This window comes from Bos indicus x Bos taurus, chromosome 6, assembly GCF_003369695.1.
Source record: "Bos indicus x Bos taurus breed Angus x Brahman F1 hybrid chromosome 6, Bos_hybrid_MaternalHap_v2.0, whole genome shotgun sequence".
Classification (NCBI taxonomy): Eukaryota; Metazoa; Chordata; class Mammalia; order Artiodactyla; family Bovidae; genus Bos; species Bos indicus x Bos taurus.
Window position 1 is genome coordinate 105,032,876 of NC_040081.1, and position 71,775 is coordinate 105,104,650.

Below are 71,775 nucleotides of genomic sequence, written 5' to 3' on the forward strand. Positions count from 1 at the left end.
TCCTTAGGTCAGTTCTCTTTCTTGAGCTTAACATACTTAAATGTTATTGGTGGTTGTGGTGGTCAGTTGTGAAGTCATGTCCGACTCTCTTCGACCCCATGGACTGCAGCACACCAAGCCTCCCTGTCTCTCACTATCTCCCATAGTTTGCCCAAGCTCATATCCATTGCCTCGGTGATGCCATCCAGCCGTCTCATCCTCTCCTGCCCTCAATCTTTCCCAGCCTCAGGGTCTTTTCCAATGATTTGGCTCTTCACATCAGGTGGCCAAAGTATTGGAGCTTCAGCATCAGTCCTTCCAATGAGTATCCGGGGTTGATTTCCTTTCTTTCGGATTGACTGGTTTGATCCTCTTGATATCCGAGGGACTCTCAACAGTCTTCTCCAGCACCGCAATTCAAAAACATCAATTCCTCAGGACTGAGCTCACATCTGTACATGACTACAGGAAAGATGTGCTCCACTGGAGGAGAGAATGGCAAATCACTCCACTATTCTTGCCTTGAGAACCCTATGAACATGATAAAAAGGCAAATGTTGGTGATCCATTCTCAAATTGTCTTCTTTTGAATCTTGCACAGGTGTATACATCAGTATCTGCCCTTCAGTTCAGTTCAGTCGTGTCTGACTCTTTGTAACCCCGTGAATTGCAGCACGCCAGGCCTCCCTGTCCATCACCAACTCCCGGAGTTCACTCAAACTCTGATGACGGCTGATGCCATCCAGCCATCTCATCCTCTGTCATCCCCTTCTCCTCCTGCCCCCAATCCCTCCCAGCATCAGGGTCTTTTCCAAAGAGTCAACTCTTCACGTGACGTAGCCAAAGAATTGGAGTTTCAGCTTCAGTATCAGTCCTTCCAATGGACGCCCAGGACTGATCTCCTTTAGGATGGACAGGTTGAATCTCCTTCCAAGGGACTCTCAAGAGTCTTCTCCAACACCACAGTTCAAAAGCATCAATTCTTCTGCATTCAAAAACCATAGCCTTGACTAGACAGACCTTTGTTGGAAAAGTAATATCTCTGCTTTTGAATATGCTGTCTAGGTTAGTCATAACTTTTCTTCCAAGGAGTAAGCATCTTTTAATTTCATGGCTGCAGTCACCATCTGCAGTGATTTTGGAGCCCGAAAAATAAAATCTGACACTGTTTCCACTGTTCCCTATTTGCCATGAAGTGATGACTATGCCAAAGCCTTTGTGTGGATCACAATAAACTGGAAAATTCTGAAAGAGATGGGAATACCAGACCACCTGATCTGCCTCTTGAGAAACCTATATGCAGGTCAGGAAGCAACAGTTAGAACTAGACATGGAACAACAGAGTGGTTCCAAATAGGAAAAGGAGTACGTCAAGGCTGTATATTGTCACCCTGTTTGTTTAACTTATATGCAGAGTACATCATGAGAAATGCTGGAATGGAAGAAACACAAGCTGGAATCAAGATTGCTGGGAGAAATATCAATAACCTCAGATATGCAGATGACACCACCCTTATGGCAGAAAGTGAAGAGGAACTCAAAAGCCTCTTGATGAAAGTGAAAGTGGAGAGTGAAAAGTTGGCTTAAAGCTCAACATTCAGAAAACGAAGATCATGGCATCCAGTCCCACCACTTCATGGGAAATAGATGGGAAACAGTGTCAGACTTTATTTTTCTGGGCTCCAAAATCACTGCAGATGGTGACTGCAACTATGAAATTAAAAGACGCTTACTCCTTGGAAGGAAAGTTATGACCAACCTAGATAGCATATTCAAAAGCAGAGACATTACATTGCCAACAAAGGTTCGTCTAGTCAAGGCTATGGTTTTTCCTGTGGTCATGTATGGATGTGAGAGTTGGACTGTGAAGAAGGCTGAGCGCCAAAGAATTGATGCTTTTGAACTGTGGTGTTGGAGAAGACTCTTGAGAGTCCCTTGGACTGCAAGGAGATCAGCCCTGGGAGTTCTTTGGAAGGAATGATGCTAAAGCTGAAACTCCAGTACTTTGGCCACCTCATGCGAAGAGTTGACTCATCGGAAAAGACTCTGATGCTGGGAGGGATTAGAGGCAAGAGGAGAAGGGGACGACAGAGGATGGGATAGCTGGATGGCATCACTGACTCGATGGACGTGAGTCTGAGTGAACTCCAGAGTTGGTGATGGACAGGAAGGCCTGGCGTGCTGCGATTCATGGGGTCACAAAGAGTTGGACATGACTGAGCGACTGATCTGATCTGATCTGATGGGACCAGATGCCATGATCTTAGTTTTCTGAATGTTGAGCTTTAAGCCAACTTTTTCACTCTCCTCTTTCACATTCATCAAGAGGCTTTTGAGTTCCTCTTCACTTTCTGCCATAAGGGTGGTATCATCTGCATATCTGAGGTTATTGATATTTCTCCCAGCAATCTTGATTCCAGCTTGTGCTTCTTCCAGCCCAACGTTTCTTGTGATGTATCCTGCATAGAAGTTAAATAATCAGGGTGACAATATACAGCCTTGACGAACTCCTTTTCCTATTTGGAACCAGTCTGTTGTTCCATGTCCAGTTCTAACTGTCGCTTCCTGACCTGCATATAGGTTTCTCAAGAGGCAGGTCAGGTGGTCTGGTATTCCCATCTCTTTCAGAATTTCCCACAGTTTATTGTGATCCACACAGTCAAAGGCTTTGGCGTAGTCAATAAAGCAGAAATAGATGTTTTTCTGGAACTCTCTTGCTTCTTCCATGATCCAGCAGATGTTGGCAATTTGGTCTCTGGTTCCTCTGCCTTTTCTAAAACCAGCTTGAACATCTGGAAGTTCACAGTTCATGTATTGCTGAAGCCTGGCTTGGAGAATTTTGAGCATTACTTTACTAGCATGTGAGATGAGTGCGATTGTGTGGCAGTTTGAGCATTCTTTGGCATTGCCTTTCTTTGGGATTGGAATGAAAACTGACCTTTTCCAGTCCTGTGGCCACTGCTGAGTTTTCCAAATTCGCTGGCATATTGAGTGCAGCACTTTCACAGCATCATCTTTCAGGATTTGGAATATCTCAACTGGAATTCCATCACCTCCACTAGCTTTGTTTATAGTGATGCTTTCTAAGGCCCACTTGACTTCACATTCCAGGATATCTGGCTCTAGGTGAGTGATCACACCATTGTGATTATCTGGGTTGTGAAGATCTTTTTTGTACAGTTCTTCTGTGTATTCTTGCCACCTCTTAATATCTTCTGCTTCTGTTAGGTCCATACCATTTCTGTCCTTTATTGAGCCCATCTTTGCATGAAATGTTCCCTTGGTATCTCTGATTTTCTTGAATAGCTGTCTAGTCTTTCCCATTCTGTTATTTTCCTCTATTTCTTTGCATTGATCACTGAGGAAGGCTTAACAGCCCTCAAAAATCGGTAAAAAATGAAATGATGGCAAAGGAGTCCTCTTTGGGGAAATGCTGAATGAATACTGTTTGTTGAATGAATGAATCACCAACTCTCTGCCAGCACAGTTCTGCAGCTGCCACTGCCCCTGCCCCTCCTGTAGATGCTCCGCCCACTAACCCACATGCCTAGTCCAGGTGCTAAGTGACCAGGCCCTGCTCAGTATTTAGTCCTTATGTGTCCAGACACTTGTAAGTCTAGGCCTGGATCGGGAAGAAAAGTGAAAGAGTAACAAACTTTAATTGACTCTGTTGGAAATGTCTAATGAGCTGTTGGAGGGATTAATGAAAAGAGCAGTTTTATTCAGCATGGCTCTTCATGCTCTGAGAAGAAGCATTACAAAATCCTCGAGTGCCTCCAAATGTCCCCTGTAAATTTAAACAAAGGCAAAACCACAATACCAAGAGAATTGACAAATGGGGCCCAAACCACACAGTTGGAACCACATTTGGAAAATATGAGCTAATAGAATTATAAAGTGTAAAAATAGGCTGAAAGAGGAATTAGAGTATGTCAAGGATCTTGGGGGCAAATGAATCCAGTCCCTCATATTACAGATGAAATACTGATGTGTTAGAATGAGGAAGGGACTTGTAAAAGTTACACAGCTATTGGTATGAGCACTGGGAGGGAACCCATCACAGTAGCGGATAGACCAGGAAGATGTAATTGCCTCATTTAGTCCCCTGTAGGCACAGAAGTAGTCTCACTAATAAGCCCAAGTAATGATAGTGACTCATCCAATTAACATAGCATAGAGCTTTGAAGTGAAAGCCTCCAGGTGGACCCTTAGCTGTGTGGTCCTGTAGCCACAGGTAGCTCACCTAAACCACATTCATCAGAACTCTGCAGAGTGTGGTATTACAGAGCTGATGTCTGAAGCAAGGTTTACCTTCATGGTGAGATTTTTCCTTCTTGTCAAGAGGGAAAACTTGGCAGGCACAAGTTCCTTAGTTCCTTGTCTGGAACCAGAGGCGATGGAGGAGGAAGCAGACCGGGGTGTCTCAGAGAGAGGTGATGGTACCAGGGAGGGAGACGGGGTCTCAGCTAAGTCTCTCAGGCCATGACGTTCACAAGCCACTAATCTTCTGAATACATAACATGGCTATTTTACAGCTAACAAAGAGTGGCTCCTGGAGTTTTTCCAAGTGCCCACTAAATGATGGAGGGAGTGGCCGTCCTGTGGGTATAGCTGTTGATCAGGTCAGGACCGTGTCTGGGTTTCTGACTCCTGGTGCAGTGCTCTTTCTTCAAGAAGGAATGAAATATGGCAACGAAAAAGGTAATTTATGAACAATGCAGCAAATGATGAGGCTAGGGAGAAGGATAAAGTGGGCTGGAGATGACCCTCCCTATACATGTATTCATTGTGTGGCCACGGGACGTAAAGGAAGCAACCTTGGGAGTCTCGCCCTTGCTCTTCCTGTGTTGGGAATGGTGGTCTTGCTCCAGGTATCTGTGTGCAGCTTTTGCTTGCTCTTTTCTCAGGTCTCTGCTCAAATGTCACCTCCTCAGAGAGGCTTTCCCTGAACAGCATATATAAAATAATTCATTCTCTTTTCCCTGTGCATATGTGTTCAGTCACGTCTGACTCATTGTGACCCCATGAACTGTAGCCTGCCAGGCCCCTCTGTCCATGGGATTTCTTGGGCAAGAGTATTAGAGTGGGTTGCTGTTTCCTATTCCAGGGGATCTTCCTAACCTAGGGATTGAACCTGCATCTTCTGGCTGTCAGGTGGGTTCTTTGCCACTGAGCTACCTGGAAAGTCCCTCTTGTCCCTGATCCCTCTGTAACACTCCCCTGGAGAGCTTCTAAAGGCAGAGCAGATAACCAAATCAATCCCTGTATTGCTCATATCCACCAACAGGATGTGAGCACCACGAGGATGTGAATTTCTCCTGTCTCCTTCACCACTGGATCCTCAGCTTAGTAATACTTGGGGCTTAGAGGGCACTCAGTCAGCGGTTGCTGTTTAGTTGCTAAATTGTGTCCAACTCTTTTGCAATCCCATGGAGTATAGCCCACCAGGCTCCCATGTCCATGGGATTCTCCAGGCAAGAATACTGGAGTGGGTTGCCATTTCCTTCTCCAGGGGATCTTCCCAACCCATGGATTGAACCCAGGTCTCCTGCATTGGCAGGCAGGTTCTTTACCACTGAGACACTGGGAATGAGTAGTCTTCAAAAAATAAGTGAGTGAATGAATGAATGAAAATGGAAGCAGGTTCATGGATTTAGAGAGTTCGTTCAACCATGGTCTCTCGGAGGTATTTCTCACAGCTTCCCATACTCTCATTCTTGTCTGTTTGTTCATAATATTATTTCTCTCCTGGTTTTGGTTACTGTTCCTTAGCCTCCTTCATTGCATCTATTTGCTCATCTACCTCTAGTATGGGTTTCCCTGGTGGTTCAGACAGTAAAGAATCTGCCTGCAATGCTGGATACCTGGGTTTAATCCCTGGGTTGGGAAGATCCCCTGAAGAAGGAAATGACAATCCACTCCAGTATTCTTGCCTGGAGAATCCCATGGACAGAGGAGCCTGGTGGGTTACAGTCCGTGGGGTTGCAAACAGTCAGATTCGACTGAGCAGACTATCACTTTCACCTCTAATACCTGTGTTAAGTGCTTTACATAATTACCCCTATTTAATATTAAACAAGTCCATAGAGTTGTGTAATGGATTAGCCTCACTTTACCTGCAAGGATCTTGGTCAAGTTGTTTGAACTGTCTAAGCCTCAAAGTCATGAAACTCCTCAGTGGCAGGCTAGGCTCAATCGCGACAGTGCAGTGCATTCTTGGGTTGTATTGATACATATCACATTCTCAGCAATGACCGGGTCTTTGGAGACTTGATAAATGTTGACTCTTTCATTCTGACTGTTGGGCAGGGCTGGGAGTGTGCATTTGGATGGATCCTGGCAGAAAATAGATGGCATCATTACGAATAAGACTGAGGGGACTTGAATAAAGGAGCAGGGAGAAGGTCACTACCAGAACTCAGAGGGAGCTCCAGTTGTAGGCAGGGCCTCCAACAGACTTGAACTTTTAGACCTGAGCCCTTTCCTAAGGTCTTAGAGAGAGAGGTTAGCGATATATTCCACGTGGTCATATGGTTTTGTGAAAGTGAGATATATAAACCACAGTTGGCTAAGATCTCTGTACATTTCCACTCGCACTGTGGCTTCATCATATTTCCCTTCCTGTTGGGTGGAGTATTTTAAATCTAGCTAAGAATATGTTGTGGAGCTATGGTGGCTCTGATGGTAAAGGATCTGTCTGTAATGCAGGAGACCTGGGTCGAGAAGATCCCCTGGAGAAGGAAATGGCATGCCAGCATTCTTGCCTGGAGAATCTCTCAGACAGAGGAGTCTGGCGGGCTACAGTCCACAGGATCTCAAGGAGATGTTGAGTCTAATGTATGTTTTAATCTGTGAAATACATACATATCTCCCAGCTTCCACTTTAAAAAAAGTTCGGCATGTTAATAATGCAGTATTCAAACAGCTAAAGAAAGATCAAATTATTTTCCTTTTTTTAATTGAAAACATTACCAAGTTAATGAAATTTCATTATAATAAAGAGCAGGCAGATAAAACTTACAAAAAAGGTATTATGGAAGTATGTATGTGTCGACTGAAAAAAAAAAAAGCATAATGTAGAAGTTGAGAATTATGTTTTACTTGGTGGACAAATCTGAGGACTTCAGACAGGAAGACGGCCTCTCAGGTAGCTCTGAGGGACGGCTCTGAAGAGGTAAGGGAGGACCCAGGATACACAGGAGTTTTTGCAACAAAGACCAGGTAGTCGGAACATCAAAAGACTCCTGCTAATTAAAGAACAACCAGACGTCTCAAGTTAATGAATCTATCACTTTTCTGTGTATGAAAGGGCAGGAGTCTGGGGTTGCTGAAATCGTTCCTGAGATGTGCACCTTAACTGTCTAGAGCCAGCACCCTGCTTTTCTCCATCCTGAACCCCCTCAGGGTGCACAGTTGGAGGTGGCTACAGTGACTGCTTCCCTGGTGGCTCAGCTGGTAAACAATCTGCCTGCCAATGCAGGAGATGCAAGAGACGTGGATTCGATTCCTGAGTCAGGAAGATTCCCCTGGAGAAGGGAATGGCAACCCATTCCAGAATTCCTACCTGGGAAATTCCATAGATATAGGAGCTTGATGGGCTGAAGTCCATGGGCTTGCAAGGAGTCAGACATGCCTGAGCACGTGTGCGTGCACACACACACACACATACACACACACACTCTGCAGGCTTGTTGGCTGCAATGTCCTTTGGGCTTCCCCCATAGCTATGCACTTCCCTCATAGCTCAATTGGTAAAGAATCCGCCTGCAATGCAGAAGATCCCCGTTTGATTACTGGGTTGGGAGGATTCTCTGGAGAAGGGATAAGATACCCACTCCAGTTTTCCTGGGCTTTACTGTGGCTTAGTTGGTAAATAATGCACCTGTAATGCGGGAGACCTGAGTTCGATCCCTGGGTTGGGAAGATCCCCTGGAGAAGGGAAAGGCTACCCACTCCAGCATTCTGGCCTGGAGAATTTCATGGAATGTATAGTCCCTGGGGTCGCAAAGAGTCGGACTTGGCTGAGCGACTTTCACTTTGTGTACTTATAAGGCAGGCAATGTTTTTCATCCACATTTAGAGTTTTTGAAAGTTGTATCATTTTTAAGTTTGAGACTGGAAAGTTGTTGCAATTTCTCTTCTCATTCTAAAAAGATAATCATTTTATACCCAATTTCATATTCTTAAGGAAGGTTCAAAATGTGCATAAACTTCCACCCTACAGAACTACTTCTGCTCCTGACTGTGGCTTTGGGTAAAGAACCATAGGCACACCTTTTTTTTTTTTTTTTTTTCTTTTTATTTATTTGTAGCTGTGCTGGGTCTTCGTCGCTGCACCTGGACTTTTCTCTAGTTGCAGCGAGGGGGGCTGCGCTCCAGTTTCCATGTGTGGGCTGCTCATCGCAGGGGCTTCTCTTGTCGCAGAGCACAGGCTCTACATGAGCATGTGGGCTTCAGTAGTCGCAGCTCATGGGCTCTAGAGCACAGGCTCAGTAGTTGAGGTGCAGGTGTTGTACCTGGAAGGGCCTGAAACTGGGCTCTTGTCTAACACTCGGAAATGAATTGTCCGAGGAGACACATGTGCTGACAAAGCAAGAGATTTTATTGGGAAAGGGCACCCGGGTGGAGAGCAGTAGGAAGGGAACCCAGGAGAACTGCTCTGCCGTGTGGCTCGCAGTCTCGGGTTTTATGGTGATGGGATTAGTTTTCGAGTGGTCTTTGGCTAATCATTCTAATTCAGTCTTTCCTGGTGGCGCACACATCGCTCAGCCAAGATGGATGCTAGTGAGAGGGATTCTGGGAAGTGGACGGACACGCCGTGTCTCCTTTCGACCTTTCCTAAACTCTGCCGGTTGGTGGTGGCTATTAGTTCCTTATTCCTTATCAGGATCTGTCATAAAACAACTCATGCAAATGGTTACTATGGTGCCTGGTCATGGTGGGCGGTTTCAATCAGTGTGCTTCCCTTAACACAGGGGCTTAGTTGTTTCGAGGTGTACGGGATCTTTCCGGACCAGGGATTGAACTGGGGTCCCCTGCATTGAAAGGTGGATTCTTAACCACTGGACCACCGGGGAAGCTCACCATAGGCCCGTCTAAAGGGGAACGTGGCAGTGAGGAAACTGGAGGGATACATACGCTGATCTCTTTATTCTGCAACCCAAATACACGACAGAGGGGAAGGAAGCCCAGCTATTTCCACCCGGAGAGCTCAGGCCCTCTGGGCAGGAAGCAGAGAGGTGGAGGTGCAAATGGGACATCTCCAGTACCGTGGGAAACCTGGCATAGACTCTGAGCACTCCTTTGGTGTAAGAACTAACTCCCTCCCCCACGCACTCCTCCCCTTTGGAAAAGGAATGACCTACTTGTGTAGTGAGTGAGTTTCAGAGAAGGACTAGCCTGGAGGGGGATCAGCAACCCTGGGTTCTCTTTCACTGGTGCCTGCCTCCCTACATGTGCTGTCAGTTCAGCAGTTACCCAGCTGTGCCAGTGCACGGCAGGCATCTGTCTAACCCAGGGGGACACAGCAGAAAGCTCATCTGAGAAACTGGTTTAGATACGATGATAATAGTCACAATAAATAGCATTGTTGTGATAATCTAGGCCTTCCCAGGTGGCACTAGGGGTAAAGAACCTGCCTGCCAATGCAGGAGACAGAAGAGATGCGAGTTCGATCCCTGGGTCAGCAAGAAGCCCTGGAGAAGGGAATGGCAACCCATTCCAGTATTCTTGCCTGAAAAATCCCATGGACAGAGGAGCCTGGTGGGCTAGGGTCCATAGGGTCGAAAAGAGTCGGACACGACTGGAGTGACCTAGCATGCACTTGATGCTCTAGTCCGCCCTCTACATTTTACAGGCAAAAAGTGTAGTTTACTCTTCAAATAAATGTGCCATTAGAATATTTACTATGCTTAAGCTTTTTATGATTTTTAGCTTTCCTTCAAATCTCAGTTTTAATTGTATTTGAACATATAGATAACTTCAGTTTTAGGGAACAGTGGTGTGAATTACCAGCAAGTATAACTGCCAGCAATGGTCTTTCATTTTATTTCAGAAACCTCTGAGTCCTAAATCATCATTTCCAGGGAATTCTCTGATGGTCCAGTGGTTAGGATCCAGTGCTTTCACTTCTGAGGGCCCAGATTCAATCCTGGGTCAGAGAACTAACATTCCATAAGCCCTGCTATGAGGCCAAAAGATAGTCATGATTTCTTAGTGAAATGTCTTCTAATATGAATAAAGACTGGAAAGAATCACTGCATTTTCTTTTCAATATAATACGCATCCCTTCTAAAGACAGAGATTTGTATGATATTGAGCCTGGAAGAAATGAAGGGACTTGCCAGGTTTATGATTTCTAAAACAAAGGGTAAAGGCTGTCGCTTCAGTCGTGTCTGACTCTGTGCGACCCCGTAGATGGCAGCCCACCAGGCTCCTTCGTCCATGGGATTCTCCAGGCAAGAGTACTGGAGTGGGTTGCCATTGCCTTCTCCATTGCATTAAAGTGAAAAGTGAAAGTGAAGTCGCTCAGTCGTGTCCGACTCTTAGCGACCCCACGGACTGCACCCTACCAGGCTCCTGCGTCCATGGGATTCTCCAGGCAAGAGTACTGGAGTGGGTTGCCATTGCCATTGCCAGACTCCCTAGAGATCCCTGTGCACGAGACAGCAAAAGAGACACTGATGTATAGATCAGTCTTGTGGACTCTGTGGGAGAGGGAGAGGGTGGGGAGATTTGGGAGAATGGCATTGAAACGTGTATAATATCATGTATGAAACGAGTCGCCAGTCCAGGTTCGATGCACGATACTGGATGCTTGGGGCTGGTCCACTGGGACGGCCCAGAGGGAGGGTATGGGGAGGGAGGAGGGAGGAGGGTTCAGGATGGGGAACACAGGTATACCTGTGGCAGATTCATTTCGATATTTGGCAAAACTAATACAATATTGTAAAGTTTAAAAATAAAATAAAATTTAAAAAAAAACCATGAGATGAACTTGGGGATCCCCAGGAGCAGCCCACCCATACTGTGCTGGTCCTAGGAGTTCATTATAAAGTTAAAGTGAAAGCCGCTCAGTTGTGTCCTACTCTTTGCAACCCCAGGGACTATACAGTCCATGGAATTCTCCAGGCCAGAATACTGGAGTGGGTAGCCTTTCCTTTCTCCAGGGGATCTTCCCAACCCAGGGATTGAACCCAGGTCTCCTGCACTGCAGGCAGATTCTTTACCAGCTGAGCCACAAGGGAAGCCCAAGAATACTGGAGTGGGTAGCCTATCCCCTTTCCAGCAGATCTTCCCAACCCAGGAATTTGGCCAGGGTCTCCTGCATTGCAGATGGATTCTTTACCAACTAAGTTATCAGAGAAGCTCTGTTCATTATAAAGTACTACTCAAAACCTCTAGGTGAGACACATCCATGCTCGAGATTACCTTATAAAGAGCCTCCAGGACCAAAATCCTCAGGAATGACAGTGGAAGCGGGGCAGCACTTGGAGGAGTGAGGTTCAGTCAGTCTTGTCTGAGCTGCTGGGAGGCCAGGGAGTTGGTTATTCTGCAGTCAGATTAACTAGTTGTTCTTTAGTGTTGGAGATAAAATCGAGGAATCTGTGGTTGGATTTATTATGTCCGAAGTGATAAATTGCAGCATTGGGCAAACGACTGCTTTTTGTATCAGTTCACAGAATAAATAAGGATATTTGAATTGAAATGTTTGTCAGCAGCTTGACCCCACAGCCATTCTCTGTTCTCATAAAAGAAAAAACTTGAGGCTTTCAAAGCATGGTCCCTGGAAGAGCAGCATCGGCTCCGGTAGACTGCGTGAGATTCACAGAATCTCACGTGAGAGTCACATGAGATTTCAGTGAGAGTCTTTGTGACCTGTATGCACAGCAAACTAAACTACAGAGTTCAAATCACAAGCTGACTATGCACCAGGCCCGGAGAAGCTGTGCCCTCAGTCCCAGCTACCCTGTAAAGTAAAAGTGAAGCTGCTCAGTCGTGTCCGACTCTTTGCGACCCCATGGACAGTACAGGCTTCTTCATCCATGGGATTTTCCAGGCAAGGGTACTGGAGTGAGTTGCCATTTCCTTCTCCAGCTACCCTGTAAATGAGCCATGAGATGATGGCATGGTGACCAGGTGGTGTGCTATCAACACATGAGTCCTGAGGAAGCTCTTAACCAACTGACCCACAACAGCATCACGGATCAGTTCTTTGCAACCTGCATTTCACTGTGACTCAGGGCTCAGCTCATGCAGCTGAAGGACGCTCTCCTTTAATTTCCTACTGTCTTCCTTCCTGCTGCCCCCTCCACCCTCAGTTCATATTACCATTAATTATAACCCTGCATATGCTGCCTTCTCTGATAACACAGAGAATGTCTCTGTCCCGCTGAACCCTGGGCACTTTCCTCTTTTCCATTTTCTAAGAGCAGTAGCGATGCCATGGCAACGCCTAATCCCTAACATCGCGATGGGGGTGTGGTCGATGAGAGAATCAGAGCAGGTGTTCTTGAAAAAGGAAACAAAGAATAAGCCTGGTGAAGGGAGAAATGAAGGGGTAATGTTCTAGATCAGTACTTTTCCGACTGTTGTATGCATAAATCACCCAGGGACTGACAGGCTTAGATTCAGGTGGTCAGGGATGGTATCAGAGAATGTGGAGCCCTTACCAAATGTTAAGGGATGCAGATGGCTACTGGTCCAAGGACCAGAGTTTGAATTGTAAGTTTGACATGCAACATGAGGGCAAGGATCTTGCTATGTATGAGAGTGTCTGTGATATCAAGATCACATGTGTCTTCCCCAGAAAAGATGTTTGATACATTAGTATGTAAATACTTACTGAATTAAACACTTACTTATATCTGAGATACCATGCTGGGTGCTTGAATGATCATAATCCCGCATGATATAAAAATATGTCAGTTTTGGCTATAAAAGTGAGACTGATGTGATATGCCTTTGCTGACAAAGGTTTGTCTAGTTAAAGCTATGGTTTTTCCAGTAGTCATGTATGGATGTGAGAGTTGGACTATGAAGAAAGCTGAGTGCTGAAGAATTGATGCTTTTGAACTGTGGTGATGGAGAAGACTCTTGAGAGTCCCTTGGACTTCAAGGAGATCCAACCAGTCCATCCTAAAGGAGATCAGTCCTGAGGGTTCATTGGAAGGACTGATGTTGAAGCTGAAACTCCAATACTTTGGCCACCTGATGCAAAGAACTGATTCACTGGAAAAGACTCTGATGTTGGGAAAGATTGAAGGCGGGAGGAGAAGGGGATGACAGAGGATGAGATGGCTGGATGGCATCACCAACTCAATGGACATGAGCTTGAGTAAGCTCTGGGAGTTGGTGATGGACAGGGAAGCCTGGCTTGCTGCAGTCCATGGTGTCTCAAAGAGTCCGACATGACTGAGCAACTGGACTGAACTGAATGCTATATGCACTGAGGCACAGAGAGGTTGAGTTACTTGCTCAGAGCCATACAGTTACTTTGGCAAGTTGTTGCATACCAAATATCCCATGCCCTCCCCTGTATTTCCTAACCTCCCTTGCAGTCAGTTGGAAAAGGAAACGATTCACTCCAGTATTCTTGCCTGGAGAATCCCATGGACAGAGGAGGCTGGCAGGCTGTAGTCCATGGGATTGCAAAGAATCAGACACAACTTAGGAGCTAAACAAACAACAACTTGAAGTTGATTGAAGCTGTTGAACTAATTCCGGCCAAAGGACCGCTGGGGACGTGGTATATGTCCCCTCTTAGCTGAAGCAACTAAGAGCCAGCCCTCTCTCCTCCTCCACCCCTCCCTTCTCTGTTTTGTACTCTGACATCTAAAACATGGCCCCCAAGGCAAGATGAGCAGGAGTGCTGCCCAATCTGCAGTAGACTTCGCGTGAGGATATGAGATCTTTGCCGAACTGAAGCCACTAAATATTTAGGTTTGTTACCAGATTATTCCAGAAAGTATAGGCTTGGTGTTGCTGCCAGCCCACTCTATTGTATAATAGGCTTTGGGGGACTTCCCAGGTGGCGCTAGTGGTAAGGAACCTGCCTGCCAGTGCAGGAGACAGAAGAGCCTTGAGTTTGATCCCTGGGTCAGGAAGATCCCCTGGAGGAGGGCATGGCAACCCACTGCAGCATTCTTGCCTGGACAGAGGATCCTGGTGGGCTACAGTCCATAGAGTTGCAAAGAGTCGATGGGACTGAATCGACTTAGCATGCACGCACACATTAGGTCCCTGGAAGGTGAGCATAACCCAAATACATTCTAGATGAGGCAAACCACAGAACTGCCTGTCAGTCTAGTCTGGATAATAGCAGATACTGGGACTGTGACAAACAAATGGCCTGTGACTTGAGAGACGTCTGAAGACGTGAACCATAGAAGCCAAATGACTGTCCCCTGTGACTTGGTGAAGTTTCATTCCCTGACAAGAACCATTTCTAGTTCTGCCCTTTACCCATATAAAGGCATTTCTTCAAGCATGGTTGCTAAATCACTTCAGTCATGTCTGACTCTGTGCAACCCTATGGACTGTAGCCCACCAGGCTCCTCAGTCCATGGAATTCTCCGGGAAAGAATTAGAATGAAGAAAACCTTGTTTTTAGAGATTTTGTGGGCTCCATTCATGAACTGAAAGAAATCTTTTTAGAACAATTTTAATGCACACCTCAAGTGACTGACTTTACAACCTCTGTTAAATCACTCAATAAATGGGGAATGTGGTTTGTGTACACAATGGCACATGAATTTCTGTGTCCCTAATAAGATGCATCATTCTACTTGCATATAAACACCAAAAGAACATGACTACTGTTTACATTTTTCTAGGGATATGGAGTGAAACAGAAAGGATTAGCACAACTGACCTAATAAGGGATAAAAAACCTGAAAAAGTACACAGAAATCGAGTCTGTAGTGAGCCTTTCCACTCTTTCCCTCCCCAACCGTTTCCTTCTCTGCTACGGATGCCTGTCCAAGATGTCTTTACTGGCAAGATGGCTTAGCGCTGCAAGGACCAACTGTTCTCTCGTCTCAGAAACAAATGGAGAAAAAAAATGACCTATCCATTCTATGGTGTAAACTCTTAGATCTGTAAACACAGCACTACATACATATAAACAGAGGATCAGGAAGTAAGATTTATCCCAGGAATACCAGGAAGATTTAGCACAAGAAAATTTTATTTAAATAATACACTACATTAGGATTTTTAAAGAAAAGTTAACTCAAATACGTAATTTAGTTATGGAAAATAATCTAAGTGACTTATGAATAGAAGAGAATTTCCCTAAGCTGATAAAATGAAACTTCCCAAAACTTAAAGCAAAAATTGTGCTTTACATGGAATGGGGAAACTCTAAGGAACTTTTATCTCTTCCCATGTTTCTTTTAAGCTCTAGCCTATGGCTTACATAGAAAATATAAAGATCCCAATTTTCATTTCATTTTACACTGGTTGGAGAAGGCAATGGCAACCCACTCCAGTACTCTTGCCTGGAAAATCCCATGGACGGAGGAGCCTGGTAGGCTGTAGTGGTAAGGTGCTAAGTGCTAAGGGTTGGACACGACTGGGCGACTTCACTTTTCACTTTCATGCATTGGAGAAGGAAATGGCAACCCACTCCAGTGTTCTTGCCTGGAGAATCCCAGGGACAGAGGAGCCTGGTGGGCTGCCGTCTATGAGGTCACACAGAGTTGGACACGACTGAAGTGACTTAGCAGCAGCAGCAGTTACATTGGTTAGGATTTCTTTTAGACAGTTGAATAGAATGGTGAGAGGAACATTCCTACTAGAGCCACTTCCATGGTTGATGTACAGAAATTCGACTGATTTTTAAAATACTGTATTTGGCAATTTTGCTGACCTCTTTAAAATTCTTTCTTCTTCCTTCATGGTTTTATTTGATTATGCAAACTATACAGTTTTATTGTTACTGTGAATGAGAACTGTTCTCCAAAAAAAGGGAATAAATGGCAAAACATTATCGTCCAGCACATTTTCTATTATATTTTCAAACTAATTATCAGATTATTGGGATCTTACCAGACTGATAGCCACATGTTATCATTGATTACAATTTTCCTCAAATGCATCTATGAGTTTCATGATTTTCTAATCAAAATCTCAACAGGGTTTGGTGAGCTGATTTTAATATGCATAGGAAACAGCCAAGAGCCAAGGGTAGTCTTAGGATATCTGCCAGGACTCATTTTCTGTACATTTCTGCCCATGGTAAACTGTCTGAGTAGAATTACTGAAGAAGAATCACAATACGCTGTGTAGTGCAGCAGCACAGAGATCCAACCACAGATAGAACCACGCAGATACGGAACCTGCATATATGGGAGGTGTGTTACACCCGGGTAGACAAACACAGTCTCCCTGATAATGGGGGTTAGGACAACTGAGTTAGTGATTCACCTGGAACTGACTTTCCTGAGGCTATGAATCTCATATGAGTTCAGGTGTTATCTCGTATTTAAAAAAAATTGGACCCAGATCCTTTTGAAAACTGGAGAAGGGAATGGCAACCCACTCCAGTATTCTTGCCTGGAGAATCCCATGGACAGAGGAGCCTGGTGGGCTACAGTCCATGGGGTGGCAAAGAGTCGGACACGACCTCGCCTACAAAGCACCGCCAGCACCATCTTACTAGGGATCAGGGAAAGGCAGACAAAGCGATATATTGCCCCTTCAAAGGTATTACCAAACAGCATGCTGAGGTTCCTCTTTCTCCATACCTTCACCAACTCCTAGCAGACTGTTACCATTACACAATCGTCCGATTGGCAGGTTGCTCTCCCCACTGGCAGCTGCTACCGCACGCCTCCAGCACTCAGCCTGTGGTCCAGCCTGTCAGACACCGTCAGTGGGTGTGAGGCTATTCTCTTGAAGCTGCTTTGGAAGGTTGTGCAACCACTTCTGGGCAGTGGGTTGTGAGTGGAAGTGCTGTGTATTGTTTCCACCTGTGCAAGACCTTCCGCTCCTGTCTGTCCCTGTCCCAGTAATGGAGGAGCCTATGTGGTTCAGATGGTGCAGCAACGAGCGGCCCCTCCAGCAGGCTGGGTCCCTGACAGACTGTGAATACAGTGAATGAGTGCTAAACATCTGTTTGGTTGACCATCTATGCTTGCAAAATAAAGAACCTCCAAAAATCACATGTGCAATCATTTAAGGTAAGATCTAGAAATTGAACTGTTTGCAGAGTATTAATACAGAACCTGGAGCAGAAGCGACATTCCCTAAATGTAAAACCTAGCCTCGCCTGGCCTAGGTTTAGAGATACACACAGATAAATGAAATTCAACCCTTCCCATCAAGAAATTCAGACAAGTAAGCTAATACTTACAATAGAGTCATTTTCCTTTGTCCTATCCTATTCAATACAATAAAGCACTACACAAATATGGGTAATGAACACTTGAAATGCGGCTAGGGTGACTGGAGAACTGAATTTTTTAAACTGAAGCAACACAATTTTTCCACTAAACACACATGTATTTTGATAGGACTACATCGCATTACAACTAAAAATTTAGCATCAGAACTGAGACATGTTTTAATCTTAAAATATACTAGACTTCTGAAACTTCACTTAAAGTATATGTATGTATTATGTATACACACACCCTTTGTGTTTACACACAATCTCAATAGGTTTTATATTGAAATATGGGTAAATCACATTTTGAATGTATTGAGGCAAAACATTTTCTCATCTGCTCTTTTTACTGTCTTAAATGTGGCGACTACGTAGTGAAGAATATGTATACATATTATATTTGGACAGCACTGGTCATATTAGACTAAGAGTATGTCTGCTATGTGTTGGAACCTCAGGAGGGCAATTTATGCAGACACCTGTGGCAATATAACGCTCTATATATGTTAAGGCGGAGAGGTTCACAGATGCAAGAAGGGTACCACGGGGCTTCCTGCCACAAGGTCCTGTCCACTACTTCACTCACTGGAATGTGAACCTGATGAACAGGTGTTAACATTTCCGAGCTTTTTTAAAAAAAAAACAAAACTATAATACGTAGATTAATGAGGGCATTTTCCAACTATTGGGCTTTGTCTTGGCCACCATCTCCCATCCTAGTGACATCATAGCCTGAAGTCCAGGGCTATACAAATTCCCTTTGGGGTTCAGCTGCCTTATCTGATCTCTACTCCCCTAAATAACCAGTCAAATGTGCTCAGTCATGTCTGACTCTTTGTGACCCTGTGGACTATAGCTCGGCAGGCTCCTCTGCACATGGAATTCTCCAGGCAAGAATACTGGAGTGGGTAGCCATTTCCTGTGCCAGGAGATCTTCCCGATGAAGGGATGGAATCTGAGTTTCTTGTGTCTCCTGCATTGGCAGACAGATTCTTTACCACTCTACTTAGGAAGCCCAAATATCTGAAGGTGGTAACTAATTAGATCTACACAGTTGGATCTATTTCCTCAACTCAAGGTAATAAGTGAAACTGATGAACTCCAGCAACTCCTGCTGCTGCTGCGTCGCTTCAGTCATGTCCGACTCTGTTCGACCCCATAGACGGCAGCCCACCAGGCTTCCCAGTCCCTGGGATTCTCCAGGCAAGAACACTGGAGTGGGTTGCCATTTCCTCTTCCAATGCATTAACGTGAAAAGTGAAAGTCAAGTCGCTCAGTCGTGTCTGACTCGTAGCGACCCCATGGACTGCAGCCTACCAGGCTCCTCTGTCCATGGGATTTTCCAGGCAAGAGTTCTGGAGTGGGGTGCCATTGCCTTCTCCGCAGCAACTCCTACCTCCTGTATTTTCCTCAGGGTTTGCCAATATTCAACTCAAGTCTAAATCTCTTCTTTTCGACTCCTTGGGTACCAGGAATGAAGTCCCCTCACCAAATACCCTCATAGTTTCCAAGAATGTGGAGAAACCAGATATAAACAATCACGTACATTTGGCTAGAGGGCGTCACCCACACACCTGGCCCCCCCAGGCTCCCTGACTACTTGGGGACACTCCCACCCGAGCCCCATTCCTGAGGCCTCACATGGAGGGCAGGTCCCAGACACCTTCTCTGATGAGGACCACGCTATGAAAATTGCTACTGTTGCTCAACCCAGCATCTCTTGTGAGGGTAAGTCAAAGCAAACAAAAATGTCACCTGGCCTCATTTCAGGTCATGTTTGGTTAACCAGCAGCGCATCGAATTTAAAATACTTTCATGGAATCCAAAGCACCTGTGCTGTGTAGACTGATGCTTTTATGTAGTTTAGAAATGTATCACAGGACAGCTGTGTAATAGCCAACTCATAGAACATGTGAAATCAAAGGACGGAGACAATTTTACAGTTGTTTTATTTAACAAAAGTTACGCCAACGTCTCTATCTATATACATAACGTGTTTCAAAGTCAGAGCAGCAGACACACAGACTGTTAATGCAGGACATATAATAATGCTTACAACGTGTTATGTGATGTTTTGTTTTCTGCTCAATTGGACACTGACAGACTCAAAAAATATCCCAAAGGCTGAGCAGCATCACATCTTCGTTTTCTGGAGTGGCTTACATCATTATGTCCTAAAAAAAAAAAAAGGAGGGATGGAACTTTGGAGGGTTAATACATTGTGTTCAGTTTAGTTCGACCAACAGCTCTTGACCCGTAAGAGGGACTCACAAAGTGTTTTGGACTGGGGATTAAAAATTTGAGTAAAATAGCTTCTGCTGCTACTGCTGCTAAGTCACTTCAGTTGGGTCCGACTCTGTGCGACCCCGTAGATGGCAGCTCACCAGGCTCCCCCGTCCCTGGGATTCTCCAGGCAAGAACACTGGAGTGGGTTGCCATTTCCTTCTCCAAAGCATGAAAGGGAAAAGTGAAAGTGAAGTTGCTCAGTCGTGTCCGACCCTTAGCATGGACTGCAGCCCACCAGGCTCCTCCGTCCATGGGATTTTCCAGGCAAGAGTACTGGAGTGGGGTGCCATTGCCTTCTCCAAAAATAGCCTCTGGGTATGTTAAAAAAGTTTTTCACTGTCATCGTAAATATAAGAAGGTCGTCTCATTCCTGATCCCCCAAAGTAAGAAAATCTACTTTAAAAAATAAGTTAATGATTTTTGTAGTAAGAACTATGAATAACATATACTGAGTAGAGATCCTTCAAAATTAAGGTAAGAAACTTGACAAATACTCAACACAGCTCTGCCTCTACCTTCTCCAATTTTGTTCGTTTCATGACATTAAGCTACATGTTAACACAATATTTTCTAAGGTTCTTATATAGGGAAGACATGTTTTGCTTTCTCATTTTTTTATGACTTTCAGGAAGCCCTCTTAATTCCTTAAAAGGTACTGTCATTCTAAAAATCTCAAGAAGCCTAGCTACATATTCTACTCACAAAATTTTGCTCTGTACAAGTACATAAGCTGACTTTTAGGTAATACTTGAAAAACAGTTGATGCTGCCAAGTGTGAATTCTTCATGTTGACACTTAACACTCTGACCTGATTCAAGGTCATCTTTCCTGGAAGGTCAAGGTCTAGCCTTTCAGGAAAGATGCTACCAAGCAGTGAGGTATAGAAGGAGGAAAAAAATAAAATTACAGCGTTTTCTTCTCCCCTCAACTCTTAAAAGCCTTCTTTCATGCTAGGGGGTTGGGGCATAACAAGTCTTCTGTGGATAAAACTTAAAAATGCTCTCCTTTATGTAGTGAAGTGGTACACATGACCCATTTCCCAAAAAGCACCAACTAGAAATGCACAAGGACTAAATACTGTACTGAAACAATACACCCATCTGTTCATGGAAACTGGACCCATCACTGTGCTTTCATTTTCTAAAAACAAGATCAGACCATTATAAAAATGTACTTCCAAAATAAATTATTTCTAGAATATAAAATGCTTTATATTTTTCCAGCCCACATAAATTCCATTATAAAATAGGAAATCAGAAAATTAGCTACCACAGTCTTCATATGGTAAAAAATATATGTGTACACATGTATATACACATATTAAAAAACCCAAGTTTCAAATTTCAATAAAAAACTAACCAATAAACCAACGTAATGATTATGTATTAAACTGCACACAAGCCATGTCAATTTATCCGTAATGAGAACCAACTACAAAGTATTACAATCAATTGTATCAGAGCATAACCTAAGACTTCCCCACATGGAAAAGGATCAGGAAGCCTTCAACTGCCAAGCCAACAAGAAGCCTGCTCATGCCCTTTTCAGACATAATCGCCCCTGGCTCTCCACGGAATACAAAAGGAGAACATGTGCACTGGGGCTGCCTTGCATTTGTGCTCTGCGTTATGGCTGGCTTGGGGCTGGCTGGCATGTGAGGACTACAACCCAGGTGGAGCTGTGTTTCCCAAGCCATCCGCCTGCCCATGCAGCCATGGTGGTGCAGAGGGCGGGCTGTGGAGACCAGCACCAGCCCTGCCTACTGCTGGTGGAGGGGAGCTAGAGTGTTCTCGGAGCTGCTTCCCAAGTGGGGTGACCAACAGGGAAGGCCTGATTGCAGCTGAGATCAGTTAGAAATTACCATTGATGAAAACTGGGTACAGTGTTCCTGGAACTTGAATAAAGACAGTGGGGAGGTTTCCAGTTTGTGGATTCCTGCCTGTTCACAGTGTTTTCATGAGGGAAAAATCTTAAGGAGTGGACAGGTGAGTGGGGACACGGTCTTATTCCACAAGAGGGCCTGTTCAGAAAACCCACCAAGGGAGGGCAGAATATGACCTGGTGGGGGTGGGGGGGTGGAGTGGGATGGGGGGAGGGAGGGGCAGCGTCTGACCCACTGGTAGTGGAGGAAGACAGAGCGTGCAGCACCCAGCCCTGGTTTGTGGGGAACCCAACCAAAACTCACAGTCTCACTAAAGCCCCAACCTGCTTCCCAATCCTACCTCGACTTGTCCCCCCAAACTTCATCTGAGTTCAAAAGAGCCTGTTCACTCACAGTGGACATGTATTACTCAACCGACTTTCAGGAGAATGGTAAGGGCAAACAGGAGACAACTTTAGGTATTTTCTCTTTTTCTTCTTCCAAAAAGGCACATTCCCTTCCCCCACCATCATAAATCAAGGTACTTGAAAAGAAGGCAAAAGCTTGAAAATCTTTTATTCTTCCCCTAACATCTGCTGTTGTTGCAAACTCAGGCCAACCTTTGGAATCATGCTTTAAAGGGGTCAACCAAAGCACAATTTCTCTGTGCTACAGTGAACACTCAGCAACACCGCAGAGTGGGTGAGGGATTGAAAAGAATGCCACTTTCTTGTAACCAAATTTAAGAAAATGAAGTAGCAAATGTATCTCCATTATGTACCAAAAGTTTAGGAGATGAGTTAACACACACACACACAAAAAAGGGATGTGCACACCAGGGTCTGGGTTTAATTCTTCAGTAGCATTTTGTTATATAAAGCGTATGTTAAACGTTCTAAACTTGCCCCTCTGAATGGATAAGAAAAGATGTATTATCTACTCAGAAAAAGGCTGCTGACTGAAGAGAAATCTCAGATCCCACTGAAAATTCTCTCCAAACAAATGCATATATGTGAATCTGTGCACACTCCTTCAGGTACACAGACCCTTCTGAGGTCCAGGCACCCGGCTTGGGCTCAGACACGTGGCTCTCCACATTCCCAGGAGGATCTCAAGACTGACCCGCCCTCCCATCCCTGCATACTCTATTTCCCTCACTGAGTCGGGGGGGACACAAACCAAACCACCCAAACCAGGACCAACTGAAAGGGAGCAAAAACACCATGCTTCTGAGACCGGTTTTTCACTTATTTGCCCTTGGAAGAAAGAACATCCCAGTCTCTGGTTGCTTCTATCAAATGCCGCTGGCCGTGACTCATCCACTCTTCCTGGTCCTCGTAGAGTCGCCCACAAAACCAGCACTTAAATATACACTGTGATGAGTCATCAGGCAAGGAATCCACCACCTGGTAGTTGTTTTTATGAACCTTCTTCAATTTCATTTTCAGCATCATTTGCCTTTTGATCTGATTGGCTTCCTCCGCATTCTGGTAGGTCAGTCGGACATGGTGCCGCCTCATGCCTAACTGACACCTAGTCCTCTCCGACAACACCACCTTGAGGACGTTGCCTTTGTACTTGTTTATTACCTTCATCACATTGGACACCTCCGGTGAGTCAACGTCAGGATGGTTTAACACGATAACGGGCTGGTTCCGACGGGGACATTTGATCAACTGGTCTGGTTTAGCTGCGATAAGTCGAAGCTGTCTTGCAACCTGAAAAATGGAAGGATCCCTGAAACAGCGGCTGGGGTCAGTCTGGATTTTGCTTTTCTTCTTGGATGAGCTGATTTGTCTGGGTTTATTTTTACTGATGGGAAGACTTCTGGGAAACAGTTTTGCTTGCTTGATCATTTCACTGCTTCCTTGTGGGCCGTGCATGGATCCAGGTTTTTTGGGCATGGTGCTACAATGGGCACTCTCTTTTCGTGATTTAGGCCGAAAAGACAGATCGTGATTTGGGGACATATCTATGGGCCCACTTTCACTCGTCAGAAACTGTACATCCGGGTCTGTCCGTTTCATTGGGCAGAGCGGAATGGGCTTTATTAACTGCGTCTCAGTGCATGTGATGTTGACAGGTGCTTCGCAGGTTGCCTCTATGATTTGGGAATCCTCAGAGGAATTAAGAACCCTCAACACGGCCCCCTTGGGGATCAACACTGGAGTAGCCACGTGTGGCTTCTTGGTCACTCTGCTTTCGGTTTTCCCACTGCTGCCTTTGACAAGCTGTGGATACGCCTGCTGGTGTGCGAGCTGTTCACTAATGCCACCAGCATCCTGAGGTCTGGGGAGTGTGCCCGTGGAATAGCCAGCGCTGGTGAAGGACACGTTAATTTCCTGGATGCCTTCAGGCGTGGATTTTGAAGTGACCTTAGACGCCTTCCCTGCAGAATGTCGATGGGTGCTGTTTGCAGCCAGAGATGAAGGCTTCCCACAGGATTCGATTAACTGGGCTATCTTTCTGCGCAAGAGTTCAATTGACTTTATTTTGGACGTTGAACTATTCCACTTGACACCCTCAGGGACGTTTTCAGATCCAGAGCTCAGAGAAAAGACAGAGGAGATGACCGGGCCATCGAAGGGGTCATTAGTCTGGTCGGGATTCTTTAATTCCAGAGGTTTATCCCCGGACTGTTGGGCTCTGACTCTGTCTTCTCCCATTATGTTGATGTGTAAATACTCACTTCTGTGTTGAGAGGAAACCTGGCCTGCGTTTGAAACTGCCTTGTACTCCTGTGTCTGGTTGTCTTGCAGCTTCCTGGGAGGGGTGACCGTTTTTGCAGGAAGGCTGATCTCATTCCTAGAGCCTAAGTCATTCTGACATAGGGGCAGTGAGTCCTTTTCTCCAGAGAAGGAAATTGTTGCAGGCGGTGCAGAGACAGGAAATAACTGCTGAGGGTCACTGGGTAAGTTTCTCCTGTCTTCAGCAAAAGAAAGGGCAGCTTTATATGGAAAAGAGTTTGATGAAGCTCCAAGACTACGTAAGACACCGTTTTTCACTAGAGATAATGGAGAATGGCCTTTGAAGGCAATGGAAGGCAGAGCAGCTCTATGGGGATACGTGTAACCTTTTTTCTGCAAACTCTCAACTCTCCCTGGGTTGAGCAGGGATTCTCCGCTGCTGTGCCTGCCAGAATTTGGCATGAAAAAATCGTAAGACCTCACCCACTTGACATTTTTAAGCGGCTTCTGAACTGACGACTGTAGACTACCGATGCCTGCAAGTTTTCCGACAGTCCCTTCGATCGCGAGGGGCTGCGTGCACTCTGTGGAAGCCATTTTTTCCTGCTCGCTTGCACCTCTCTCTTTAGACCCACGTTCGGAACTACCTCCATCACCTCCACCGGCGTCGAGGCTGTTGGTTTCTTCCAGGGGAAACAGTTTGAGCACGAGCTGCTGCGTTCCATTGACAACCTTCACGTCCATCAGCTGGGCTAGACAGTTGGCGGGGACGACGAGTTCGGCTGGCGCCACCACTGTTAACGGCATCCCCGGCTGCACGGGCTCTTTAGAGGGGGACAAGACCTCCACCTCCACACTTTTGTTCTCCAGCAGGTTGATGACCTCAGTGGGCTCTGACAGGGCCCCTTTGTGTGGGATGCACACTACGTCTTTCTGGTAGTCTTTGGATTCGGGTAACAACGTGATGCTGTGCGTCCTGTCTTTACTTGCGTCGGGGGAGAACCTTGAGAGCTGATCTGACAACTTATTTTGAAATGCAGTCCTGGGACTGGAAGTTTTTGAAAGCTCTGGGTTTTGCTTGGAGGCGCTGATCCTTTTTGGCTCCAGCCTGGCGACGGCTTTGGGCGGCCGTTTTGCCCCCGTCTTCTCGTGGACTCTCCTCCTGTGTTTGACGATGTAGTCATTTCTGATAGCACCATAGTCACAGTACTCACACCGATAAGGGAAAACGCCTGTGTGCTTCACCAGGTGTCTCTGAAACTCCCCTTTCGTGTAGGAAATGCAGCCACAGTGAGAACAGACAAACTTAATCTCTTCGTGCTGAAGTGTGTGCTTTTTGTACTGCAGAGGGTCCTTTGTGGAAAAGCGACATTTGTCACAATAGTATTTGCCTGGCTTGAAGTTCCTTACCTTAAACTTGTGATTGACAGAACTTGAGATGGCTTCAGGTTTATTTCCTACTTGAGTAGCACTGCGACTGTTGTTCACAAAGTGGAAATGGGGAGAGGCTGCGCCAAGGTTGCATCTGAAGCAAACATATTTGTCCTCCTTCTGGCTTTGTCCAGTACCCTTTTTCAGATCCTGAAGTGGTACTTCATGCACACTTTTGCACTTTACACACGTAGCAATGGTCATGGCAGCAGACTCTGCCTCGGAGCCTTGATACAAAACAGTCTGAGCGTCCGGTCTGTCTGGTCGAGTCCCTCGATGAGCATTGGGCTGTTTGGGTGACATGGTCAAGGCATTGCGTCCGTCACCCACTGGTGTGCTATAGAGTTGCTGTCCAATGTCCTTCATCTCTTCATTTGCATTTCTAAAAAGCCTGCTGAAATCCAGAAAGATTTCATATGATAAAATCCTCAGGAAGCATCCTTGATATGCTTTGTGGCAGGGTACCTAGGAGCATACTTAATTATCTTTCTTCATAAAGCAGGTTAGGATCCTCAAACGTGACTGCTTCCAATTCTCTGATATTCCAGGCAACACTAAGGGGAAAATAAAGAAATCATAAAGCATGATTAATGCATGAACTTAGGGTTTAGCTTAGCTAACATGTTTCCAGACTTACCCTCTACTTCAGTGACCTTGGGAATTTTATGCTAAATCTTTACCTATTATCTTGGTGCACATGTTGACAGTAACACAGTACAAAGAAGTGAAGTCAAAGTCGCTCAGTTGTATCCAACTCTTTGCAACCCTATACAGTCCATGGGATTCTCCAAGCCAGAATACTTGAGTGGGTAGCCGTTCCCTTCTCCAGGGCATCTTCCCAACCCAGGGATGGAACCCAGGTCTCCTTCATTGTAGGCGGACTGTTTACCAGCTGAGCCACCAGGGAAGTCCTGGTATACATAGTACGTAGTACAAGAACTGGCAAATAACAAGCCTCAACCGAAAGTCATCTACCCTTTAAAAGTCATCACTTTAGCAGGGTAATAATCGTGGCAGTCACTTGGGATGGCCTTTGCTGAGTGAGTTACTTTTAAGTGTCATTGAGAGCATCTAGCAATTTCACAAGTGTAATTTTGTATCAACCTCCCTAATACCATCTGTCACTTTAGCTTCTAAACATGCACAAGTGGTAGAGCCAGGACACTGGCTCTGGGGTCCATTGGTTTCTATGTACACTGAATCACGAGCATGAATCCCAGCTCTCTCTCGTGCACCCCATTTGCTTGCACAAGTGCTAGGAAGCCAACAACATCCTGACAACAGAAGGCAGACAAATACCCACTTCACATCTTACTGAGCATCTATCAGGTGCCAGGCACTGCTCCAGCTCCTACAGGGCAGTGATGAGAAATAAATTCATCCCTCCCCTCATGAGAGTGCAGAGAGAGGAGACAACAAGTGTACCTTTATCTGGCAGAAGGTGGCCAGTGATTGGGGAAAACAAACCATAAAACTAGGCAAAGAGGACAGGGCATAAGTATCGGATGAGGTTGAGGGCTGGGATGTGGAGGTGTGGACAGTCAGGAGAGGCCTGAGGATAAGCTGACATTGGAGCAGAGACCTTGGGCAGCCTGGGCAGAGGGCACTTCAGGCAGAGGGAGGGCGAAGGTCTATAGGAAGTGGGCCTGGAGCACCTGAGCGATAGCAAGGAGGCTGGGGGTCAGTGAACACGAAAGGGGGTGCTGGGTGGGGGTCAGCAGATCTGGTCAGGGGAAGGGGAGACGGGTCCAGGGAAGACCGACAGTGCAGTATTGTGAGGACGTGGCTTCTCCCGCACATGAGGGAGACGTGCAGAGAGGCTGGAGCCGAGATACTACATGGCCTGACCTTTATTCCAGCCACTGCCTCCAGTTGCTGCAGGGACGCGGGGCCGGGAGGGCGAAATGAAGGCAGCAGGGAGATGGGGAGATGGAGGCTGCCGGGACTGCACTCTTGTCGTCTGGAGCCAGTACCACAACACGGGCAATGCAGTGATTCTCACATAAAAATAGTTATCTTTCAACACATTCTTTTTTCAGCATACACAGAACTAGCAGTGAAGCAAAAACCATTTTAGTTTGGGATCTGTGGAAAGCCTTCCTTTCATTACCTTAAAAAAAAAAAAACAAAACACTTTCAACCTTTATTGCTTCATTTTTTTTTTTTTAATCTGGCAATCAGAATTACAGACACTTACCCAGCTTCCTCCACAGAGCTGCATGAGAACTAAAGCGTTAAAGAATACAAGACAATGCGTATGTACTTTTCAAGCGCTTCCCCAAGTGTCAAGAGTCACACAAGGCCTCAGTGTCTGTTCAGATGGGCAGAAACAAGAATGGGAATTCACCTTTTCCTTCTGACACCCTGCTCACAAGCCAAGGGCCACAAAAGTAAGTCTGAAAGGCTGAAGTCATACATGTTTGATCATCTAAGAATGCTACCATCAGCCACATGTTCAGTTGGCATTTCCATCCTGCTAAAACAGAGGAAGCAACAGCTGCAGGCAGAGCCTACGAAAACCACTGGTCCGAGGAGTGCAGAGGCTGAAAAGGGGATCTGATCCAGTGGTTCCTGAATCTGGAGTAGCCACAGAATCACAGTGAACACAGATCCTCCTGGGCTTCACCCCAAAGTTCACGAATCTAAACTTCAGTGGGAGAGAGATGAGGAAGAGGTGCCCATGGTCACTCATGTAATTCTGATGAAAAGGCACTATTAGAAATCACTGGCTGAGACTTGCAGCAACACTTCAATCTTTTAACCCAACTTCGCCAGCTGTTCATGCAGTTGATGCTCTAATAACTGCCCAAACTGCTTCCCTTTTTGGGCAGTTTCACTGTCCACAATTTACCCTTCAATAAAACTGAAACCAGCATCCCTGTAACTTTCTTAAATCCTGACTTTGGAGCTACAAATCACTGAATCCCTGATAGACCATTCATTTATCTGCCCCTTCCCTCTCTTGTCCCATCTCAATTCTGTTTACAAGATGTGCATACCAGCCTCATAATCTTGAGTGAGCAAGAAAGAGACAGAGGAAGGAGAGCAGGAAAAGGAAGAGGAGAGATAAGAAAGGAAAGAGAGGGAGGGAGGGAAAAGGCGGAGGGGAAGTAACTTGCTTGCCTGGTACAATTTGCTTACCAATTCTTTAAAAAACAAAAAAAGCAGTTTTGCCATTTCCTCCCCAAATCTTTTTGAAAGGTGGAAGTGTCATTCCTCCTGGACTGGAGACTTGGACTGGGTGATAAAGACCTTAGCAAAAAGTGGGGAACACCTTACTGGCAGAAAGTCTAGAGAACTAACCACAGCTACTCAGTGCCTCGGCAGTGCAGGGGCCTCCTGGAGGTGCTTCTGCAAGGCCATGCCAGGAGCTATTTTGAATAAGGAATCCACAGAAGCGAGTGCCAATACGAACCATGAGCTGTGATTAGAAAATACAGTTTAATGGGGGAGTCAAGGTGCTAGGCCATGACCCAATGATGTCACCTGCTTCAAAGTACCTTCTTGGCTTCTAGGCCAGTCTCAAAGCTACGCAGTTTCTACTTTGGTACTTCCCTCCATTCAGGTGACAAAAGATGTCCAGCTTCTTCAAAACAAAATTCTCTTTGACCATCATAACATGTGCAGCTAGTCACGGTGAAAAAGATCTCAATGTAGCATCCCGAGACAGAGGTAAATGGATGCAGTGGAAGAACGAGATGGCTCTGGCGTTGGCATTTACACTTGGACAGTCCTGAGGCTGTGCCAAGCACACCCGAGTAACAGGTTCCCAGGACCTTGCTCCCTCCATGCCCCTTTCTCTACCTGGTTCACACTCAGGTACAGCCACCTGTGAACCTGGGCCCTTTGGCAGATTACTGCCCAGTGAACTGACGACCAAGGATTACACAAAACACTGCAGATGTAAGGGTCATGTGTAGGCCAGATGCTGAGAGGCCACTAACCAATTATGAGTAACATCAGTCTCAGGGATCACCTACCTTCCAAACTCACGGTACCCTTTACAACATCTCTCTGCATTGGATCTCCTAGGACTAGAGACATACTTTTTTAAAGTTTATTTAGGAAGGCTCTCAAAAACACAGAAGATACTTAGTACTATTAACTTTGGACATGATAAGTAAAAGTTAATATTCAGTTCCGCGTTTTTAAATGGCGAAAAGTGTGCTTTGTAATGCACGATTACCTCCAGCATCAGTGAAAGCTGACTTCCATGAACAAAGAGGTGGCACACAACATGTGACAAGTGTGCTTCCACTAGAACGAGTCTTGCCTTTTCCTGGGAAAAAGCCCAGCAGCAGCACCCAGCACTGCCAGGTTTGCCTTCTGACTTGGAGCTCACTTGACCTGGTGACTTAAAAATTTATTTGGGGGGCCAGATGGAGAAAAAATGTTAAGTTTGTTAGAAACCAGTCCAGTGACATTGAGGGTATAAAAATCATGAAGGGTATGTAAGTTTTTATTAAAAAGGAAGCATCTGACTCCTAAATACTGGACATGTAAAGTGTCAATAGAAGAACAAAAAGCAGGAAAACAAGGTTTAAGGCAGCAGATTCTGGAATCAGATCATAGGGTTTCCAAGCCTATCCCATCGCTTTCCAGGCCTGACCTGAAGCGAACTGTCCAACTGTGCAACTGTAAAATGGACCGTAGCAGTACCTACTAAAATATTCATTGGAAGGACTGATGCTGAAGCTGAAACTCCAATACTTTGGCCACATGGCGTCAAGAGCCAACTCATTAGAAAAGGCCCTGATGCTGGGAGAGATTGAAGGCGGGAGAAGGGGTCGACCAAGGATGAGATGGTTGGATGGCATCACCTACTCAATGGACAGGAGTTTGAGCAACTCTGGGAGACAGTGGAGGACATGGGAAGCCTGCTGTGCCGCACAGTCCATGGGGCCGCCAAGAGTCGGACATGACTGAGCGGCTGAACAACTACTACTGTATCTCACGAGGACTGAATGTGACAGTGTGACCATAAGCACTCAGGTTCCAAGTCACTCACACACAACTGCTAAAAATATGATTTTCCCTGTTTTAATGAAGAAAATAGAAGAAGAAATGATGCCTATCACATAAATAGTCTAAGGGGCCAAAACATGTGCTTCTTTGCTACCTGGCTTTTTCTGGAGTACACAGTGAATCTCATTTTATAATTTTAATTATAGTTGCCAAGCTGTACTGTCTAAAAGAGAATTCACCTCTGGGGTCAAGCCATCCACCTTGCCTTAGTGGCAAACAGGCCAAAAGGTGCTTATAGCTGCCAAGAAAAAGATGCTTTATCTGCAAGAGTGCTCACTACAATTTAGGTTTCCATATAATCCAGTGTACTGATTGACTTTTTCCTCTTCAAGCTCAGCTGAATTGTGCATTATCCCTATAGCAAATGAATGTGTTCCCACACTCGATGTTAATGTGCAAAATTAAAAAAAAAAAAACACGCTAGGCAATTAAATCGTATGTATGCTACATGGATTATCACATATATCTTATGTTCATGAGATACCCACCAAACTCTGTAAATTTTAGCTGGCTGACTGCATCCTTTCTTGGACAGAGAAGCAAATGAGAAAGTTCTTCCAAGACAGGAATCCTTTCATTTTGTCTATTGAGCCATAGAGAGCACAGGCTACTCTAACGTGTCTCAATAACCAAAAATTTAAAACAGTCTACCCCTAAGTGACCATTAGCATGTAAATGAGTGATACCTGATCAGGTAACAGTCCAACATTAGGTGTGTAAACTGCCAACACCTCCCCAGTAAGTCAGCATTCAAGGAGAAACAATCGCCTCACTCACCAAGAAGTTTTTCAGACAGAGCATCAGAATTGAACTGAATGGTAAATAGATCTACACAATGGAAAACATTAATGAAGTATTTTCTTTTTGCTCATCTACTTTCACTTCAAATTACTGAACTGATAGCCATCTTGATGGCAAAAAAAGCTTCTAAATGTTGCTGACAAATGTACACCTCTGGGATCTTAGATTTCCTTCTGAATCCAAGTGTATCACTTGGGGCACACAGAATGAGGCAAAAAGGTTGGGCAAGAGAGCCTGTGTTCCAACTCCTCAGCTTTCCAGGTGAAAAGAAAGGGCACTAGAGTGGAAAGGGCAATTTCCGTGGGTTACCAGGAGCAAGGTTCAAAACCTAGGTTTTGACTTGGAGCTCTGTCATTCTGGACTCATTAACCTCTCTTGGCCTGAGTTTCCTCACTTGTAAAATGGGAGTACCACCCTAACTGACATGACTGACGTGAGGAAATGGTGTATACAGCTAGCAGGTAGCCTTATGTTTGGGAAACTACAGGTTTTGTCAAGAAATAAGCCAATGTGTTTCTGGTTAAGAAAGATTCCTTCAAGTGTAGAAGATTCCAGCCATCAGAGGAGCAGATTCTTAGTTTAACAAATAAGCCTAATGCGATAAAGGTCTCTGGCTGGAGGCAAGGCTCTTCTCCCCCACTCACCAGTCCACAAAGGGAGTTCCCTAGGGACAGACTACACACTGCAGAGCACGTGAACTGAGACAGCAGCAGAGAACAAAAGAAGTTATTATTTGTGAGCAACAGTTTGAGAGATAACATTTCTAAACAAAGAATATGACTAGTGTCAAAACTCAGGGTTCTACACGTGGGAAAAAAAACAACTTAAGAGGCAACTATGCTTTTGTTAGCATTTTAAGAAAGGTGGCTTCCCTTGTGGCTCAGCTGGTAAAGAATCTGCAGTGCAGGAGACCTGGGCTCAATCCCTGGGTTGGGAAGATCCCCTGGAGAAGGGAAAGGCTACCCACTCCGGTATTCTGGCCTGGAGAATTCCATGGACTGTGTTGTCCATGGGGTCGCAAAGAGTCGGACAGGACCGAGTGACTTCCACTTTCACACACTAGGCAGTCCTACTTACTAAACGCTCCTAGTGACTTCAGGTCTCTAAAGGTGATAAAAATGAAGGACAAATACATCTTTGTACTTCCCTCCATTTTTTTGCCTTAAAGTCAAAGTTTTGTAGAAGAAATGAAGTAAGAGTTAAATAAAAAGTATAATTAAACAAAGAAAAATTGCCTCCCGCTGATTCTTAATCTTGGCTGCATCAGGGCAGTCAAGCTGTCAGAGTATGTCTGGGATGCTACACTTCTTTAACGGGGTCTCTGTGATGTTTGGTCACTCTTCTACATAGTAAATTGACCTGGGGTGCTTTAAAAACAATGATGCCTGGGCCCCCCTCCGTGTGTGGGGGGGAAGGCTCAGAGTGTTTTAAAAGCTTGCCATGTGTTTTAAAAACATGCAGTCAAGGCTGAGAACCCTCACTGGACATTACAGGTGCAGCGGAGCAAGTGTTGTATCAACACTCCCGTGCCTTTCACACACCAATTCATCCCTGGGCGCCTGGAGGTGAGGCACAGGCCACTGCCTTAACTGTAACGACACTAGCAGGCAGGTAGACTCTGGTAGACCCTTGCTTATCAGACTTTTGACTTTGGAAACATCATCACTGATGCTCTCTGTGGAGTGTATAATGACAGTAACCCCTTTGCAGACTCTCGGAAACTGAAACCTGCCTGGCACAGCGTGAGCACAACGGGCCTGAGTCAGGGCTGCTTACTGGACCCCTGCCCAGCCTGCTGTCTTTCTTAAGAAAGTGTGGATGAGGGATGCAGTGAAGTAAACAGGTGCTTTCAGGGAGCTGGTAAATGCCACACTAGTGATCTGATGCAGATGCTCTCAGTGGCCGGCTGTGTTACGAAGGCTGGGCACTGCAGCCAAAGTCAGGTGGAAGCGGGGGATGGGATATGGAGGCAGATTCATATATTACCTCCGTTACTCCTCAAAGTGCTCCTTCCAGTTACCTGCTTCTTGTAAGTTCCGGAGAAATTGGCTTTTCCCAAGTCACGGAGTTGGTCAGTTGGCGTCTACCCTAAATTCTTTCTGCTACCCTGCTGAGGGAGGCTGGGAACAGCAGTCACAGTTGGGCACCATTCTTATTTCCTGCCTGGAGCCATCGAGCAGCTGAGTGAGTCAAAAGCATAGCAAGTCCCATGGGCTCTTCCCTCTCTTATCAGGCACCAAGTCCCCTCTGGTCTCAACCTCAGGCTCTGACACAGGCCTCTATGCTCAGAACCCTGGGAGGCAGTGAGGCACCATACAAAGGTCCTGCAACAGAAGCCAGACACTGGGGTTTAAGTCCTGGGTCATTGTAGCCTTGGTTTCTCCATGTCCTTCTTACTTGTAGAGAAAAAGGGGGAAGAGCCCCCAAAGCACTTCTCCAGCAAGGGAGCTCAAAATAAAAGGGAAAAAGGCTTCCCAGGACTCAGGTGGAAGAATGACTCAGATTGCACTTCTCCGGGGGTGGGCTCGGGCACAAGGCTCCCAATTCTTCCCAGGTCATTCTGATGCCTCCCCATTCCCTACCCTAGGATGAGAATGTATGGATCGGATGGTCTCCAGCCACTTCATCCCCAGGATGCATTCTAGAGACTGCAGTTGCCTGAGTCTGAATACGTGAACAAAGAAAATGCCGTCTGTGTCAGGCTGCTTGGGAACAATTGAAACTGAGAAAGCTTCACTGGTGGGGACCCTGTTTACCAGAGGATTGGTCACACAGGGCACTCATGTGTATTGGCTGAATGAAGTCGATGAATGAAAAAAATGTCAGCCTTCCTGGCGACAATAACAACGTTCTGTGTTCTTCTTTCTCATAAATTGGCCCAGATCCCCTTACTTTCAAGTGAATAGATCAGTAGACCTATATCTATTTTAATCGCTATTACTGGACTTTTTGGAGAAGGCAATGGCACCCCACTCCAGTACTCTTGCCTGGAAAATCCCATGGACAGAGGAGCCTGGTAGGCTGCAGACCATGGGGTCGAGAAGAGTCGGACAGGACTGAGCAACTTCATTTTCACTTTTCCCTTTCATGCACTGGAGAAGGAAATGGCAACCCACTCCAGTGTTCTTGCCTGGAGAATCCCAGGGACAGGGTAGCCTGGTGGGCCGCTGTCTATGGGGTCGCACAGAGTCAGACACAACTGAAGCGACTTAGCAGCAGCAGCAACTGGACTTTTAAAAATCTGCATTAGTTTTGCATAACACATGAAGGAGGAGGCCCAATAAATAATGACCTCCTTTGTCTGTTTCCAAGAAGCACCTTGCAAAAAATGTTTAGCAGCACAACAAAGCTAAATATGTACAAAAGTATTATTTTTCAAGGCTATATTAGATCCAAGATTAAAAAATAAAAAGCTTTTAAAAATGCATCCTAGGTTAGGGATAACATTGATACAATTTAAAAAGTCAAACATTTGTATTCTACCTAAACAGACTATATTGGGATACTGGTTTTTAAACCACCATTTGCTGGGCCAGTATCCCCAGCTGAGAATGCATCAGGGATTGGAATGAACTTTGCATACCTGATTCAGAGATAAACAGATTCCTATCCTCTCTGCTCTTCTTCCACAGGAAAGGGCTGCCTGTTCCTGGAGACCAAGGTTTTGTCTCACTCTTGGTGGCTTCAATTCTAAGCTTAAGAGGTAATGTTTCAGGGATCTAACACAACAGTTTAGCCGTGTAGATGTTTGTTTTTAAACAGAACACAGTGCTTAGTATTTCACTTTTCATTTTCCTACCTTAGATTAATAAAGTGTTCACTATCCCAGTTTTTAAAAATCAAGGGTATTTTCACGGGATACACTGAATAACCAACATATACAAAGGAACTTAAGTGTTTTCTTTCATTCTCTCCTTTGGCTTTTCTCCCTTTTCGATTCGGGCATTTTCGTTCTTTTGCACCCTGCACGGTCTCTGGCTTTAAACTGCCTAAAGACCCCCCAAAGGCAGTAAGATACAAAAGTAGCTGGGATTGGGGTGAGGTCCCCCAAAGAGTGACATCAGCATTTATAGAAGGAGACCAACCGTCATCTACCGTCCCCTTACGCCCCTCTCCAGCACAAAGGCCCTCCATGGACAAGCCCTTCCCTGGGCACGTGCGCCCAAACTCCCAAGGAAAAACAATGCCAAGTCGGGTTTTCCAGTTTATTGTTTGCACGCGCACACCGACGGTTCGCGTTATTCAGGGCGAGTCCACATCGCGCAGCGCGGCTACGGGGAAGAGCAGGCGCTGGGGGCGCAGAGGGGTAACACCGCGCCCCCTTCCGGTGGGGGGGGGAGCGGCGCGCGCGGGGGCGTCCTTCTGGCCACGGAGACCGAACCACGTCAAGGCGGACCTCCGAGGCCCGCAGGAGGCTTTAAAAATGGCCCTCCTGACGACACTTCCTGCTCGGAGCCGACCGGTAGGAGCTCTCCCAGGAGAGATGCAACGTTTAAAACGCTGGGGGGCGGACGGAGGAGGCCGGGCCCGGCGTCCCGCAAGCCTGGACGCTGCCGCCGCGGCAGTCGAGGGTCGCGACCCGGCGCTTTCGGGGGCGAGCGTGCGGGGTCGCAGCGGCACAAAGGCGGGCGAGCGCGGGGGCGCCGGGCGCGCAGATCCACCGCCACCCCCGGAGGTCCGCGATCCCTGGCTCCGCGCCCCCTTCCCCCCAATCCAAACCCCGCGCTCCTCCTCCCACACCCGGTCCGGCCCGGCGGGGGACCCCTCCCCCCTTTCCCGTCCAGGCCGCCGCCCCCTCCTCCTCCTCCTCCTCCGCGCCCAACCCGAGCCCCCGGCCGCCTCGCGTCTGCCCCGGGGCCTCCGGCCATAGACCCCCGGCTGGGCGGCCCCGGGCACGCGGGGGCCAAGCCCCCGCACCTCCCGGCCCCGGCAGCCCGCGCCCGGCACGGCCTCGTCCGGACCCTGCAATCCGCGCGGCCCCCCGGCCTCTCTCCGCACCCTTGGGCCCGCTCCACGCATACGGGACCCGGCACCCTCGCGCCTCCACCGGCTCAGTCACTCACCGGGCCGGCTGGTTTGGGTCCCGCGGAGAGTGGGAGGGTATCTACACCGCCAGCGCCAGGCCGCCGTTGCCGCCGCCTCCGCCGCGCCCGCTGTAGGTCCCTACTCGGGGGGCGGAGCGCGGCGACGCCGCGCGTGCGCAGTGCGGCGCGGAGGCCCGGCCGGAGCGCGCCCGGCGCCCGAGGTCCCTAAGGCTGCGCCCTTCCCCGCCGCCACAGATTCCCGCGGAGCATCCTCGGGGCAGCTGAGCTCAGCGTTCGCCCTGAGAACATCTACATCCACTGCGGTGCGGTATCACGCTGGGCCCCGGGAGCGGCCCGCCCCCGCCAAAGGACACCCGGTCGCGCTTCTACATCGTTGGCCCAAGCCTAGCGGTCGTGGGCCCAGAGGAAGAAGGCCTTTGCTCCCTGCCCTCGTGGAGCTTCAAGTCCAGGAGCAGCAAAGGAGCTCCCGTCTTCAGCCTTCCAAATTCTCTCTCTCTGTGTCTCTCTTTCTTGAAAGCCGCCGTGAAGAAACTAGCCTTGGAAGACCCAGGTTCGAATCCCGACTCTCGAAACTTCTTTACATCCTCGCCGCGGGACCTTGGACGAAGAAGTCCCTGGACCTCTCGGAGTCTCGGTATTTGCTTTTCCAAAGATGGGGAACATCAGACCTGAAACCCAGTTTCAGTTTCAGTTCAGTCGCTCAGTCGTGTCCAACTCTTTGCGACCCCGTGGACTGCAGCAAGCCAGGCGTCCCAGTCCATCACCAACTCCCGGAGTTTACCCAAACTAATGTCCATCGAGTCAGTGATGCCATCCAACCATCTCATCCTCTGTTGTCCCCTTGTCCTCCTGCCCTCAATCTTTCCCAGCATCAGAGTCTTTTCAAATGAGTCAGCTCTTCGCATCAGGTGGCCAAAGTATTGGAGTTTCAGCTTAAACATCAGTCCTTTCAATGAACACCCAGGACTGATGTCCTTTAGGATGGACTGGTTGGATCTCCTTGCAGTCCAAGGGATTCTCAAGAGTCTTTTCCAACACCACAGTTCAAAAGCATCAATTCTTAGGCGCTCAGCTTTCTTTAAAGTCCAACTCTCACATCCATACATGACTACTGGAAAAACCATAGCCTTGACAAGAGGGACCTTTGTTGGCAAAGTAGTGTCTCTGCTTTTTAATGTGCTGTCTAGGTTGGTCACAACCTTTCTTCCAAGGAGTAAGCGTCTTTTAATTTCATGGCTGCAGTCACCATCTGCAGTGATTTTGGAGCCCCCCAAAATAAAGTTGGCCACTGATTCCAATGTTTTCCCATCTATTTCCCATGAAGTGATGGGACCAGTTGCCATGATCTTAGTTTTCTGAATGTTAAGCTTTAAGCCAACTTTTTCTCTCTCCTCTTTCACTTTCAAGAGGCTCTTTAGTTCTTCTTCACTTTCTGCCATAAGGGTGGTGGTATCTGCATATCTGAGGTTATTGATATTTCTCCTGGCAATCTTGATTCCAGCTTGTGCTTCTTCCAGCCCAGGGTTTCTCATGATGTACTCTGCGTATAAGTTAAATAAGTAAGGTGACAATATACAGCCTTGACATATTCCTGTTCCTGTTTGTAACCAGTGTTGTTCCATGTCCAGTTCTAACTGTTGCTTCCTGACCTGCATATAGGTTTCTCAAGAGGCAGGTCAGGTGGCCTGTTATTCCCATCCCCTTCAGAATTTTCCACAGTTTATTGTGATCCACACGGTCAAAGGCTTTGGCATAGTCAATAAAGCAGAAATAGATGTTTTTCTGGAACTCTCTTGCTTTTTTGATGATCCAGCAGATCCCTGGTTCCTCTGCCTTTTCTAAAACCAGCTTGAACATCTGGAAGTTTACAGTTCACGTATTGCTGAAGCCTGGCTTGGAGAATTTTGAGCATTACTTTACAAGCGTGTGAGATGAGTGCAATTGTGTGGCAGTTTGAGCATTCTTTGGCATTGCCTTTCTTTGGGATTGGAATGAAAACTGACCTTTTCCAGTCCTGTGGCCACTACTGAGTTTTCCAAATTTGCTGGCATATTGAGTGCAGCACTTTCACAGCATCATCTTTTAGGATTTGAACTAGCTCCACTGAAATTCCATCATCTCCACTAGCTTTGTTCGTAGTGATGCTTCCTAAGGCCTGAAGCCCAGAACCTTATTTTTATTATGTAGGTTGTTTTGAGAGTCAGACGGGACAGTGATCGTGGAAGAACCTGGAGATGGAGTTTGCCATGCCAGCGTTTTCTCCTGTTGCTTTGAAGTCCAGGGATCTTTTCGGGGGTGGGGGTGGGGTGGGGTGGGGAGAACTACTCTCTCCTGCACTTCTGACCTTCCAGAAGGAAGCTATACCTCGAATAGAACCACGCCTCCCCAAGGAAAGAAGAGGGACTGTTTTGCTAGAGTCTCCATAATCACTGACTCCGATGTTGCTCTCTACAAAAGACAGTTTCTCCTAATTAGGAACAGATGGGGAAGGGGGAGTAGAGTCACCCGAAAGCGAAGTTTGTTCAGGAAAAACAACCAAAATTAATTTCAAGTCTCCGGATGGAGCAAGACTGGTTTCCAGCAACTTCCTGTTGGAGGCCAGGTTCAAGGACGTTGGCCGGCAGGGCTGGGACTTGTTCCACACGGAGAAGTGCTGTTCAGGATGACAGGACCAGTAGCAGGCAAAAATGCCCACCATTGAAATAGCAAGAATTGGCAGAGAGAATGGCAAACCAGAGGTGGATCACCAGCAGCAGCTGTAATTCTTGTTCTGCACTGCCAGAGTCATTGCTGACAAGGGTGCTTCCCGGTCCTCTATCTCTTAGGACTGAGAAGCTAGTGAACCTCTTCTTGGAAAAACACATTTATGGCCAGTTCGTATCAGAGAGAATGGAATAGATAGCTCAAAGTCACCCTGAAGAGTGGGCTGGGTTTCAGAAGAGAATTGAAGGATCTAAAATGGCAATAACCTGGAAATCTCTGATGGCAAAAGAAGCCAAATCAGGAAAAACTGTTAAGTATAAGTGTTAGATAATTTTTTCCTGTAATTTAGCCCAAATCATTGTTTCTCTGTGTAACACACACTCATGCGTTACAGTTCTGCCCCCTTGAGTCACATAGAACTGACAAAGAGTACCTCTGGGTTTCCTGGAATTTTCTCTGGAGTTAGAGCTGGTTATATACACAGCTTTGAGCCTGCTCCCTAACCTGGATGAACCTCAGTTTCTCCTGTAACATTCAGTGAATAGGTCCTACTCACAAGCAATTGTCAACTTTAAAAAGAGAAGGCAGGTCAAGGCTCAGCATAGTCCCTGATAGGTTTATATTTCTCAGGAGCCCAGTTATTATACAGTGAGATAAAATGCTTTGTGGAGGGTCTGGAAATTGGGTATTTATCACCTGGAAAGGGGCCAAGCTGGGGTAGAAACCACTCTTGTGGAAACCCTTAAATTTGAAGTGTTGTCCCCTAGAGGTCTTTTGATGCAGGAGAGTTTACCCAGAAATGTTGGATGGTCAGCCAGTGCACATTTCTTATACTTTATGGCTGCCCTTCCTGTCTTCTTCCTCCACCCTCCAGCTTAGTTGGCCAGTTTCTTTTCAGTGTTCCATGGATCACCTCTGTTATAGGTTGAGTTATGCCCCCTCAAATGGTATTAAAGCCCAGTAAATGAGAATGGGAATTCACTCCTGTGAATGCGAACTTCTTTGGAAATAGGGTCATTACAGAGGTAGTTAAGGTGAAATCCTTCTTTAGGAGGGCTGCAGTCCAATATGACTGGTGTCTTTAAAAGAAGAGGAGAAGAGATTCAGAGATCATGTGAGGACACAGACATCTAGGGAGCAGAGGGCCAGGTCAGGACAAGCCTGGATTGGGGTTATGCTGCTAGAAGCCACGGAATGCCTAGGGCTATCAGAAGCTGAAAAAAAAAAGGGGGGGGGGTGGTTGTCTCCTATAGATTTTAGAGGGACCGAGGCTCTGCTGACTGCTCACTTCCAGACCCTGATAGGATAATTTTCTATTTTTTACAGTTAATACAAGCTCCCGTATATAGTTGCCTAACATATGAGAGAGGAGGGAAGACATGTGAACAAGATAAGGCATTGAGCGTAAGGGCTGGGAGCTTATATATCTATTCAACAAGCATTCCTTGAGTGCCTGTTTAGTGCAGGTGCAGGCTAGGTCTGAGGTCAGAGGAACAAGATAAGGCTCTACTTTCAGGGAGCATTCATTTTGTTGGGAGTTGTAGATCTTACACAGTTAATGGAATATATGATTAATATTAAGCAATGCTAGAAGTGGGGTGGGGGGCATCCCAGGTGGCATTAGTGGTAAAGAACATGCCTGCCAATGCAGGAGACAGAAGAGACTCGGGTTCAATCCCAGGGTGGGGAAGATCCCCTGGAGGAGGGCATGGCAACCCACTCCAGTGTTCTTTCCTGGAGAATTCCATGGACAGAGGAGCCTGACGGGCTGCAGTCCATAAGGTCGCAGAGAGTCAGACAGGACTGGAGAGACTGAGCACCCACGCAGAAGCTGGGGGAAGATAAAACTGGGTAGAGTAATCTGGCAGAGTGTGCAAAGCGAGTGAAAGGATGATCTGAAAGGCTCTGGGAAGGGAACTCCGAAGCTGAGCTCTAAATCGTGAGTAGCATCTAGCACAGGAAGAGGAAAGAGAGCTCGCTTTATTCATAGAGAAAAGCGTGGGTAGAAATCCTGCGAAGCGCAGTGTAAACGTAGGTCAACCTAGGCGCTTACAAACCGTGTTCTCTTAGGGAGCCGTTGACGGAGATTCTGCCAGTGAGGATCTTGGGTCTCAAAGGAAAGTACTGACACTGCTGTGCCTTGGAAAAGGGCCAGGTCTCTAACAGCCAGGTCGGGAACTTCCTGCGAGTGTTTGGGGAGGAGGGGTGAGGACAAAGACTCGTAAATCCCAGGCACTTAAAGGCCCGTGCATAAACGGGAGAACCCCCGGGAAGCGACTTGTTTTTTTTAATATTTCGAAATATTTCAAAAATGTCCAGGAACTTGGAGCCGTACGTAGTTTGGGTTTGCTCCTCTGTGAAGTGGGACAAAGGCCTCCTCGCCCAAGGTGCCCAAGAGTGCGTGCGCGGTCAGTAAGTCGTATCTGAATCTTTGCGACACCACGGCACACATATGGAAATCCAGTTTATCCTCCCAGTCCCGGGGCACAGGGAGTGGAGGCTGCAGAGTGGAATCCTGGACCCCATTACTCGTTTGTGCCTCGGCTGTGTGGCCTTGGGCAAGTTACTGCTGGTCTCTGAGGCTTTTCTCAACTTAACAAGGCAGTAACTTGGGCAACCTTCGGTGGAGGTTGCGGGACGGAGGTGGGCACCAGGGGTCACGCTCCGGTTCCAGCCATCGGATGCGCCTCAAGGGGACGGTGCCTACCCCGCGCGGCTATGCGGCGCCCCCCGGGAGCCGCCGGACGGAGCGGTAGGTCCTTGCCGGGAGCCGAAAGCAGCGCACCGGGCATGCGCGGCCCGTAGAGCCATAGGAGGCCGCCCGGACGTCGCCCAGCCCCGCCTCGCCCCACCCGAGAGCGCCGCGCGCTGCAGTACCCCCGGCGGCCTGTGGCGTCGCTGCGCGGCGGTCCGGGCGGCTCTGCGCGTGTAGAGCTCTACCCCGCGCCGGTGCACCCACGGGTCCGCGCTCTCCCGGACGTCAGGGCTGCAAGCCCGCGGTAGCCCCCAGCCCGCGCCCGGACCCTCCTTCTGATGCGCTTCTGAGAGAAATCTTTCTGTGCTGCTTTGCTTTTGTTTTTCTCGTATGGCGGGAACAGGAAGGTCGGGGGCTGATGGACTCGCGGCGCTGGCCAGATCACCGAGGACGGGGAGTAACGCTAGGCGCCGCCGGGCCTTACCGAGGCCTTAGTTGCGCTCCTACGTTGGGCACATTTGCAACTTTTGCATTTGAACAAATGCAGATGTCGCCCTGCAAGATCCAGAAGGCGTGAGGTTAAAGGGATTCCGGATGAGCCCTCCACTCCCCCAATACCCCCCATTTTGTGAGACTCTAGTAAGTGTGCGTGGCCGCTTCTGGGCTGTAAGTTCCACCAGGACACGCGTCCCGGCTGTTTTGCTGGTCGTTGGCATAAAGCACAAAACAGGCCCGGCTTCCAAGACCGAGCCGGGCAGAGTCTCCAGCGTCCTCGGCCTAGATCAGCCTTAGGCAAAGCAAGGCGCAGAGGCGGGCGGGTCCCCAAGAAGGGAGGGGATGGGTACCGAAAGCAAGAGGAGCATTTGGAACGTTTAGAGCCCTCGGGCAGGCCTGCAGCGCCCGAGTGCGTGATCCGCAGAACGAGATAAAGGAGTTTTAGTGGGCTCTGCTCAGACGCGGCGGATGGTCGCTCGGGGCTTGGGCTGCGTTCTAGCCACGCGCGGTAAACGCTTGGATTTTCAAAATGGATAATAGCATGGAGGTGAAGGATGAGCCGGTCCTTCCCCGCGACAGCCCCAGTCGTCTGCGGGCGCCTCTTGTCTCCCCTCCAGCTTGCACTCATCATCTCCAGTGTCAAAGAGTGCTGCTGGAACAAGTAGATGGAGTTGACTCACTCCCCAGCTGCAGAGTCCTCGCAGGAGCCTCCAAGTTCTATACAGGCTCCAACAGCATCTCTCACCAGATTTCCTCCCTCTGCATCGCCTGTGCATCAGCTTCTTTCCCAAGACCCTTGCCTTGTTCGCTCTACCCGGGACATCTCTCATCTCTCTTAATTTCAACTCAAAAACTACCTTGTTTCTTACCATTTCATCTCACGAGACTGTCACCTTCCCTCTATCGTTTCTGTGTTTTGCGTTCTTCGTAGATGAACTGAATTCGTTTTTTATTCTTTTACTCGAGTCCTTTCATTCTACTACACTACCAAATAAGTTGTTTCATTCACCCTCGTATTCCCAGTGCCCAAGGCTGAGAGTCTGGCACTTAACAGGCACCCATAATAGTTGAGTTGTTATTTATTAATTCAAGAGAAAAAAGCTGTGGTCCGGGTGACCAGAGCAGAAGCAGAGGTGGAATTCCCAAATGCGAGTATTGACATTTACTTACTGATCCAGTCTTTCATCTCTGAATTCTCTCATCTGGGAAAATTACAGAATTAATAATAGTATCGCTTCATATGAGAATGAGATGAGTTAGTTAACTTTTGTAAAAGACTTAAAGTGATGCTCATATTGAGCAGCATAGATGATTTGATTACTGCATCAATTAGAATAAGCTAGTTTACACTCTGGTAATAACTCCCAAATCTCAGTGGCTTAAAAAGACGGAGGTTTACTTTGCACTTACACGTTGTTCTGTCTCTCAGTTGTGTCTGACTCTTTGTGACCCCACGCACTGTAGCCTGCCAGGCTCCTCTGTCTATAGGATTTCCCAGGCAAGAATAGTGGAGTGGGTTGCTATTTCCTTCCTCAGGGTATCTTCCCAGGTCAGGAATGGAGCCCATGTCTCCTGCATTGGCAGGCGGATTCTTTACCACGAGCCAGCAGACTTCAATTAGCCGAGGACTGGGCTCTTTGACGTTTTTAGTCTGGAAACCAAGATGGCAAAGCAGCCGCTGGTTGATGTGTTGTCAGTTGTCAAGGCAGGGGAGAGAGAACAAGCATCGTTTTTATTTTGCTCACTTTTTTTTTTTTTTTTTATTGTAGAAGCTGAACGGAGGGATTTTTATTTTGCTCACTTTTGTGTACTGAGAATACAAATATGAGGATTATAGCCCCCAGATTTTATTTTTCCACTTTGTTCAGAAACCTCATAGAGTAAATAAGTTAACGCTGGAAACATTCCTGCAATGACTGCGACTAGAAATCCTCTTGGGGAAAAACTGTCTTTGTTAGGGAAAAGAAAATTCCAAACCTTGACTTTGGGACCTCACTTTCCTTACATAAAGCTGAGAGTTGATTTCTTCTGCACAATGATGTTCCTCCTAGGAATTCAAGGTTCTGGAGACTTGAGAGAAAAGATCAGAGAAGTGAGAAAGGATGAAGGCTGGAGAATTCACCCTAAGGTGCACTGTGCCCTGTAATCAATTCCTAGGAGTTGGATGGTCACAGGGTTAAAGACTGACTCTAGGAAAAGCTTTAGGAAAAACATCTGCTTCATTGACTACACTAAAGCCTTTGACTGTGTGGATCACAACAAATTGTGGAAAATTCTTCAACAGATGGGAATATCATAACACTTTACCTGCCTCTTGAGGAACCTGTATGCAGGTCAAGAAGCAACTGTTAGAACTGGACTTTAAACAACAGAACTGGTTCAAAATTGGGAAAGGAGTACATCAAAGCTGTATATTGTCACCCTACTTAGTTAACTTCTATGCAGAGTACATTATGCAAAATGCTGGGCTGGGTAAAGCACAGTATGGAATCAAGATTTCCAGGAGAAATATTGATAACTTCAGATATGTAGATGACACCACCCTTATGGCAGAAAGTGAAGAGGAACTAAAGAGCCTCTTGATGAATGGGAAAGAGAGTGAAAAAAATAGGCTTAAAGCTCAACGTTCAAAAAACGAAGATTATGGCATCTGGTCGCATTGCTTCATGGCAAATAGATGAGGGGAAAATGGAAACAGTGGCAGATTTTATTTTCTTGGGTTCCAAAATCACTGCAGATGGTGACTGCAGCCATGAAATTAAAAGGTGCTTGCTCCTTGGAAGAAAAGCTATGACCAACCTAGATAGCATGTTAAAAAAGCAGAGACATCACTTTACTGACAAAGGTACCTATAGACAAAGCTATGGTCTTTCCAGTGGTCATGTATGGATGTGAGAGTTGGACTGTGAAGAGAGCTGAGCGCCAAAGAATTGATGCTTTTAAACTGTGGTGTTGGAGAAGACTCTTGAGCGTCCCTTGGACTGCAAGGAGATCCAACTAGTCAGTCTAAAGGAAATCAGTCCTGAACATTCGTTGGAAGGACTGATGCTGAAGCTTCATGAAGCTCCAATACTTTGGGCCACCTGATGCGAAGAACTGATTCCTTTGGAAAGACCCTGATGCTGGGAAAGATTGAAGGCAGGAGGAGAAGGGGATGACAGAGGAGGAGATGGTTGGATGGCATCACCATCTTGATGCACATGAGTTTGAGCAAGCTCTGGGGGTTGGTGATGGACAGGGAAGCCTGGTGTGCATGGGGTTGCAAAGAGTCGGACACGACTGAGTGACTGAACTGGAGGGCATGGTTCTGTCCATCTCTACTTGCTGCCATCTTTGGTGTAGCAGTGTTATCCTCAGGCTACTGGAAGAGGTCTAAGAACCTATTCCAGGCAGCACAGAGATCACAGGGAAGAGAGCAGGACTCTATACAGGACGGTATAGCTCTTGCTAGTGAGAAAAAGCTTCCAGGAAGATGTCTTTTCACGTCTTGCAATTGAATGGCATCCCTGGTTGTAGTTTGATCAGGACCAGAGGTTCCTTCAGGTGCCAGTGACCTGTGCAGTCATACAGGAGCCTGTGTTCACAAGGGTGTTGCACTTGGTTTAATGCTGTGCTGTCACCATTTTGAAATCTTTCTTAACTTTTGAAAAATTAGATCTCATTTTTATTTTGTGTTGGACTCTGTAAATTCTGTGGCTGGTTCTGGCCAAGACCTGCAGTTTGAACATGAGGAGGGAACCACCCCTTGAAAGATATGACTGTAACTGAAGTTCAGCCTCTGTACCCCGGTACTGAATTGAATCTCGGAGACAGAGTTTTGGGTGCAGTAGAAAAGAATAGCTTTATTGCTTTGCCAGGAGGCACAGGGCTAAGTGCACTCAAAACCATATGTCCCGACCTGGAGGGGTTAGTGAGGAGATTTATAGTAATGGTTCAAAGAGGAGGATGTGATCAGCTCATAGACATTCTTCTGATTGGTTGGTGGTGAGGTAATTGGGAGTCAGCATCATCAACCTTCTGATGGTTACCAGCCTGGGGTCTTTGTGCTTGTGGGCAGCATTCAGTGAATTTCTCCCACCTGGTGGGGGTTTCAGTATCTGAAAAATGGCTCAGAAATATTATTGTGTGATCCCTTGAGGGGGGACCAGGACCCTGCCCCAGTTCAGACAGTTCAGTTCAGTTCAGTCGCTCAGTCATGTCCGACTCTTTGCTACCCCATGAATCGCAGCACACCAGGCCTCCCTGTCCATCACCAACTCCTGGAGTTCACTTAGACTCACCGGCATCGAGTCAATAATGCCATCCAGCCATCTCATCCTCTGTCGTCCCCTTCTCCTCCTGCCCCCAATCCCTGCCAGCATCGGAGTCTGTTCCAATGAGTCAACTCTTCGCATGAGGTGGCCAAAGTACTGAAGTTTCAGCTTTAGCATCATTCCTTCCAAAGAACTCCCAGGGCTGATCTCCTTCAGAATGGACTGGTTGGATCTCCTTGCAGTCCAAGGGACGCTCAAGAGTCTTCTCCAACACCACAGTACAAAAACATCAATTCTTTGGCGCTCAGCTCTCTTCACAGTCCAACTCTCACATCCATACATGACCACTGGAAAAACCATAGCCTGACTAGATGGACCTTTGTTGGCAAAGTAATGCCTCTGCTTTTGAGTATGCTATCTAGGTTGGTCATAACTTTTCTTCCAAGGAGTAAGCGTCTTTTAATTTCATGGCTGCAGTCACCATCTACAGTGATTTTGGAACCCAAAAAAAATAAAGTCTGACACTGTTTCCACTGTTTCCCCATCTATTTGCCATGAAGTGATGGGACCAGATGCCATGATCTTCATTTTCTGAATGTTGAGCTTTAAGCCAACTTTTTCACTCTCCTCTTTCACTTTCATCAAGAGGCTTTTTAGTTCCTCTTCACTTTCTGCCATAAGGGTGGTGTCATCTGCATGTCTGAGGTTATTGATATTTCTCCCAGCAATCTTGATTCCAGCTTGTGCTTCTTCCAGTCCAGTGCTTCTCATGATGTACTGTGCATATAAGTTAAATAAGCAGGGTGACAATATACAGCCTTGACGCACTCCTTTTCCTATTTGGAACCAGTCTGTTGTTCCATGTCCAGTTCTAACTGTTGCTTCCTGACCTGCATACAGGTTTCTCAAGAGTCAGGTCAGGTGGTCTGGTATTCCCATCTCTTTCAGAATTTTCCACAGTTTATTGTGATCCACACAGTCAAAGGCTTTAGTGTAGTCAATAAAGCAGAAATAGATGTTTTTCTGGAACTCTCTTGCTTCTTCCATGATCCAGTGGATGTTGGCAATTTGGTCTCTGGTTCCTCTGCCTTTTCTAAAACCAGCTTGAACATCTGGAAGTTCACGGTTCACGTATTGCTGAAGCCTGGATTGGAGAATTTTGAGCATTACTTTACTAGCGTGTGAGATGAGTGCAATTGTGTGATAGTTTGAGCATTCTTTGGCATTGCCTTTCTTTGGGATTGGAATGAAACTGACCTTTTCCAGTCCTGTGGCCACTGCTGAGTTTTCCAAATTTGCTGGCATATTGAGTGCAGCACTTTCACAGCGTCATCTTTCAGGATTTGAAATAGCTCCACTGGAATTCCATCACCTCCACTAGCTTTGTTCGTAGTGATGCTTTCTAAGGCCCGCTTGACTTTACATTCCAGGATGTCTGGCTCTAGATGAGTGATTACACCATCGTGATTATCTGGGTTGTGAAGATCTTTTTTGTACAGTTCTTCTGTGTATTCTTGCCACCTCTTCTTAATATCTTCTGCTTCTGTTAGGTCCATACCATTTCTGTCCTTTATCGAGCCCACTCCTATATTTCTTTGCATTGATTTCTGAGGAAGGCTTTCTTATCTCTTCTTGCTATTCTTTGGAACTCTGCATTCAGATGCTTATATCTTTCCTTTTCTCCTTGGCTTTTCGCTTCTCTTCTTTTCACAGCTATTTGTACGCCCTCCTCAGACAGCCATTTTGCTTTTTTGCATTTCTTTTCCATGGGGATGGACTTGATCCCTGTCTCCTGTACAATGTCACAAACCTCCATCCATAGTTCTTCAGGCACTCTATCTATCAGATCTAGTCCCTTAAATCTATTTCTCACTTCCACTGTATACTCATAAGGGATTTGATTTAGGTCATACCTGAATAGTCTAGCGGTTGTCCCTACTTTCTTCGATTTAAGTCTGAATTTGGCAATAAGGAGTTCATGATCTGAGCCACAGTCAGCTCCTGGTCTTGTTTTTGTTGACTGTATAGAGCTTTTCCATCTTTGGCTGCAAAGAATATAATCAATCTGATTTTGGTGTTGACCGTCTGGTGATGTCCATGTATAGAGTCTTCTCTTGTGTTGTTGGAAGAGGGTGTTTGCTATGACCAGTGCATTTTCTTGGCAAAACTCTATTAGTCTTTGCCCTGCTTCATTCCATATTCCAAGGCCAAATTTGCCTGTTACTCCAGATGTTTCTTGACTTCCTACTTTTGCATTCCAGTCCCCTATAATGAAAAGGACATCTTTTTTGGGTGTTAGTTCTAAAAGGTCTTGTAGGTCTTCATAGAACCGTTCAACTTCAGCTTCTTCAGCAATACTGGTTGGGGCATAGACTTGGATTACTGTGATATTGAATGATTTGTGTTGGAAATGAACAGAGATCATTCTGTCGTTTTTGAGATTGCATCCAAGTACTGCATTTTGGACTCTCTTGTTGACCATGATGGCTACTCCATTTCTTCTGAGGGATTCCTGCCTGCAGTAGTAGATATAATGGTCATCTGAGTTAAATTCACCCATTCCAGTCCGTTGTAGTTCGCTGATTCCTAGAATGTCGACGTTCATTCTTGCCATCTCTTGTTTGACCACTTCCAATTTGCCTTGATTCATGGACCTGACATTTCAGGTTCCTATGCAATATTGCTCTTTTCAGCATCAGACCTTGCTTCTATCACCAGTCACATCCACAGCTGGGTATTGTTTTTGCTTTGGCTCCATCCCTTCATTCTTTCTAGAGTTATTTCTCCACTGATCTCCAGTAGCATATTGGGCGCCTACTGACCTGGGGAGTTCCTCTTTCAGTATCCTATCATTTTGCCTTGTCATACTGTTCGTGGGGTTCTCAAGGCAAGAATACTGAAGTGGTTTGCCATTCCCTTCTCCAGTGGACCACAATGTGTCAGACCTCTCCACCATGACCCGCCCTTTTTGGGTGGCCCCAGGGGCATGACTTAGTTTCATTGAATTAGACAAGGCTGTGGTCCTAGTGTGATTAGATTGACTAGTTTTCCGTGAGTATGGTTTCAGTGTGTCTGCCCTCTGATGCCCTCTTGCAACACTTATTGTCTTACTTCAGTCACTTAGTCATGTCCAAGTCTTTGCAACCCCATGGACTGCAGCATGCCAGGCTTCCTTGTCAATCACCAACTCCCGGAGTTGCTCAAACTCATGTCCCTCAAGACGGTGATGCCATCCAACCACCTCATCCTCTGTTGTCCCTTTCTCCTCCTGCCTTCAATCTTTCACAGCATCAGGGTCTTTAACAATGAGTCAGCTCTTTACATCAGGTGGCCAAACTATTGGAGCTTCAGCTTCAGCATCAGTCCTTCCAGTGAATATTCAGGATTGATTTCTTTTAGGATGGACTGGTTGTGTCTCCTTGCAGTCTAAGGGACTCTCAAGAGTCTTCTCCAACACCACAGTTCAAAAACATCAATTCTTTGGTGCTCAGCTTTCTTTATACTCCAACTCTCACATCCATATATGACTACTGGAAAGACCATAGCTTTGACTAGAGAGACTAATGACTAATGTCTCTGCTTTTCAATATGCTGTCTAGGTTGGTCATAACTTTTCTTCCAAGGAGTAAGCGTCTTTTAATTTCATGGCTGCAGTCACCATCTGCAGTGATTCTGGAGCCCAAGAAAATAAAATCTGCCACTGTTTCCACTGTTTCCCCATCTATTTGCCATGAAGTGATGGGACAGATGCCATAATCTTCGTTTTCTGAATGTTGAGCTTTAAGCCAGCTTTTTCGCTCTCTGCTTTCACTTTCATCATGATGCTCTTCAGTCCCTTTCTGCTATCTGCCATAAGGATGGTATTGTCTGTGTACCCTGCCCCAAGGCTGCACTACTGTTTCTTGTTTTTGGCTTCTCTGCCCCTGTCTCATCTTCCCCTCCCTTCCCTGTTTAGCAGTCATTTGTACCTGGCCCTTTGGAACTCAGGGAAGGCCATGGATGCTGAATGAAACCTCACTTCAGTTTAGTCTCTCGGTCATGTTTGACTCTTTGCGACATGGACTGCAGCACGCTAGGCCTCCCTGTCCATCACCAATTCCCAGAGTTTACTCAAACTCATGTCTATTGATATGGTGATGTCATCCAACCATCTCATCCTCTGTCATCCCCTTCTCCTCCTGCCTTCAATCTTCCCCAGCATCAGGGTCTTTTCCAATGAGTCAGTTCTTTGCATCAGGTGGCCAAAGTATTGGAGCTTCATGAAGCTTCAGCATCAGTTCTTCCAATTAATATTCAGGATTGATTTCCTTTAGGATGGACTGGTTGGATCTTCTTGCTGTCCAAGGGACTCTCAAGAGCCTTCTGCAACACCACAGTTCAAAAGCATCAAGTTTTTGGCACTCAGCTTTCTTTATAGTCCAATTCTCACATCCGTACATGACTATTTCCTGCTAACAAGAAAACAAGGGACACAGAAAGTCCTTTGTGTCCAGGAGTCCCACAGGGTCCTGCTCGGTTTCATGACCACATGTAAAAGGGTGAATTCCTAATCAGTATGACAACCATTTTTCAATAAGTGTGAGAACGGAGCATGGTTGGTTTCCACACATGTGAGTTGACTGAAAGCTGAGTTTTCAGTGTGAGTCACGGCTGCACAGTGTTGGATAATGAAAGGGCTCACGAGGCCCCACAGGGTGTACTCACGTAGAGCTTTAGTAAAGGGATGTGGTGGGGCAGAGAAGGCAAATGCAGAGAGGCTAGGGTCTTCCGGAAGCAACTGCAAGCACTCTTCTCTCACATAGGAAGGGCTTCATCTTCAGATTGTGAACCACCAGATATATGCAATATACTCTAGTCTCAGGGTATTTTCATCAAACATTTTCCCCATGAGTCTAGTTGGGCTTTCCTGATAGCTCAGTTGGTAAAGAATCCACCTGCAATGCAGAAGACCCTGGTTTGATTCCTGGGTCTGGAAGATTTGCTGGAGAAGGGATAGGTTACCCACTCCAGTATTCTTGGGCTTCGCTTGTGGCTCAGCTGGTAAAGAATCTGCCTGCAATGTGGGGGACCTGGGTTTGATTTTGGGTTGGGAAGATCCCCTGGAGAAAGGAACAGCTGCCCACAGTCCATGGGGTCACAAAGAGTCGGACACGACTGAGCAACTTTCACTACAGGGGGTCTTCCTAGAGGGTGTGACAGTGTTTCTAAAGCCATAATCATGAAGGAGCTGTAATCACAAGCTCTGAGTAAGGAATAATAATATCTACTTCACAGGTAACACCATAGATATCTGTGGAAAGTAAATAAGATGACATCATGTTTTATTTACTAATTAAAAAGATGATAAAACCATTGGTACATAAAAGATGCTCACTGTGTTATTTTAGTTTTGTTAAAGAAGAATGCTATTTATTTTTCTACATACAAACTTCAGTTTTGGCTATTATTTTAAATGTGATTGTTATAAGGAATATGGATAATGTATTTTAACTTCAGTTTCAAAATGAAGTTGAGTTTCTCCAAATTCATAATAACAACTCTGTAAAAATGTTAAGTGTGTTGGCAGAAGAGACTGGGTGGTAGGGTGGGGAGGGAGAGCAAGCACTTTAGGTTTTAGAGTTTTTTTTTTTTTAAGAGCCGATAGGGGATTTACATCATGTGCAGTTTTGAAAAGAGATTCAGAAAGTGAAAAACGGTGATTACTTGCAAATATCATGAGACATTGTAGAGAGGTGTTGCTGTCAGTAAATTGAGGAAATAGATAACACCATATTTTTTGTGTTTTGGCCACACTGCATGGCATGTAGGATCTTAGTTCTCCAACCAGGTATTGAACCCAGGTCCCTTACAGTGGAAGAGCAGAATCTTAACCACTAGACCACCAGGGAAGTCCTTTTTTTCCCTTTTTGTTACCAATCAAGATAGTGTTCCCATTTTTCCTGGTTACCTTCTAGCCTTGTGCACATACATAGTTTTACACATTTGCTGTTATAGAATTTTCTAGTTTACTCTTTGTCTTGCACAATACCAGAGTTTTGTTTTGTTTTGTTTTTGATGCCAGAGTATTTCTTATGTTATAGTCTCTTTCTTCCTCATCTGTCTCAAAACCATCTCTCCTTTCTCAAACATATTCCTATCCCACCTCTAACAGATCTTAATAACTTCTAGTGCATTCTTATATAACCATACTATGAAAAGATAGTCAGATACATGCTGTGGGATATAGTTGTTTTATAGACAGAATAATTCTATTCATTTCTCTGCAAGGGGCTTTCATCACATACAATCTATAATAAATATTCTAGTAGAAAAATTGATGAAGTGCTAAAGCAATCTTCTAAATAGTTGCATAATACTCCACAGCCTAGATACACTTCAGTTAATCTAATCATTCTTTTATTAATGAATTTTAATTTACTTATTGTGAAGTCAAGTGGGCCTTAGAAAGCATCACTATAAACAAAGCTAGTGGAGGTGATGGAATTCCAGTGGAGCTATTTCAAATCCTGAAAGATGATGCTGTGAAAGTGCTGCACTCAATATGCCAGCAAACTTGGAAAACTCAGCAGTGGCCACAGGACTGGAAAAGGTCAGTTTTCATTCCAATCCCAAAGAAAGGCAATGCCAAAGAATGCTCAAACTACCACACAATCAATTGCACTCATCTCACATGCTAGTAAAGTAATGCTCAAAATTCTCCAATCCAGGCTTCAGCAATACGTGAACCATGAACTTCTAGATGTTCAAGCTGGTTTTAGAAAAGGCAGAGGAACCAGAGACCAAATTGCCAACATCCGCTGGATCATGGAAGAAGCAAGAGAGTTCCAGAAAAACATCTATTTCTGCTTTATTGATATGCCAAAGCCTTTGACTGTGTGGATCACAATAAACTGTGGAAAATTCTGAAAGAGATGGGAATATCAGACCACCTGACCTGACTCTTGAGAAATCTGTATGCAGGTTAGGAAGCAACAGTTAGAACTGGACATGGAACAACGGACTGGTTCCAAATAAGAAAAGGAGTGCGTCAAGGCTGTATATTGTCACCCTGCTTATTTAACTTATATGCACAGTACATCATGAGAAACGCTGGACTGGAAGAAACACAAGCTGGAATCAAGGTTGCTGGGAGAAATATCAATAACCTCAGATATGCAGATGACACCACCCTTATGGCAGAAAGTGAAGAGGAACTAAAAATCCTCTTGATGAGAGTGAAAGAGGAGAGTGAAAAAGTTGGCTTAAAGCTCAACATTCAGAAAACGAAGATCATGGCATCTGGTCCCATCACTTCATGGCAAATAGATGGGGAAACAGTGGAAACAGTGGCAGACTTTATTTTTCTGGGCTCCAAAATCACTACAGATGGTGACTGCAGCCATGAAATTAAAAGACGCTTACTCCTTGGAAGAAAAGTTATGACCAACCTAGATAGCATATTCAAAAGCAGAGACATTACTTTGCCAACAAAGGTCTGTCTAGTCAAGGCTATGGTTTTTCCAGTGGTCATGTATGGATTGTGAGAGTTGGACTGTGAAGAAGGCTGAGCGCCGAAGAATTGATGCTTTTGAACTGTGGTGTTGGAGAAGACTCTTGAGCGTCCCTTGGACTGCAAGGAGATCCAACCAGTCCATTCTGAAGGAGATCAGCCCTGGGATTTCTTTGGAAGGAATGATGCTGAAGCTGAAACTCCAGTACTTTGGTCACCTTATGCGAAAGACTCTGATGCTGGGAGGGATTGGGGGCAGGAGGAGAAGGGGACGACAGAAGATGAGATGGCTGGATGGCATCACAGACTCGATGGAGTTGAGTCTGAACTCCGGGAGTTGGTGATGGACAGAGAGACCTGGGGTGCTGCGATTCATGGGGTCGCAAGGAGTCGGACATGACTGAGCGACAAAACTGAACTGAATTTATTTTTGCTTTATTACTTGCCAGTCAGTGTTTCAATAAATACCCTTTATACTTCCTACTTGGGTAAATACACTTTTCATTCTGTAAAATCTAATTGTATAGGATCAATTTCCAGAACTTGAATTGGTGAATAAAAGGATACATATATTTTTAATTTTAACAGTTTGCCAAATTAATTTTCAAAAATATTGGCAGTAATTCCAGTGCCTACTGTTAATAACCATTTATAGAATTGCCAGCTTGTCCCACTCACCCCCTGCTCATCCCTCCAACTAGCACTGTAATGTTCTTCTGCACTTTTTGTCACCTGTTGGCAAAATGTTAAGTCACTGTTACTTTAATAGAATGTCCCTGCTAATTGTGAAGTTGAACTTCTTTTTAATGTATCTATGTGCATCAGAATTTCTCCTTTTATAAAACAACTATTTTTAATCCTTTGACTATTTTTAGGTGGGCTATTTGTCCTTGTATTGTTAATTTATGGGAACTATAATATTAACATATTTATATAGAATATATACACAGGAATTATTTATCTGATTGATGTGCTTCAAAGATTGTTTTTTTAAAGTCTACTCCTTGTTGTCTGACTTTGCTTATTGTCTTTTTGTTGTATTTAAAATATTTGCATAGTGAAATGTTTCTTCATTTTCCTTTTTTTTTTTTTTGAGTTTTACATAGAGGCTCCCCCCACCCCCACCACAACACTGCCATAAATGCCAAGGACATGCAAATATTTTCATAGGTTTTCTTCTAAGTGGTTATTGTTATATGTTTTTATATTTAAGTGTTTCAATCCTCATGAAAATTCTTTATTTTTTATATAGGTAAAAGGAAGGGTCTACCTTTCCTCCCTGTGTGACTAGCATCGTTCTAGCATCTTTATTTAAACAAACCACCCTTTCCCACTGACTTGTAACATCATCCTTATCACATCTCAATTTTCCTATGTGTGAGCTTCTAACTTGTTTTAGTTACAATGGCTTTTTGTTTTTAGAAAATCTGGTAAAGCAAGATTGCCTCCTCACTCCCTCGCTACTACTTTTTTTTTTCTCTGCTAGAGTTTTCTTAGATATGTTTTGACATTTATCTTCTATATGATATGTATTCCACCCCTGCTTTTTTTTGCTGGTCTTAAGTGGTACAGAATTGGACTGATTTGATCAATCATCCTCTTTTTGTTTATTTCGAATTGAAAGATAATTACAATATTGTGTTGGTTTCTCCATACATCAGCATGAGTCAGCCATAGGTATAAATGTGTCCCCTCCTGCTTGAGCCTCCCTCCCACTCCTTCTCACCCCTCTAGGTCAGCATCCTCTTTAATGATTGGTGCATCAGCATCTTGATGGCTTGCTCTTCCCAGCACTGCCAGGAAGTAACCATCAGGACATGCTTGATGCAGGGCTGAGGCAAAGGAACTGCTGGGCCAGCAGGGAGGGCATGGTGTGAAATTAGCAGTCTTCTGACGTTCACTGGATCATTGAAAAAGCAAGAGAGTTCCAGAAAAGCATCTACGTCTGCTTTATTGACTATGCCAAAGCCACACTTCAGTCATGCTGACTCTTCAAGACCCCATGGACTATAGCCTACCAGGCTCCTCCACCCATGGGATTTTCCAGGCAAGAGTACTGGAGTGGGTTGCCATTTCCTTCTCCAACAACAAACTCTGGAAAATTCTTAAAGAGAACGGAATACCATACCACCTGACCTGCCTCTTGAGAAATCTGTATGCAAGTCAGGAAGCAACAGTTAGAACTGGACATGGAACAATAGACTGTTTTAAATTGGGAAAGGAGTACTCAAGGCTGTATATTGTCACCCTGCTTATTTAACTTCTATGCAGAGTACATCATGAGAAACGCTGGGCTGGAGGAAGCACAAGCTGGAATCAAGATTGACAGGAGAAATATCAATAACCTCAGATATGCAGATGACACCACCCTTATGACAGAAAGTGAAGAACTAAAGAGCCTCTTGATGAAAGTGAAAGAGGAGAGTGAAAAAGTTGGCTTAAAACTCAACATTCAGAAAAGTAAGATCATGGCATCTGGTCCCATCACTTCATGGCAAGTAGATGGGGAAACAGTGACAGACTTTATTTTGGGGGGCTCCAAAATCACTGCAGATGGTGACTGCAGCCATAAAATTAAAAGACGCTTGCTCCTTGGAAGAAAAGTTATGACCAACCTACACAGCATATTAAAAAGAAGAGACATTACTTTGCCAGCAGAAGTCCGTCTAGTCAAAGCAATGGCTTTTCACTTTCATCCAGAGGCTCTTTAGTAAGGTTCTTAAAATGTAGTTTATTATTGTTTGCTTTTCCATGTCATATGTTTAACGTGTACACACAACATCCTTGATTCATACTTTTATTTTTTAATATGTACCCGTGAACAATATATGGTATTATTATATGAACTCTCAAAACTTACTGAAATATTATATGGTTGTCTTTGAGACGCATTTACATTGAAAGATAACACGTAGCTCTTTCCTCTTCAGAGCTGCATAGTTTTCTGCCAAGGGGACATAATGTTTTGCTAATATAGACAATATAAAGAGAACGTCTTCATGCGTATCTTTTTGTGTACATCTCCTCCCCAGGGTGCAAGAATTTTGCAAGGAGGTACCTGAGATGTGGAGCTGCTGGTTTGCTGGTTGTCCTCACTCCCAGTCTCCCTCCTCGTGTGGCCGCTCTGTCCTGAGATGCTGATCCCTGTGGACTGCCCTGCCTAGTGCCTTCTCACTGGGTATGACCAACGGGAGGGGCTGCCAGGAGACTAGAGGGCGGCACAGAGGGGTCTGGATGGCTTTCCTCTTGTTTCAGTGTTGCATGTCCGGGCAGTTACCCACTTTTCAATGACTGCAGCTCTCCCTCCTCTGTTCCAGCAATGACAACTCCCACCTCTGTTTCCTCATCCAAATGGCCCTATGCAAAGTAACAGATTCCCAGTATTGCTTGTTTCTGGGTATCTCAACATCCATTATCTCCTTCAAGCTGTCTATTCCTATTCTTTCCATGAAGAGCTCTTGGTTTGAACATTTGGCTTAAGTTGTGTTTCCTATAATGACGAAGCCAATGACCTATTGGCTTCATAGGACACACTCATCTTAAAAAAATTAATGTTTCCTTTGGATGCTCTCTGGTGGCCCAGACAGTAAAGAGTCTGCCTGCAATGCAGGAGGCCCCAGGTTCAATCCTTGGGTCAGGTAGATTCCCTGGAAAAGAAATGGCAACCCACTCCAGTATTCTTGCCTGGAAAAATCCCATGGGCAGAGGAGCATGGTGGGCTACAGTCCATGGGGTCACTAAGAGTCAGACAGGTCTCGGCTTTAAAAAGTTTTGTTTTACTTTAAAAAGTTTTGTTTTAAACATTTGCTTTAAAAAGTTCCCCAGTTTTGGAAAGTCAAATAGTACTAAAATTTTATGATGGAAAACAACAGTCAGCTTTCTTTTTATCTTCATCTAATTTGGCTCTCTAGAGGCAACTTTCCTCAACTGTTCTTATTTCTCTGTTGACTCAGTGTGGAACATCTTTTCTTGCATGCGTTGGCCATTTATATATCTTTCTTATTTTGTGAAGTGTTTATTCAAGTCTTTTTAAAATTGATTTTCATAAGTTATTTATATTTCTTGGATATGAAATATGTGTCAAATATATGTTCAATATTTCCTCCCAACCTGAGATTTGCCTCTTCTTTTATTTTGTTCTGCTAAAATTAATAATTCAAGGAAAAAATACTTTTGCTTTCATTATGTGACAGTTTCAAGCCTAAATATCTGTTTTTAATTTTTAAAAACTTTTATTGAAATACAGTTGATTTACAATGTCATGTTAATTTTAGTTGCAGAGCAAAGCGATTCAGTTATATATTTATACATATATATCTATTCTTTTACATCCTCTTCCATTGTAGGTTTTTACAAGTTATTGAGTAGAATTCTCTGTGCTGTATAATAGGTACAGGTTGGTTATCTATTTTACATATAATAATATGTATGTTTTACTCTCAAACTCCTAATTTATCCCTCCCCACCTCCCCTTTCACAATGGGGAAAGAGTTTGTCTTCTGTGTCTGTGAGTCTATTTGTGTTTCATAAATAAGTTCATTTGTATAATTTTTTCTTTTAGACTTCACATATAAGAGATATCATATGATGTTTGTCTTTCTCCGCCTGACTTACTGCACTTAGTATGATTATCTCTAGGTCCATCCATGTTGTTACAAATGGCATTCTTTCTTTCCTTCTTTTTATACCCTACCTCTTCTTTGTCTATTCATCTGTCAGTAAGCACTTAGGTTGCTTCCATGTCTTGGCTATTGTAAATAGTGCTGCAATGAACTTGGGTGCATGTACCTTTACAAATTATGTTTTCTCCAGATATATACTCAGGAGTTACAGGATCATATGATAGTTCTATTTTTATTATTTTAAGGAACCTTTTATTTTCTTAACAATCTTTTGTAAAGAGCAGAACGTTTTGATTATGATAAAATCTAACATTTTATTGGAATCCAGTTTATTAAGACTTTTCCTTTATGGCTGTTTGCTTTTGGTATCACAGCTAAGAATCATTGCCTACACAAGGTAAAAAGTTTTATTGTTTTCTTTTTGCAGTTTTATAGTTTTAGCTTTTGCATTTATATCTGTGATCCATTTCTATTGTTTTTGTTTTGTTTTATATGGTTTGAGATTTGTTCCTTTTTTTTTTCTGGATGGATAAAGTGAAGAGGAACTAAAAAGCCTCTTGATGAAGGTGAAAGAGGAGAGTGAAAAAGTTGGCTTAAAACTCAACATTCAGAAAATGAAGATCATGGCATCTGGTCCCATCACTTCATGGGAAATAGATGGGGAAACAGTGGAAACAGTGTCAGACTTTATTTTTTGGGCTCCAAAATCACTGCAGATGGTGACTGCAGCCATGAAATTAAAAGACGTGTACTCCTTGGAAGAAAAGTTATGACCAACCTAGATAGCATGTTCAAAAGCAGAGATATTACTTTGCCAACAAAGGTCCGTCTAGTCAAGGCTATGGTTTTTCCAGTGGTCATGTAAGGATGTGAGAGTTGGACTGTGAGCACCGAAGAATTGATGCTTTTGAACTGTGGTGCTGGAGAAGACTCTTGAGAGTCCCTTGGACTGCAAGGAGATCCAACCAATCCATTCTGAAGGAGATCAGCCCTGGGAGTTCTTTGGAAGGAATGATGCTAAAGCTGAAACTCCTGTACTTTGGTCACCTCATGCGAAGAGTTGACTCATTGGAAAAGACTGTGATGCTGGGAGGGATTGAGGGCAGGAGGAAAAGGGGACGACAGAGGATGAGATGTCTGGATGGCATCACTGACTCGATGTATGTGAGTTTGAGTGAACTCCGGGAGTTGGTGATGGACAGGGAGGCCTGGCGTGCTGCGATTCATGGGGTCGTAAAGAGTCGGACACGACTGAGCGGCTGAACTGAACTGAACTGGGTAGCTAGTATTTCCAGCAGCATTTATGGAAAGAACTGGTCTTTTCTCATTGAATGATTTTAGTGCTTTGCCAGAAATCAATTGACCATACAAGTGAGACTGTTTATGGGTTTTGGGTTTGATTTAATCAATTGATTTATTTATCTTCATGTTAATACTACACTGCTCTACTTACTATAGCTTTAATGTAATGACTTGAAATCAAGTCCTTCAGCTTTTTTCTTCTTTTTTGAGATTATTTTAGCTAGATTTAATTCTTTGCAGTTTTATATGAATTTTAAAAAATTTTAATGCTATTTGTTAATTTTTGGCTGTGCTGGGTCTTTGTTGCTGCATGGGCTTTTTCTCTAGTTGTGGTGAGTGGGAACTACTCCTTAGTTATGGTGTGTGGGCTTTTCACTGTGGTGGCTTCTCTTATTGCAGAACACAGGTTCAAGAGGATGCGTACTTCAGTAGTTGCAACACATGGGCTCAGCAGTTGCAGCTCCTGGGCTCTAGAGCACAGGCTCAATAATTGTAGTGCACAGGCTTAGTTGCTTCATGGCACGTGGGATCGCCCCAGATCAGGGGTTGAACCTGTGTTTCCTGCACTGGCAGGTGGATTCATTACCACTGAGCCACGAGGGAAGCTCCTCGGATGAATTTTAGAATTACCTTTTCAACTTCTATGGAGATCTGCTAGGATTTTTATATAGGTATGGGAAAGTGATGTGTTAACAGTATAGTCTTCTAGTCTCTGAATATGGCACCTCTCTTCATTTATCTAGGTCCTCTTTAATTTCTCTCAGCAATTATTTTCGTTTTTAGTGGATATATACTGTATATTTTTATTTAACTTTTTGTTAAATATATTAATACTATTCAAAATGGAATTAAAATTTGTTTTCCAACCAATAGTTTCTATGATATAGAAATACAATTACTTTTTGTAGAGACCTTCTATCCTTTGGCATTGCTAAAGTTGTTGTTCTAGTAGTTTGTTTTATAGATCTTAGGGTTTTTTGACATATAGGAACATGTTATCTTTGAATAAAGACAACTTTACTGTCTCCTTTCTTATCTTTATGCCTTGTATTTATTATTTTTTCTTGTCTTATTACACATTTAGGTTCTAGCTAGAACCTCCAGTACAATGATGAAAAGAAGTTGTGAAAGTACATATCTTTACCTATTTCTGATATTTGAGATAAGACAAAGATCAGGTTATCAAAGCAGACATACCAAATCAGAAATGTTAAAAAGTATTAAGCTTTATTAATAAATCAAAGGCTGTGCAAAGTCACTTCAGTCATGTCCACCTCTTTGTGATTCCATAGACTGTAGTCTGCCAGGCTCCTCTATCCATGGGATTTCCCAGACATGAATACTGGAATGGGTTGCCATTTCTAGAAGTAGTCAAATTACATGAATGAAGCAAGAACAGATTCAGAAACATTAGCAGAATTCTCTAGGTCTTTTCTTGCCATACCAGATTTTCTCCTATGTTTTTTAAAGTAATAAGTGCCCTTCACACTACTTACACATAAGTGAGCCATTTAAGTCACAAAACATATGCAAATACTTTTTCCCATTCTGTGGATTATCTTTTCATTTTGTTTATGGTTTCTTTTGCTGTGCAAATGCTTCCCCCCTCCCCCCCCCCACCCCGCCTTTGTTTCTTCTTCTTTTTTGGCCTCGTAGTTTATGGGATCCTAGTTCCCTGATAAAGGGATTAAACCTGGGCCCTTGACAATGAAAGCATGGAGTCCTAACCACTGGACCACCAGGACATTCTCTGCTGTGCAAAAGCTTTTAAATTTAATTGTGGGAGACTCAGATTCAATTATGGAGTTGCAGAGTCAGGCATGACTGAGTGACTAATACTCTTCTTTAACTGAAGGGTTTTGGCTCAAGTGGTAAAGAACCTACCTACAATGCAGGAGATATAGGAGGTGCAGATTCAATCCCTGGGTCGGGAAGATCCCCTGGAGGAGGTAATGGCAATCACTCCAGTATTCTTGTCTGGAAAATTCCATTGACAGAAGAGCCTGGTGGGCCATGGTCCATTGGGTCACAAAGAGTCAGACATGACTGAGCATTCATGCACACAGTAGTTTTATTATGAATTGTGGTGAATTATTTCCAAATACTTTTTGTGCAGTTGTTGATATGGTCAAGTAATTCTCTCACTTAATTTGTTAATGTGGCAAATTACATTGGTTTTCAAATATTACATCAGCATTGCAATCCTAGGGTAAATCCTACTGAGTCCTGAGATACTTACCATTATATCTATCTATTTATCTAGCTATATGTCAATTTTGTCAGTTGTTTTTTGGTCACACATTTTGTAAATTGTTTTTTCATTTATTTACAATTGTGATAAATGCACATAACATAAAATTCACTATCATAACTGCTTTTAAATATACAGTACAGTGATGTAACCATTAACACATTTTTGTGCAACAGATCGGAGAGGGCAATGGCACCCCACTCCAGTACTCTTGCCTGGAAAATCCCATGGACAGAGGAGCCTCGTAGGCTGCAGTCCATGGGGTCACTAAGAGTCAGACACAACTGAGCGACTTCCCTTTCCCTTTTCACTTTCACGCATTGGAGAAGGAAATGGCAACCCACTCCAGTGTTCTTGCCTGGAGAATCCCAGGGACGGGGGAGCCTGGTGGGCTTCCGTCTCTGGGGTCGCACAGAGTCGGACACGACTGTAGTGACTTAACAGTAGCAGTAGCTGTGCAACAGATATCTAGAACTTTTTCATCTTGCAAAACTGAAAGTCTGTACTCATTAAAAATTAGCTCCCCATTTCCTTCTTCCTCTCAGCTCCTCGTAACCGCATTCTACTTTTTGTTTCTATGAATTTGACTACTTTAGATATATTTCTTACCAGTGGTATCATGAATTATTTTATTTGTATTTTTTGACTAGCTTATTTCACTTAGCATAAGCTCTCAAGATTCATCCATGTCATACAGTGTGACAGAATTTCATTACTTTTTGAAGCTGAATAATATTCCATTGTATGGATATACCACATTTACTTTCTCTCTTCATTTACTGATGGGCATTTAGATTACTTCTGCCTCTTGACTATTGTAAACAGTGCTGCAGTGAATATGGATGTGCAAATATCTCTTCAAGATCCTGTTTTCAATTATTTTGTGTGTATACAAAGAAATGAGTTTGCTGGATCATATGTGTGTGCTCAGTTGCTCAGTTTGCAACCCTATGGACTGTTGCCCTCCAGACTCCTCTGTCCATGGAATTTTTCAGGCAAGAATACTGGAATGGGTTGCCATTTTCTTCTCTAGGGGATCTTCCCAACCCAGGGATTGAACTTGTGTCTCCAAGGTCTCATGTATTGGCAGGCAGATTCTTTACCACTGAGCCACCTGGGAAGCTCTGGATCATATGGTAAGTCTACTTATAATTATTGGAGCAAACTCCAAACTATTTACCATACCAGCCAAACTTTTTTTCAGTTCCGTTCAGTCGGTCAGTTGTGTCGGACTCTTTGTGACCCCATGGACTACAGCACTCCAGGCTTCCCTATCAATCACTAACTCCCGGAGCTTGTTCAAACTCATGTCCATTGAGTCGGTGATGCCATGCAACCATCTCATCCCCTGTTGTCCCCTTCTCCTCCTACCTTCACTCTTTGCCAGCATTAGGGTCTTTTCCAATGAGTCAGTTTTTCGCATCATGTGGCCAAAGTATTGGAGCTTCAGTTTCAGCATCAGTCCTTCCAATGAATATTCAAGACTGATTTCCTTGAGGATTTACTGGTTGGATCTCCTTGCAGTCCAAGGGACTCTCAAGAGTCTTTTCCAACACCACAATTCAAGAGCGTCAGTATTTCAGTGCTCAGCTTTCTTTATGGTCCAAACCCTTTTACATTCCCACAAACAGTGCACAGTGTTCCAATTCCTTTGCATTCTCACCAGCATTTGTTATTTCTATGTTTTAGATAGCATACTAATGGGTGTGAGATTTTGACTTGCATCTCTGTGATGATTAGTGATACTGATGATTAGTGATGTTTCCATATGCTTGTTGACCATTTATATATATTCTTTGTAGACATGTCTATTCAAGTCCCATGCCCATTTTAAAATCAGGTTATTTGTTTGCTGTTGTTATTGTTGCATTGTAGGAGTTTTATATATAATCTGGATGTTTGCTTCTGACCAGGTACACATGGTTTGCAAATATTTTCTCCCATTCTGTAGGTTTCCCTTTCACTCTGTTTATTCCTTCCTTTGTTGCATAGAACTTTTAAAGTTTGATGTAGTCACATTTGTTTTTGCTTTTGTTGCTGTTTATGGTGTCATATCCAAGAAACCATTGTCAGATCCAATGTCAGGAAGCTTTTCTACTATGTTTTCTTCCAGGAATTTTATAGTTTTAGATCTTATGTTTAGTTCTATAATCTGTTTGAGTTAATTTTTTTATGTGGTCTAAGATGAGGGTCCAACTTCATTCTTTTCTGAATACCCAGTTTTCCAAACATCAGTTGTGTTTCTATACACTAACAATGAAAAATTGAAAAGGAAACGGGGAAAGTAATCTCATTTACAATAGCATCAAAAAGAATAAAATACTTAAGATAAATCTTACCCAAAGATGTAAAAGACCTGTACAATGAAAATGACAACATATTACTAACAAAAATCAAAGAAGATACAAATAAATGGAAAGACATCTTGTATCTTATGAATTGGATGATTCAATACTATTAGAATGTCCATACTACTCATAATGATCTACAGGTTCAATAAACACAATCTCTATCAAAATCCCAATGGCATTTTTTGCAGAAGTAGGAAAAAAAAAAAAGCTAACATTCATAAGAAATCTCAAGAGATCCCAAATAGTTGAAAGAATCTTGAAAAAGAACAAAAGTTGGAGGCCCTGCTCTTCCTGATTTCAAAACATACTACAAAATAACGGTAATTAAAACAGTGTGATACTGCCATAAAGATGGATTTACAGACCAGTGTAGCAGAATTGAGAGCCCACCAATAAAGCTTTGCAGAGATAATCAAATGACCTTCAAAAAGAAAACAAAGACTAAACACTGGAGAAAGGACATTTACATGAAAAGTCACTTACATGAAATACCTTTTCCTAATATTTCACTTTTAGCTGATGTGTTTACTTGGATCTAAAGTAAGTCTCTTATAGAAAGTGTAGAAATATATCTTGTTCTTTAATCCATTCAGCCAATCTATATATTAATTGTCTTTTTTTTAATTAATTTTTTTGCTTTAAAATAGTTTTCTGGCCTATAGAAAATATATAAAGATAGTAAAGAGAATTCTCCTATATTCCACTCTCAGTTACTTCTGTTGCTAAGAACATACATTAATAAGATTTATATATTTCAAACATATTTGTACAAAGAATGAACCGATACTCAGTTCAGTTCAGTCGCTCAGTCATGTCAGACTCTTTGCGACCCCATGAATTGCAGCACGCCAGGCCTCCCTGTCCATCACCAACTCCCGGAGTCACTCAGACTCATGTCCATCGAGTCAGTGATGCCATCCAGCCATCTCATCCTCTGTCGTCCCCTTCTCCTCCTGCCCCCAATCCCTCCCAGCATCAGAGACTTTTCCAATGAGTCAACTCTTCACACGAGGTGGCCAAAATACTGGAGTTTCAGCTTCAGCATCATTCCTTCCAAAGAAATCCCAGGGCTGATCTCCTTCAGAATGGACTGGTTGGATCTCCTTGCAGTCCAAGGGACTCTCGAGAGTTTTCTCCAACACCACTGTTCAAAGGCATCAATTCCTTGGCACTCAGCTTTCTTCACAGTCCAACTCTCACATCCATACATGACTACTGGAAAAACCATAGCCTTGACTAGACGGACATTTTGTGGCAAAGTAATGTCTCTGCTTTTGAGTGTGCTATCTAGGTTGGTCATAACTTTCCTTCCAAGGAGTAAGCGTCTTTTAATTTCATGGCTGCAGTCACCATCTGCAGTGATTTTGGAGCCCCCGGAAATAAAGTCTGCCACTGTTTCACTGTTTCCCCATCTATTTCCCATGAAGTGGTGGAACCAGATGCCATGATCTTCATCTTCTGAATGTTGAGCCTTAAGCCCACTTTTTCACTCTCCACTTTCACTTTCATCAAGAGACTTTTTAGTTCCTCTTCACTTTCTTCAATAAGGGTGGTGTCATCTGCATATCTGAGGTTATTAATATTTTTCCCGGCAATCTTGACTCCAGGTTGTGCTTCTTCCAGCCCAGTGTTTCTCATGATGTACTCGTCATAGAAGTTAAATAAGCAGGGTGACAATATACAGCCTTGACGTACTCCTTTTCCTATTTGGAACCAGTCTGTTGTTCCATGTCCAGTTCTAACTATTGCTTCCTGACTTGCATATAAGTTTCTCAAGAGGCAGGTCAGGTGGTCTGGTATTCCCATCTCTTTCAGAATTTTCCACAGTTTATTGTGATCCACACAGTCAAAGGCTTTGGCATAGTCAATAAAGCAGAAATAGATGTTTTTCTGGAACTCTCTTGCTTTTTCAATGATCCAGCGGATGTTGGCAATTTGGTCTCTGGTTCCTCTGCCTTTTCTAAAACCAGCTTGAACATCTGGAAGTTCACGGTTCACGTATTGCTGAAGCCTGGCTTGGAGAATTTTGAGCATTACTTTACTAGCATGTGAGATGAGTGCAGTTGTGCAGTAGTTTGAGCATTCTTTGGCATTGCCTTTCTTTGGGATTGGAATGAAAACTGACCTTTTCCAGTCCTGTGGCCACTGCTGAATTTTCCAAATTTGCTGGCATATTGAGTGCAGCACTTTCACAGCATCATCTTTCAGGATTTGGAATATCTCAACTGGAATTCCATCACCTCCACTAGCTTTGTTCGTAGTGATGCTTTCTAAGGCCCACTTGACTTCACATTCCAGGATGTCTGGCTCTAGATCAGTGATCACACCATCGTGATTATCTGGGTCATGCAGATCTTTTTTGTACATTTCTTCTGTGTATTCTTGCCACCTCTTCTTAATATCTTCTGCTTCTGTTAGGTCCATTTCTGTCCTTTATTGAGCCTATCTTTGCATGAAATGTTCTCTTGGTATCTCTGATTTTCTTGAAGAGATCTCTAGTCTTTCCCATTCTGTTCTTTTCCTCTATTTCTTTGCATTGATTTCTCAGGAAGACTTTCTTATCTCTTCTAGCTATTCTTTGGAACTCTGCGTTCAGATGCTTATATCTTTCCTTTTTTCCTTTGCTTTTCGCTTCTCTTCTTTTCACAGCTATTTGGAAGGCCTCTTCAGACAGCCATTTTGCTTTTTTGCATTTCTTTTCCATGGGGATGGACTTGATCCCTGTCTCCTGTACAATGTCACGAACCTCCATCCATAGTTCTTCAGGCACTCTATCTATCAGATCTAGTCCCTTAAATCTATTTCTCACTTCCACTGTATACTCATAAGGGATTTGATTTAGGTCATACCTGAATGGTCTTGTGGTTTTCCCTACTTTCTTCAATTTAAGTCTGAATTTGGCAATAAGGAGTTCATGATCTGAGCCACAGTCAGCTCCTGGTCTTGTTTGTGTTGACTGTATAGAGCTTCTCCATCTTTGGCTGCAAAGAATATAATCAATCTGATTTTGCTGTTGACCATCTGGTGATGTCCATGTGTAGAGTCTTCTCTTGTGTTGTTGGAAGAGGGTGTTTGCTATGACCAGTGCATTTTCTTGGCAAAACTCTATTAGTCTTTGCCCTGCTTCATTCCATATTCCAAGGCCAAATTTGCCTGTTACTCCAGGTGTTTCTTGACTTCCTACTTTTGCATTCCAGTCCCCTATAATGAAAAGGACATCTTTTTTGGGTGTTAGTTCTAAAAGGTCTTGTAGGTCTTCATAGAACCGTTCAACTTCAGCTTCTTCAGCAATACTGGTTGGGGCATAGACTTGGATTACTGTGATATTGAATGATTTGTGTTGGAAACGAACAGAGATCATTCTGTCGTTTTTGAGATTGCATCCAAGTACCGCAATTTGGATTCTCTTGTTGACCATGATGGCTACTCCATTTCTTCTAAGGGATTCCAGTACACAAAACTGTACAGTAAAAATGAATACAACATTGTATTCGTATACAACATTGTATACTGCCTGCAGTAGTAGATATAATGGTCATCTGAGTTAAATTCACCAATTCCAGTCCATTTTAGTTCACTGATTCCTAGAATGTCGACGTTCACTCTTACCATCTCCTATTTGACCACTTCCGATTTGCCTTGATTCATGGACCTGACATTCCAGGTTCCTATGCAATATTGCTCTTTACAGCATCGGACCTTGGTTCTATCACCAGTCACATCCACAACTGGGTATGGTTTTTGCTTTGGCTCCATCCCTTCATTCTTTCTAGAGTTATTTCTCCACTGATCTCTAGTAGCAAATTGGGCACCTACCGACCTGGGGAGTTCCTCTTTCAGTATCCTATCATTTTGCCTTTTCATACTGTTCATGGGGTTCTCAAGGCAAGAATACTGAAGTGGTTTGCCATTCCCTTCTCCAGTGGACCACATTCTGTCAGCCCTGTCCACCATGCCCACCCTTCTTGGGTGGCCCCACAGGCATGGCTTAGTTTCATTGAGTTAGACAAGGCTGTGGTCCTGGTGTGATTAGATTGACTAGTTTTCTGTGAGTATGGTTTCAGTGTGTCTGCCCTCTGATGCCCTCTTGCAACACCTACCATCTAACTTGGCTTTCTCTTACCTTGGACGTGGGGTATCTCTTCATGGCTGCTCTAGCAAAGTGCAGCTGCTGCTCCTAACCAATATTAATATACATTATTAGTAAATAATGTTCATATCCATTTAAATTTCTTCGGGTTTTACCTTTTGTAATTTTTCTTTCCCAGGATCCCATCCAGGATTCCTAATCCCTCACGTGTTCTTAAACTCTTATAGGTTGTGATAATTTCTCAGACTTTCTTGTTATTGTTTTGTTTTTAAAATTTTTATTGGAGTATAGTTGCTTTACAATGTTGTATTCATTTTTATTGTACAGTTTTATGTACTGGTCAGGTATTTTGCAGAATGTGACTTTGAATTTGTCTGATATTTTTCTCCTGATTAGACTGTGGTTACTGGCTTTTGGAAAGAATAACATAAAGTGCCATTCTCAGTATGTGATATCAAGGGTGAGTGTTATCAATCAACAGGACTTGTCATGGATGATGATAAACTTGATCACCTGGCTAAGGTAGTGTTTCTTAGATTTCTCCATTGTAGATTATTCATTCCCCCACCCACCCTTTCCATAAAGTACTCTTAGGAAGGAAGTTACCATGTACAGTCCAAGCTTAAGTAGTGGTGAGTTGTGATTAACCTTTTTGAGGGTGGAGTATCTATATAAATTATTGGAAATTCTTCTGTATGTGAAATTTATTTTATTTTCTATCATTTACTTTTATCAATGTGTACTTGTGAATATTTCTCTTATACTTTTGATTGTATTTTCTTGTTAAAATTGTTATATTCAGTTGGCTTTTATGTCCCTTTAACATACCTCCACTGTTGTTGTTGTTCAGTTGCTAAGTTGTAGCTCACTCTTTGCAACCCCATGGACTGCAGAATGCCAGGCTTACCTGTCTATCACCAACTCCTGGAGCTGACTCAAACTCATGTCCATCAAGTTGGTGATGCCACCCAACCATCTCATCCTCTGTCTTCCCCCTCTCCTCTTGCCTTCAGTCTTTCCCAGCATCTGGGTCTTTTCCAATGAATCAGTTCTTCACATCAGGTGGCCAAAGTATTGGAGCTTTAGCTTCAGCATCAGTCCTTCCAATGAATATTCAGGACTGATTTCCTTTAGGGTTGACTGGTTTGATCTCCTTGCAGTCTAAGGGACTCTCAAGAGTCTTCTCCGACACCACAATTCAAAAGCATCCATTTTTCAGTGCTCAGCTTTCTTTATGGTCCAACTCTCACATCCATACATGAGTACTGGAAAAACCCCATAACTTTGACTAGACAGACCTTTGTCAGCAAAGTGATGTCTCTGACTTTTAATATGCTGTCTAGGTTGGTGGTCATAGCTTTTCTTCCAAGGAGGAAGCATCTTTTAATTTCATGGCTGCAGTCACCATATGCAGTGATTCTGAAGCCCAAGAAAATAAAGTCTGTCACTGTTTCCATTGTTTCCCCATCTATTTGCTGTGAAGTGATGGGACTGGATGCCATGATCTTAGTTTTCTGAATGTTGAGCTTTAAGCCAACTTTTTCACTCTCCTCTTTCACCTTCATCAAGAGGCTCTTTAATTCCTCTTTGCTTTCTGATATAAGGGTGGTGTCATCTGCATATCTGAGGTTATTGATATTTCTCCTGGCAATCTTGATTCTAGCTTGTGCTTCATCCAGCCTGGCATTTTGCATGATGTACTCTGCATATAAGTTAAATAAGCAAGGTGACAATATACAGCCTTGATGTATTCCTTTCCCAATTTGGAATCAGTCTGTTGTTCCATGTCTGGTTCTAACTCTTGCTTCTTGACCTGCATACAGATTTCTCAGGAGGCAGGTAAGGTGTTTTGGTATTCCCATCTCTTTCAGAATTTTCCACAGTTTATTGTGATCCACACATTCAAAGGCTTTGGCACAGTCAATAAAGCAGAAGGAGATGTTTTTCTGGAACTCTCTTGCTTTTTTGATGATCCAGTAGATGTTGGCAATTTGATCTCTGGTTCCTCTGCCTTTTCTAAAACCAGCTTGAACATCTGGAAGTTCACAGTTCACGTATTGCTGAAGAATGGCTTAGAGAATTTTGAGCATTACTTTTCTAGCGTGTGAGATGAGTGCAATTGTGCGGTGGTTTGAGCATTCTTTGGCATTGGTTTTCTTTGGGATTGGAATGAAAACAGACCTTTCCCAGTCCTGTGACCACTGCTGAGTTTTCCAAATTTGCTGGCATATTGAGTGCCGCACTTCCACAGCATCATCTAATAGGACTTGAAATAGCTCAGCTGGAGTTGCATCACTTCCACTGGCTTTGTTCGTAGCGATGCTTCCTAAGGCCCACTAGACTTCAGACTGCAGAATGTCTTAACTTTTAGGTTGTGCATTTTTTTCACTGGAGAGAAACAAGCTTGTTTGTTGTTGAATTTCCTCCTAGAGTGCTTACATTTCAGCTTGCTGTTGTTGTTAACTCAGTTACTATTTGTCCATTTAATTCTCTCATCTGAAATTTTGTTGACATCCTCTTCTCTCATTTTTTTTTCTGTTCTTTTTATCCTATGTTTTTGTCTTTTCAATTCTTTCATTGTTATTATAGTAGAATTTCCAGACGAATCAAATATAAGTTCCTGTTTAGCCATGTTTTAATTGAAAGTCTTATTGCAGTGGTACACATGTTTTATATTTTACTAAGTATTGTGAAATTGCTTTCCAAATGCTGCACTGATATATGTTTCTTTTGGGTTGATCTCAGCCTATCCATAGTGATGATACTTTTTAGAAATGGCAGAGGGCACTCCTCTGGGCTACTTGTGGCAAGCCTCACAGACATTTCCCCAACTGAAGCCAATCATGAGACTGTACCAGGGCTTGTGATTCTTATGATCACAAGACATACCTTAGCAACCACTGTAAGATAACTTTGAAAAAGCAAGGTTTATTACTCATATGTCCTGGAGGGTACAAGCCATGCCCTGGACCAGTTAGCAAGGTCCTGGGGGTAGGGAGAGAGAGAATGAATGTGTGGGT

The 71,775-nt window shown here is 44.4% G+C and overlaps 2 protein-coding genes across 2 annotated transcripts; one reads left to right on the forward strand and one right to left on the reverse strand.

Annotated features, from left to right (window-relative positions):
• Positions 1-19,298: 19,298 nt before the first annotated feature.
• On the reverse strand, positions 19,299-36,631 carry ZNF518B (zinc finger protein 518B). The gene is made up of 2 exons (XM_027545040.1): positions 36,523-36,631; positions 19,299-26,187 (listed from the first exon to the last, which is right to left on the reverse strand). The coding sequence occupies exon 2, from the start codon at positions 25,997-25,999 to the stop codon at positions 22,763-22,765; it is 3,237 nt and encodes a 1,078-aa protein (XP_027400841.1). The 5' UTR covers positions 26,000-26,187; positions 36,523-36,631; the 3' UTR covers positions 19,299-22,762.
• On the forward strand, positions 29,209-58,251 carry LOC113894656. Its single transcript, XM_027545317.1, has 6 exons — positions 29,209-29,305; positions 29,453-29,536; positions 32,921-33,024; positions 35,513-35,921; positions 37,022-37,138; positions 57,172-58,251. The coding sequence occupies exons 1-6, from the start codon at positions 29,209-29,211 to the stop codon at positions 57,270-57,272; spliced, it is 912 nt and encodes a 303-aa protein (XP_027401118.1). The 3' UTR covers positions 57,273-58,251.
• The last annotated feature ends 13,524 nt before the right edge of the window (positions 58,252-71,775 follow it).

What these genes read in the sequence shown, in the direction of transcription:
- ZNF518B (XM_027545040.1), bottom strand. Translation starts at nt 25,999, where the DNA reads ATGAAGGACATTGGACAGCAACTCTATAGCACACCAGTGGGTGACGGA.
- LOC113894656 (XM_027545317.1), top strand. Translation starts at nt 29,209, where the DNA reads ATGTCCAGCTTCTTCAAAACAAAATTCTCTTTGACCATCATAACATGT. An exon ending in TTACACAAAACACTGCAGAT is followed by an intron (nt 29,537 to 32,920) that starts GTAAGGGTCATG and finishes AAAAACATGCAG; the next exon opens with TCAAGGCTGAGAACCCTCAC. An exon ending in TTCCTGCTCGGAGCCGACCG is followed by an intron (nt 35,922 to 37,021) that starts GTAGGAGCTCTC and finishes CTTTCTTGAAAG; the next exon opens with CCGCCGTGAAGAAACTAGCC.